General features: G+C 42.8%; 5 protein-coding genes across 6 annotated transcripts in view; 1 reads left to right on the top strand and 4 right to left on the bottom strand.

Annotated features, from left to right (window-relative positions):
* Positions 1 to 20,641, bottom strand: part of LOC102776346 (myosin-9-like) — a 29,017-nt gene extending 8,376 nt beyond the window's left edge. The window contains exons 1-21 of one of the 2 annotated variants that reach the window (XM_087839575.1): positions 20,391 to 20,641; positions 9,829 to 10,160; positions 7,893 to 8,049; positions 6,872 to 6,899; positions 6,669 to 6,762; positions 5,997 to 6,017; positions 4,819 to 4,911; positions 4,671 to 4,734; positions 4,452 to 4,550; positions 4,153 to 4,296; positions 3,955 to 4,050; positions 3,598 to 3,869; positions 3,223 to 3,396; positions 2,967 to 3,140; positions 2,743 to 2,857; positions 1,454 to 1,641; positions 973 to 1,094; positions 795 to 864; positions 542 to 702; positions 312 to 420; positions 54 to 185 (exon numbers count right to left, since the gene is read on the bottom strand). In XM_087839575.1, coding sequence (XP_087695701.1) covers positions 54 to 185; positions 312 to 420; positions 542 to 702; positions 795 to 864; positions 973 to 1,094; positions 1,454 to 1,641; positions 2,743 to 2,857; positions 2,967 to 3,140; positions 3,223 to 3,396; positions 3,598 to 3,869; positions 3,955 to 4,050; positions 4,153 to 4,296; positions 4,452 to 4,550; positions 4,671 to 4,734; positions 4,819 to 4,911; positions 5,997 to 6,017; positions 6,669 to 6,762; positions 6,872 to 6,899; positions 7,893 to 8,049; positions 9,829 to 10,155 — 2,640 coding nt within the window. In that variant the 5' untranslated portion in view covers positions 10,156 to 10,160; positions 20,391 to 20,641. The remainder of the gene's footprint in view (positions 1 to 53; positions 186 to 311; positions 421 to 541; positions 703 to 794; positions 865 to 972; positions 1,095 to 1,453; positions 1,642 to 2,742; positions 2,858 to 2,966; positions 3,141 to 3,222; positions 3,397 to 3,597; positions 3,870 to 3,954; positions 4,051 to 4,152; positions 4,297 to 4,451; positions 4,551 to 4,670; positions 4,735 to 4,818; positions 4,912 to 5,996; positions 6,018 to 6,668; positions 6,763 to 6,871; positions 6,900 to 7,892; positions 8,050 to 9,828; positions 10,161 to 20,390) is intronic. The other variant, XM_087839576.1, reaches the window with a different exon arrangement.
* Positions 20,642 to 30,683: 10,042 nt separating this feature from the next.
* On the bottom strand, positions 30,684 to 36,788 carry txn2 (thioredoxin 2). The gene is made up of 4 exons (XM_006810076.3): positions 36,713 to 36,788; positions 33,876 to 34,153; positions 31,820 to 31,943; positions 30,684 to 31,208 (listed from the first exon to the last, which is right to left on the bottom strand). The coding sequence occupies exons 2-4, from the start codon at positions 34,151 to 34,153 to the stop codon at positions 31,092 to 31,094; spliced, it is 519 nt and encodes a 172-aa protein (XP_006810139.3). The 5' UTR covers positions 36,713 to 36,788; the 3' UTR covers positions 30,684 to 31,091.
* Positions 36,789 to 45,575: 8,787 nt separating this feature from the next.
* On the top strand, positions 45,576 to 54,276 carry si:ch211-106h11.3 (CCN family member 1). Its single transcript, XM_006805071.3, has 5 exons — positions 45,576 to 45,803; positions 47,135 to 47,348; positions 48,019 to 48,462; positions 48,935 to 49,113; positions 51,849 to 54,276. Exons 1-5 carry the CDS (start codon positions 45,753 to 45,755, stop codon positions 52,152 to 52,154), a joined length of 1,194 nt encoding a protein of 397 aa, XP_006805134.2. The 5' UTR covers positions 45,576 to 45,752; the 3' UTR covers positions 52,155 to 54,276.
* A 540-nt stretch (positions 54,277 to 54,816) lies between these two features.
* Positions 54,817 to 60,734, bottom strand: ddx39ab (DEAD (Asp-Glu-Ala-Asp) box polypeptide 39Ab). Its single transcript, XM_006805070.3, has 10 exons — positions 60,576 to 60,734; positions 59,498 to 59,714; positions 59,033 to 59,160; positions 57,039 to 57,315; positions 56,802 to 56,920; positions 56,536 to 56,667; positions 56,272 to 56,381; positions 55,953 to 56,097; positions 55,662 to 55,809; positions 54,817 to 55,331 (listed from the first exon to the last, which is right to left on the bottom strand). Exons 2-10 carry the CDS (start codon positions 59,703 to 59,705, stop codon positions 55,315 to 55,317), a joined length of 1,284 nt encoding a protein of 427 aa, XP_006805133.1. The 5' UTR covers positions 59,706 to 59,714; positions 60,576 to 60,734; the 3' UTR covers positions 54,817 to 55,314.
* A 741-nt stretch (positions 60,735 to 61,475) lies between these two features.
* si:ch211-106h11.1 (volume-regulated anion channel subunit LRRC8D) lies at positions 61,476 to 65,640 on the bottom strand. Its single transcript, XM_087840234.1, has 5 exons — positions 65,246 to 65,640; positions 64,127 to 64,708; positions 63,766 to 64,016; positions 63,041 to 63,422; positions 61,476 to 62,935 (listed from the first exon to the last, which is right to left on the bottom strand). Exons 1-5 carry the CDS (start codon positions 65,588 to 65,590, stop codon positions 61,817 to 61,819), a joined length of 2,679 nt encoding a protein of 892 aa, XP_087696360.1. The 5' UTR covers positions 65,591 to 65,640; the 3' UTR covers positions 61,476 to 61,816.
* Positions 65,641 to 70,039: the final 4,399 nt, after the last annotated feature.

Here is a 70,039-nt window from a genome sequence, read left to right as displayed (position 1 = left end):
CTGATAGAAGCCCTGCAACAGTGCCAGAAAGTGGACGAATGTTCAAAGTTTACCTGCTGGTGTTGGTCCACCATTTCCCGGATCTGCTGCTCAGCATGAAAATGCTTCTCTTTCACCTTATTCAGCTCTTCATCCTTGGCCTGCATCTCCTCCTCCTGCCTGCTGACTTGGAGCAGAGGCTTCACCTGAGGACAAACAAATGGTAGAAATGTGAAGAGTAAGAAAAGCCAAAACAAAGGAGGAAGAAGAAAAAAAAAAAAAAAAAAAAAAAAAGAGTGCTATGAAGTTGCAGAGAGGACACTGAGGCTCACCTTGGTGAAGAGCCTCCACCACTGCCAGTTCCTGAGTTTAAGATAAGCTGCGCAGTTCCTCTGGATCACCCTCATTGCAGTCAGCTGCTGCTGCCTCTTAGCAAAAGCCCTACAAGCAAACAGCAGAGTCACAACTCATATTCTCTAGAAGTGTAAAGTAAGACAAGTAAGACAAGAATTACACTTTATATGTATATAATATATATATATAATGACAAAAATGTTCTTACTTGCGGGCCACATAGCCTCTGCACCAGGCCTGGAAGCTGATTATGATGTCCGTGATCTTCATGTCCCTTTCCTCCTCCAGGTGAGCCAGGACTCCTGCTCGGAAGAAAACTTTGCTCTGGCCAATGCGGTAGAGGTTGGGATCCAGCTCCAGGCTTTTGATCTGTGAAGAAAGGGAATGCACTAATGATCAGTCACTCTGGCAGAGGAAGCGGGCATTATAAGGGTGTGATTAGAAGTTTAAAGCCTACTTACCATGAGCACACAGGCCTGCTTTCCATCCATGAAGCCCTTGGGAATAGCATTGGGGGTAAGGATTTCATACCTGAGGGAAACGCAGGTGAAGAGCATATTGGTTTGTTTTTAAATAAAGTATAATGTGAAAAAAAACAAAACCAAAAAAAACCCCCAGTGGGAACATTTATAGTCTTACCTCTGTCTGAACTCCTGGAAGACGATGCGGTTGGGGAAGCCCTGTCTGCAGATACGGATCCCCTCAAGCACACCATTACACCTCAGCTGATCCAGAACCAGGTGGGGGTCCAGTTTACCAGCCTGAGAAGAGGAAAATTTGCTGATTTAAGAGTATGCTCTATTCTGCATATTAACATCTCTTCCTTTCCCAAGAGGAAAGACATTTGAGACCCTGCTAGCGTTTCAGCTGCAAATGAAAATATGAGAATTGGGCCGAGTCGATCTGTGACAACTTTAATAAAAAAAAATGATGACAGGTAAACCTGGTCAGAGTGCAACAACTCCTGGGTTCCTGACTCAAAATAAAATTTGCTCAGTGGTGTATTCTAGTGCAGACGTAACTGACAAACTCTACAATCGAACAACCCCATCTGCTAAGCATTTTCAGAGTTTCAGTTGCAGTGGCAACACCCAGTCAGATGCCCACATTTCTGTAGTACCTTCTTCTCGTGGTTAGGGATGATGCAGCGAACAAAGTTGGGGTTTGTGTTCCTCAGTGTGGCCATCAGTTTGGACAACTGCTCCTTGTACAGCTGGCCCACCGTGCGGAACATCCCTTTACGAGTCTTGAAAGCGCCATGCATCTCAGACATGCCAGTCACCTTATCTAGACCCACAATGCTGTCCACTGAACAAGGGGGGAAAACAGAAAGGAGAAGACATTATGTACAAAGTCAGCATGATTTTAATATTTAACCAGGCAAACTCAAATCAAATGCACATCAAAAAGGAGAATGAATATGAGCACTGTCTCTCCACTTCCTCTTGGTAAACACACCAGGAGAGAGAAGAGGTAGTTCACAAAACCAGCACCAGTGAAACACCACACAATCACACACAAAAGTGCATGTGGAGAGGGGAACAAATCAGGAAGGAGGCTGACAGAGGGAGTCGCACAAGGCCAGTGAAGTGTGGAAAGAACACACCCAAAATTTAAAGAACAAAACATGTATAAAGTGCAGTGAGTGGAGGGAGTTCATAACTGAAACTGACAGCTTGTTGCTTTTGAAAATGTGTGTGATGACTGACTTAAATATGTATGTGCCTGAGAAGGTGACAAACATTGGCGGTTGCAGTGGGCATGTACTTTTGTGGTGACATTAAAAAACACCAAACCCATGCAGGATATACCCATTGCTGCAGTACCCATGACCAACACCAGGAGTCCCCAAACAACACTATCACACAGAGGGAGAAAAGGAGAGTTCAATGACAGAGCAACAAGTGGCAAGACCACCAGAAGATTTTGTAACTGCACACACAGCTGATTTTAGAGCAACACAAAATACACTTTTGGTTGATAAAGCTGGGAGAACGAAGGGATGAAAACACAGTGGATGATGGATTAATGGTGGAAAACATTTTTGAGAAAGAGCAGGACCAAAAGAAGGAAAAAATACTAAAGAAATGAAAGAAACCTTTTTTCACCTGGATCTGAGTGCAGAATAGGAAAACGCTGATAAAAATAGGCTCTCTGACAATTATGTACCTCTGAGATGCAGTAAAAGACAAAAATAAGAAAGAGTGGGGCCACACAGGAATGGAAGGAAAACCACCAACGGGATTTGAGGAAAAAAATAATTTAAAAAAGGTAAAAAACAAAAGGTCCACACACCAGACAGTAAGAGAGAAAAAAAGCACTATGAAGCAACATGATTATATTCCCATATCTTAGAGGGGCAGCGATTCCTGGGTTAAAGGCAAAAACAAGGCATCTGCCTCAACTCACCATCCTTCCAGAGCTCAGACACAAACTTGTCTGTGGACTGGTTGAGCAGTGAAGCCACATTGTCATTCAAGGGATCCATGTTCTTCAGCAGCCATTCGTCTGCCTTGTAGTCCACCTGTAGAGTGACACCAGACAGGAAGTGTCAAGTTTTTTGGGTTTTTTTTTTTTTAAATGATAGAAATATGTTGATGTAAACACAGCATAATCAACTATGCGATGTTTACCTTGCCAGCATAATGGATAATGCAGAAATCTGCTTCATCCTTCAGTTTCTTGGGCTTGAAGAATTTGGGATGTGTTCCCTGCTCCTGGAGCACCTTCTCCACAAAGCTCTTGTCTGTGGCCTTAGGGAACCAGCACTCCTCATCCAGCAAAGCCAGGATACCCGGGGGGCTGGCCTGGGACAGACGAGAGCACATGAGTCAAACCAACAAAGACGCTCAGAGGACCAACATAGTTACAGCGGATCAGAAAACTCACTGGCTTCTCAATGAGTTCGATGCAGGGCTGCAGATCGAGGCCGAAGTCAATGAAGCTCCACTCGATGCCCTCCCTCTGGTACTCCTCTTGCTCCAGGATGAACATGGTGTGGTTGAAGAGCTGCTGCAGCTTCTCGTTGGTGTAGTTGATGCACAGCTGCTCAAATGAGTTCAGCTGGAGACATGGAGGGAAAGAAAATGCTTAAGAAATCTCGTGGGGCTGCATGCTGTTAAAACAGATGGTCATGAACGTGAGTGCTCAGCTATCACATAGCTGATATACAATTAATATACATTAATTATACAATTATCTGCAGCAAGTGTAGTGCTTGATGGAGAGGTAATTATATTTTTAAAAACTGTCTTGTGTGTTTACCTCGAAGATCTCAAAGCCAGCAATATCCAAGATGCCAATGAAAGAAGCTCCCTGTCTCTTGGTCTTGTCGAGTGCTTTGTTGATCCTCATGACGAGCCAGCGGAACATCCTCTCATATGTGGCCTTAGCGAGGGCTTCCACAGCAAACTCTGCTTGCTCCTGAGTCTGAGCCTTCTGGACATAGTCGCGGCCCACCTTGATTCTGGGTGACAGGATGGCCCTGGTGAAGTCTGTGACATTCATACCCATGAGGTGGCATACCTTCTGGGCAGCTGTTGAGAAAACAAGGGAAAGAGAATGAGTAGTGCAGGATGGAAGAGTGACATTTTAAGATTAATGTGCAGAGTGCTCGCTTACCTGTGTTATCAGGCATGGAGGCTTGGTCTGTATGACGCTCCTTCTTAAAGCTCATGTTTCCAAGCTGCAGAACAGATGCCACCACCTTCAACAGACCTGCACACGCAAAACAGCAAAATTAATTAACATGGCACGAGTTACATTAAGCTGGTAATACATAGAGACACACATGCACAGAAACAAAAGCTGTTGTCTTACCAATTTGCTCATCCTCTGGAATACCCATGATCCTGAAGGCGTCCATGGTCTCTGTGAACAGATCCTTGTCCTGCTGGCCCGGAATTGTGACGTTCCCATTGGAAAGAAAACGGTAGTTGTTGTAATTTTCCAGGAGGAGATCACCTGAAATCAAACAGCAAAGGAAAAGTTAAAAATAACAACAACAACTTTGTAGCAAAAGCCTTGATAAAGTATTTTAAAAAACCCATCAAGTCACCAAATGCTTGAGGAAACTGCACCATCTTTAAACAGAGATTTTTGTTTAATGTGCTGCTTACTGCGCAATTTGTCTCCAGCCCCTGTGAGCAAGTAGTAGAAGATGTGAAAGGTCCTCTCTTCTTTGGCCTGGCGAATGGCACGGGATTTCTCCAACAAGTCTAGAGGTCGGTGTGTCAAGGACAACTTCTGATACTACCACAGCAAAGCTCTTGAACTGGTTTAAGACTTCTTTAGTAATAATAACATAAAAGGCAACAACCTGACAGCATTAAGGATACAAGTTTCAATATTGGCACCAACGATGTAACCATTGACGTCAAAATTGATTCTGATGAATTTTCCCTGGTGGTGTGGAGGAAAAAATGTTTAAGTGAAAGAGGCATTTAGAAGAAATCATAAACAAAGGATGTAGCAGTTAATTCTTACGAATCTGGAGGAATTGTCATTTTTGACAGTCTTGGCATTTCCAAAGGCTTCTAGAATGGGGTTAGCCTGCAGCAGCTGCTTCTCCAGCTCCCCCTAGTGGAAAGGAACAAAATTGCAATGCAAAACATAAGACGCCGGTACATCCATACAGGTAATTTCTCAGCCATGGATTCATATCTAACAAGACCATAAATCATTAAAATTAATCTGTGTATTGTGAGGACTTCACATGCTAATCTGACATTTACTATAACTTTACTTATGATTACAAAAAAGCAGAGGCGGGCGTTTTGCATATACCCATAATATACTTACATCTGAGGTGGCAACATGAAGAACAAGACATTTAAACAAAAAGCGATAAGATTGATACCACATACACACATATACATACACCAGCAGCACACATCACACCCAAGCATTTTATCCCAACACGCAACGACATGTTAGCGTTTAAACTGACAAAGACCCCAAAACCCTGAGACTGTCAATAACCCGTCACCTGTTATTCAAAGCAGAGGAGTCCAGTGAACCGCAAGCACAAAACAAGTTGTCGTTTCTATTTCAGTACTTTAAGAACTTTCCTTCAAAAAACCCCACATATACACCATGCTTAATGCAGAATTTAACCTTTGAATTTTGAGTCAATCTTAACCAGTTCTCATATTATATCACTGTCAGTTAGCTTTTTATGAAAGCAAATGGTGTCCCCCAGCCAAATGACTACAACTTCCTCAAGTGCATGTTAGGTCATTACACAACATGTATGCAGCTTAGGATATCTGTCCAAGCAACAAAAAAAAAAAAAAAGCGACTTTGGAATCATTGGCACATACAAAGTAGCAGCAAAACCTATGAAAAGTTCAACCAGACAAATGTAAATACATCCATCATAGCAAAGTAGCTCAAGCAAAGACCCCACCCTCTTTATCCTGCCATTGTCTGGCTGAATTTTTCACAGGAACACATACGGCTGCCGCTGAGCTGCAAACAAACTTCCTCCATACTTCCTATTGGCTGGCAAGACAAGTAACCCCTGCCCTTGATACAAAGTGACTCCCATAATAGTGCGGTCCAGCGAGGGGGGAGAGAGAAGAGGATGGGCGGGGTAGAAGGAGGACGGTGATGACAGAAGCAGGTGGGGAGGAAGAGTGAATGAAGGGGGAGGGTTAACTCACATGTGACAGGACCAAGTTGTTCTGTTGATGGGAGAGAGAAATACAACAACCTCAAAAAGGGACGATAGATGCGGTTTTCAGTAAACCCCAGTGGGTGGGTTTCAGCAGCATCTATCGCAGCGCTGACAGGCCAGATAACAGTAGTGTGACGTAATGCTTGACTGCTTGGCAGAGTTTTATTTCTGCCAAGTAATAAAACTCCAGTAAAATAAAACTCGTGGCAGAGTTTTATTTTACTGACAAGTTGCAGTAAAAAGTGAAATAAACCCAAACACATAGTAGATTAAGTTAGGTCTCTGTTCTATATGAAGTGTGACAGGAGGGCCTGAATGTACACTACTGTTTTCTGTGCCTGCAGGGTCGTTATTTTCATTGCCACACATTTTTCCTTAATGGTCTTTCTGTGCAGCTTTACCACACAGCAATTTTTTTGCTTTGTTTCCTGTAGAAAATGAGCGGCTTGAAGGCAACAATGTAATGATTGATTCACAATCAGATAATGTGTGCATACTAATTACAGTTAAAATGAAAATAAGTAGATCCAGGGTGCACAGAGGAAAAGGATGATTACTTGAATTTACAGGAGTAAAACAGCTGGGAGTGAAGTGAGATGAATGAGATAAACAAATGAGGTCTGAAGGTTCAAATGCAAGTATCAGCTGCAAGACTGACCTGATCTTTTTTGGTCTTGTGAGAGGAGGCGATGTGAGCGAGATACTGGATGACCTTCTTCGTGTTCTCCGTCTTACCAGCACCAGACTCGCCTCTACAGAGACAAACAGGAGAAAATAAAATAGTCAGTGGACTGATTCAACACTGAGAGGACAGCTTCTGTAATGTGATCTCTGTTGATGTGTTCATCATCTATAACTTACGTGCACAGGATGGACTGGTCTTCACGATCTGCACAAAAAAAAATAAAATAAATAATAATAATAATAATGGGCGAAATGTTGAATATGTAGCCACTGAACAACAATTCTGCATATACAAAATGAACATACATTATCGTTACAGTGCAAGCAGTTTTTTGTCTATACGACAGGAAGTTCATTGACCACAGAGAGGAAATGAATATCCGGCTTCCTGCGACAGTGAAGACGTGCTTAGGTCTAAGTAACCTTTTTTAATTACTGCAGCGCCTCCTCAAATGAAGAGCATTGAAGGGAGAGAGTGTAGCTTGGGTGGATTGAACAGCAATATGCACAACAGTGGCCTTAATGTCCAGCTGCTGTGGTGCATGCAGGAGTAATTAAAACATACAATACAACTGCTATGCAGGAAACACCGAGAACTGTCTCGATGGTAATTCACAGAGTCGCAAAAACACTGCATAATTATGTGACACAGCAGTAGTGGGGGGGCACAGGAAATCTGCACTAGCAGAGTTTTGTCAGGAAATTTGCTCAACATAATGGCTGTAAGCTACTGTACAGGCTCAAACATGGTGTAAATTCATAAATGTTGAACATTTATTTTATATCCCATGTGTATATTTCCAATGAGTGAGCAACAAATTTTATTAGCTTGAGCTGAGAGATTCTGATGGGACAAGCTGGAAAAGTGCAATTCTCAGAGTGTCTCAAACAACATTCTGCAACCAGTGGTCCCCTGGGTCTTCCATGCAGAGCCAAAATACAGAGTACTCTTATACCCTGCAGTCATTGTTTAAAAGAAGTAATGACACAAACAATCAGCCAGTGTTGATCAAAGCTGTGCCACTCAGAACACCAGTTTCACAATGTTATGTCTGGGAATGTTAGACAGGAACTGTATTTTTGGTGTGGAAATGTTCGAGAATTTTAAACATTTAACAGCAAACAAAATATATTTTCATGATAGCACGTCGCCACCACATCTTTTTCATCTCGACAGGCAGCTGGGATCGTGTCTTACCCTGCATCATGCTTCTGTAAGCCGTGTCAGTGATGGCGTAGATGTGGGGTGGCATTTCGTGCCTCTTTTTGCCCTTGTACATGTCAACGATCTCCTCTGAGTAGATGGGCAGGTTCTTGTAGGGGTTTATGACGACACAGAAGAGGCCAGAGTATGTCTGCAAAGTGGATGAGAATTAAACAATTAAAGAAGCGCTCTTCGCCTGAACTGGAGAAAGAAACCTGTGAAACACAGTGGATGTGTATATGTGATCAGAGATTTGCATCCCTCTGCATTACTGAATTAATATAAATGGCCAGTTCGCATTAAAGGAAAGGGCTTCCGCAGCTTCTCAATAACAAGGACTTCCCATCTTCAGTTTAAAAATTCTCATGAACTCTTATTTGTAATCCTCCTGTGTTATGTAATATTAACCCCACCCTGCTGCAAGTTTTGATGACTGACCTTGGCATTATAAGAAGTACAACTATTTGATAAGCCAGCCAAGTCACAATAAAACAATGTTTTCTCAGAGTCAGACATTAAAATTCCCTGTTTATTCATTTCTATAAAACTAATAAGTCATGTATTTTGTATATCTGGATTCATCTCTCCTCATAGCATAACAAATAAAGTTGTTTTTTTTTAAAAAAATATTTCGCATTCCTGAGTTGCCCTCCCAATTTCTTTGTACCAGGCATCTCTCCCTCTGTTGTACACCCGTGTTCCCCTGGGAGATGGCCAATTTCATGACTACAGAGCCTGGAGCCACTCAAACCGACCGTAGCCTGGGTCTCTGGAGGGAGGGGTACAACGGGCTGTGTTGATATGACCGGGTCACACATCGCAGAGTCAAAGAGGCCAAAATCACTCCCAGCCCAGATGGAGTAAATAACATTCATTATGGGGGCAGCAAGAGCAGTTACAACATAATTTACATTCCATGTTCATCTCTGCCAAAACTGTTTTTCATATCTCTCACACTCCTGACTGTATTGTTCCCTACAGCTTCCTGTTTACAAGACTCCGAAACACACAGACACACGGATCAAACAAGAGAGACAAAGTGGGACAACACTGAGGGAGAAGACTGCTGAAATACCACTAGTATGTTGAAAGACTGTTCACATTCTTTATAAGAAGAGCCGGTGTGTATGATTTGTCATTTCACTGGAGCTTAACAAGATAATTAGGAGGTTAGACAGGGTTCAAGAGTAGATTGTTTTCTATGAGCCAGTGGGGAACAGCTATGCTCTTCCTTTTTCCTGTCATTTGTTTTCTATAACAATAGCAACCTGGTTAACGTTTGACATAATGAGGCAAGTCTATGAGGAAGTAATCCCCATGAGCTAAAAGCAAAGTTTTCAGAGGGTTTTTTTTTTTGTGGTTTTTCTCCTGCTCTTGGGTCTGTATGATGTCAGTGACAGCAGCCATCCCTAATATGGTCATCTCATGCACACAGCTCTGGCTGTGGGCGCAAAAGCCCCACCCAACTGCTGATCAGACCTTTTGTTTATGAGGGTAAGCCAATCAAAACAAAGCTTGTTTTTTTCTTCAAAGGAAGAAGAGCTGAAACGGCTCGCTTCAGGCAGGATGAGGTCAGGCGCTGCACCAAAGCCCAGTGTAATAAACTATTCTGAACTGTGATTCATAAGAAGTCCTAGAATTAAAACACAGTTTGATGTGAGCATAATGGGTCCACAGTCAAATAGTGAACATAATGATTGCAAAATGTATTTTCTTTATTAGAAAATCAGTATATTAGTGCATCATTTAATTGAATGTCATTTTCAATTGCAGCTTAAGCCTTGAATCTTGCAAAGTTACTATAGTAGGATCCAAGATTAACAATATGTGGGTGAATATAAATAGAAATCACATCTAGTATATTATTGTGATGTTAGATTTCAGCAGACAGAATGAACAGAGCAACAGAAGGCCAGTGCTCCATACTTACATATATAAGACCAGAGTAATATCTCTCTTTCAGGTTATGCAGCACGGATGCTTCATTCAGACACGTGAGCTCGGCCATGTCCTCGACCTTGCTGAACTTCGGGGGGTTCATCTTCTGGATGTCATCCTTGTTCACTCGGATCTTCTTTCCAGAGTCTGCCAGCTCCACAACGCACTCGTCGCCGTGCTCCTCCTTGATGGAGCCGGCCTCGAACCCCAGGCGCTCCGAGGGCACCCATACCAGCTTCTTGGTAGCCCAGTCAGCTTGTGCCAGTGGGTTGTTGACCACATTACGGTCCACGTACAGAAACTTGTCTGCATCCGACATGGTTGCTGTTTTACAGAGAGAAAAAGAAACATTGCTTGTTGTTAGCGGTGCAGGGAGATTAGTGTCACACTAAAATCTAATGAGCAATTTCACATCTTCAAAGAAAAACTATTACATGTAATTTCCTGTTTAACTCCTTCTCTATTTGGTATCTGTCTACACGTGTAATCTCTGAGGAATGCACAGGTCACCACTAATGTACAAGAGCAATACGGATCTGCGTTGACATAAAGGAAACAGTTCAAACAAGGCTCTGTTACTCTGAAGCTAAACGCTGTGAATACCTAATCAAATTCCGAGTGGCAGGGAAGAAACATGTGTCCGGATCACAGAGACAGCAGTACCAACAGGGGGCCTCCATTTTGGTTAACTGCTCCAGTACAGTCTTTTACTGGCTGGTCATGGTGCTCGTTTGATTTTAGACAGATAAACTGGTTGATGAATTATAGCGCTATATCAAGAGGTTGCAGGAACTAAAGGAAAAGTCCCTTTTCACATTCCTGCTTGATTGTTTTGGTTTATTATTTAGAGTAAGTTTAAATGTTTGTGTGGTGCCACCCACATACATGTCATTCGTACTTTCCCCTTTCCAATAGACACCGAGTAGGCACCTTGAGGCCCATCCAAAAACGCCTCCTCTCTCACTAATGTGTTGCAAAACTATCAAGTAGGAGGAGAACTACCAAGTTTGATAAAACTCGTGAATTATAAATGAATACAAAACAAATGAGATTTGCACTGAATGTTGCAGTTCACATTACACACAAGTGCAAACAGATAAACATCAGATCTAATCATATAGATTGAAATCACTGCTCAGCCTAGTCTATACACGCTTATAAATAACAGCTTGCTGACAGGGAGTGCTGTGGTTTAACCCATATGGAAAGTGACTAGACTAGTACAACCAGTAAGGCAAGCGCAAAAGAAAAAAAAAAAAAAAAGCCTGAGCAGGCTACAGCCAAACCGCCCAAACAGTCAATGTAGAGACGCTGTGAGCAATTAACCGAACATAGTTTGCTTTCACTGACACCAGTACCCCCAGCCTTTACTATCTAAATTATCATTCTAGCACAGCGGGAGACCCACACTAATTTTCCCAGCTTCTTGGTCTTTTCTAGTGTTCCCTCACCTCTAAGGGTAACCAAGCACACAGACAGTTTGCATCTGCTTGGTCACTCATATGCAAACATTAAGAAAAACACAGCAGAGGTCAGGCTCACCAGGCAGTCATGACTGTATCTGAATGAATATATAGAGGCAGTCAAGTGTTTGATGAGAGCAATTTCACACTGCAGGTCCAGTGGGATAAGGTTCAAATTACTCATGCTCAGCATAATAAAATGCTGCTTGTACACACCACTGATTTACAAGTCTTACATTTCCAGAGCCTTACAAAAAGCCATGTACGTTTTCCTTTAGCTGTAAGCAGTTCAACAGCAGTGTAACTTCACAGCTCACACATTTCCCCCTAAAGCCCCAAATTTAGAGATACAGTGAATTTGTGTATAGTTGCTCTTGCTTTACAACAGCGGAGACTCTCAGCCAGAGGGACACAACCTTTAAAAACTGAAGCATTCATAAATTGTTCTCAATGTGACAGACTCTGGAGGACCTAAACCAAAAAAGTACTAAGATACAAAAGTGCTGCTTGTTCCAGCACATTAACCCTGAGCTCTGAGAAAGAAACCAGAGGCAGAGGCATTCTTCTCATGACCCCTGCGGCTCTATGTCCTCCATCAACACTCTGTCAGACTAAGCCACAGCTGACGTCCATCACTGTGCACCACGCCCACTAGCTCATCTGTGGTCTACAGACCCCATCCTCTAATAGAACGTGGGGCAAATTTGTCCTGCTTTCTCTCTCAGGTGGCCACAAGCTTCCTCCTCTGCCTTCAGACTCCCTGTGCACAATCCTAACGCCAGCACCCACCCTTCTCCTTTTGTTTTCCAGTCTTTTCAGGGTCACATTCCTCCCATACTCACTCTTTATCAGGGAGAGACAGCATGCAAAAGCATTCCACAAATTTCTGTCCTATATACCTCTCCCCTTACATCTTCCTCAAACCCATTTTCTATGGCTTCTTCCTGTCACATTAGCATGTCAAGTGTGCCTTTAAGAGTTTCACAAACATTGCTCCATACTTTTGAGAGCTCTTCATTCCTTGTAGTGCATCTCTGACAGTGCTCCCATACTCCTTTAAAATTCTTTTGGCCATTACTTGCCCCTCTACATTCAGATCACTTGGCCCCGTGCAGAGTTTGTATACGAGCCATAACTGATTATAATCCCTGCAGCTTTGTTGTCTGGCAAAAACAAGAACTGAAACAGAACACACCCAGCGCTCTGGTTTGTTTTAGCTTGCTATGATTCAAAGGTACAGGGAGACATGTTTGCCAGGCCACTATAAAAAGTATCAAATAATCTTAACAAATACACACACCATCTGTTGCTGCAGTCACGTTGCTTAAGGATCAAATACTTGCTAGTTTATTCATTTTAAATTAATGTTAACCAGAAGTCTTTCATATGAAACTGCAGTTTAGACATTTAATGTGTGGAAACTGCTGCAAGCAGTTGTTTTTCTTACCAATTAATCCACAGATTCTTTTTCTATTTGTCCATTCCCACTTACATTATGTCTGACTTACTCAAAATGTTTTTGTCCTAACCACATAAAGTCAGTTTACCGTCACCTATAAAAGAAAGAATCAGCCAAGCAGTAAAAGAGGAGGACTAAAGTCCAATCTAACAATGACGTCTGCCATAGTCCGACTCACATGCCTGACACAGATAACTGTGACATACTTCAAACTAGCTCTCCAGAGAGCAATGAGGTCTAAAATTACTCCCAGTAGCTATTCTAGCTTGGCAAGGTCTGTTCTATATAGAAGGTAGAAGACGAGGGATAAAGAACAGCCAATTTTAGACCTTGGCTTTTCCCCGTAGAGCTTAACAGTTACAGTAAGTCTTGAATGTTGATTTGACATTGAGATAAAACACTGTGCATTAAAGCTCATGAAACCCACCCCCTGCTTGAGGATCACAGTTCCTGTTCTTGAAGCCCTGCTGCCAATGCATCCATAATCCTGTAAGAATCAAGCGTTCTCTGAATCCCTGTCTGTGGAGTGACACTTGGCTGCAAAAACACCATCTATTCTGCTTAGCCTGACTTCGACTCATCTAGATTTTCATAACACAGATTACTTATTAAGTGATTACATGGTGGCAGACACTTGGACAGTCATCCTGAAACCAGCATGGCACAGTTTTATGAGCAATGACTGAAAACCCATTCAAACAATATATTTAAATAAAAAAATAATCAGAGTTAGTTAGCTCTACCCCATTAGACAATCTGATTGAAAGAGGAACCAAAAGACAACACGAGGACGAGAACAAAGGCCGGTGTGCAAACCTACATCACAGAGCAGTGTGGTTCCAAACAGAGGAAGTAATGCAGGAGCCAGGACATTTAGAAGTGCAGGAGGAACGAGGAAAGGAAAAGGGAAACATAACGTTTAGAAAGAAGGTGAACTCAAGACCTTTAAAACTGAGACCCTCGATTCATCCGTTAAAAACACCCATCTTTCTTTTCCACCTCACCAAGTTACAGTTTAAAAAAACAGTTTAAAAAAAACCAAAAAACTGGAGTCGTGACAACCTCCGCCACAGCTTGACCATGTAGAGTCAAACCCTCCTGCTCCAGCTGAAAGGAACCCATAAAACCAGCTGTGCTGAGCTGACATTGGCAGGATTATTAATAGAAAGGCAGTAAAGTCAATAACACTGTACTCCCACCAACAGCATCTCATCACAGCATCCCACTAGCATAAGCTGAGCCAAGCCTGCTCGTCCTCAGTTGCCTTTCTCATGCTGTGGACATTGTTTTGCCCCGTTGACACCCTTCATCCGTTTATGTTACTCATTCCAACAAATACTACTTTGTCTATTTTTACTGCATCAATGCCTCCTCTGTCATAGCTTTACTGCATTCGACCCCCTCACAGTTTGAACTGATCACTGCGAGTCTGCCCTCTCATGACATGAGTGTGTGCCAGACAGGAGCCGCTAAGGTACTGAGCCAGTCAGTCAAAATTCATTATGGGCTTACACGTCAACTCTCTCTACTTCCTTCACCCTCCTCCTCTGAAAGTGGCACAAGGGTGGGGCAAGGAGAAGGGAGGGGAGGAGGAAAGAGGAAATGACAAGCTGAGAAAACTATTTTGCCATTTGAGGAACTTGTTGTGTGCGAGTCTTTCGAGGAGAAGAAAGGTGGCGCTTTTCTTGAGCCCATGCTGAGCAGATCTGAGGACTGAGGAGTAAATTAAGCCCTGGCTGGAAAAATAACCACACTGCATGACAGACCTACATCACTTTCCACATTACTTTTCACATTCCTGCCCCAACCAGGATCCAATTTCACTGCACTGTAAGCTAGCCACTGCCATCTACCACTTGCAGCTAGGGGCCCCTACAACATCATATGACCTCAGACTTTAGTCTGACCCCCCACAACCTTTTCAGATGAGCTAGTGAACTTCTTCACCAACACCACAGTCATGTTTAAGTGTGTTCATCTGAATTAGATTTGACTGATAGCAAAATAGTGGATATAACAATTGAATTATGAGTGTTTGGTTATACCTGTGCCAAGCAGGCCCTTTTAAACCATACACTATATGCAGAGGCACACACAGCCACCATTATGTCACCTACTGGTTATGAGGTTCTGTTGTGAAGATCTTGCTTGTGCATTTTGGCCATCAATTTTTTAATATCATTATTTTTAAACTAGAAATGAAGAATGAGAGGTGAATTTTTGTGGAATCCCCATGCAATAGCTTTCTCAGACTTCTAAAGTAATGCATTTGTTTTCACAGACAGAAGTCAGGCCCTTTTGAGCATTAGCACAAGAGTACAGATTTAATGCACTTGCACAGTGACTTCACTTTTCAGCAGATGGACTGTATACCGAAGATGGACATACTTTTCTACTGGTCAGCAAAGGGGCAACTCCTTTGGTTAACGTAGAAAGTAGTATACGTTTTCTTTTTAGTTTATGAATGGACGACACCAACAGAGCATAAAAATATAAAGAAGCGTATGCTTGGCATGGCCTACATGTGTAGGTAGACAGATAAGCTACTATTGTTTCTCAGTTTCTTAGTCAGATCCACTCAATCTTGCACATTTTAAAACAAGACGGTAAAGTCGCAACACTACAAGGCTTACTAACCAATGGGTGCCACCACACTGCAAAGTTCATCGTTAATATTACAGTCTGAGTTCAACAACTACACATCTTTTTAGTTGACCTTTTCAAGCACTTCTTTTACTTTAAGTTAACTCTCTTGCACTTGATCACAACACAGGTTTTTACCGTGGAGACAGTGCAAAAAAAGAATTGGAGAGGGAACATGATCTTTCCACATACTGCCTCAAGTCAAGCATTTCAATGTTACTTTTAAGTCATCAGTTTCCAATATATCAATTTCACCTCCACCCAATCCAAGCAATAGTTAAGATTAAATGTTGATTTAAATGACAGACCATTTGAAATAGGTCATCTGCCTGACAACTGCAACAGTTTCAGGGTCACAGAACAAATTTCACAGTTATCTTTGAAACAACCACCCTGTTACACCACAGCCCAAACGACTGGTTACTTCGCCTGCCCTTTTAGAAAAACACTCCAACAGTATTGACTATGTGATAGCTCACAGATCGTTACGTAAGCCTTTTAATAGACAGTGAAAGAATGCAGAAGGGAGTTAAGATACACATTTCTGTTTGTCAGCAGCAATCTTTCTTAGGAGGAAAGCTGCACTGGAACAGCTACGCATTAGATTTCTGACAGACACAGTGAAGGAAATCTGTTACTTTTATTGTTTCACTTTTCGTATGTTCTTATACATTTACTTCTACCAGCAGACAGACTCCATCCACTGCTTCTACTTTCTGGATTGTCATGCGGTTTGTCTCAGCCTTATCACTTGTTATCGCTACTTGGGTCACTCCCTTTGAGAGATTCAGACAATACAAAGCTGTCTTCTTTTAAAAAAACATAATAATCTCATAGAAAGAAACATTAACAGTCTTTGGAGAACCACATGACAGTCTGACAACCTGGACAGCTGGCATGTAGTCAAATTTTGGATTAACATGTGAATAAACTGTCCAACGGGAGTCAAATATTAGGCATATTACTCAGCACATTTCAAAGTTCATATTGCAAAACTGTCTCTCACTTCGTCCCAAGTATCAATTGCCTTTCCGCACAGTTAAAACAGGTGTGTAGGTCACACACGCCCACCCAACCACGGACAAAGTACATTTAGGTCATATGCAGAAATGCAACTGAGCTTTACTACAGTCACGGCAGATTAGCCACCTTCCCTGTTTCAGGCCTTTTAACCTCAACCCAGCTTTTGTCTTGGTTCACACTGAAAAACGTACATTTACATGAATAAGTAAAGCCTGCTAAGTAGAACTTTGAAAATGTTTTTTAACAAGATAAGGTTTTGGACAGCCACTTCAATAATCCCAGAAAAAAAAGAAGAAGAAAAAACAAAACTCTGTATGATCATTAACTGGCACTCTGAGAAGGCTCAACTGTATGACTGTAATCTCTAATCAAACAATACCTCATAATTAGCATTACTGAACACAAAGAAGCACCATCTGCTGAGCCATTGCCACAAGGAGGCATAAGTCAAGGTCTGTCCTTCAAGACCTGAAATCTCAACAAGTCTTTTGTTTATGTAGACTAAGTCAGAGCACAGTCATTTCCTGCCATTGTTGGGCTCTATTGAAACCTCACAGGTGTGTGAGGGGGGGGGGTAATAAGCATAGGAAAAGAGACAGGGGAGGTAAAACGAAGAACATGCACTGTGAACAGAGGTCACAGAGAAAGGTCTGATAAGAAGACTGACACAACAAGGAAATACAGAGCGGTTTAAAGAAAGGAAGAAAGAAAGAAAAGAAAAAACACACGGTCTGCATATCCTTGAGAGTAGTCGGGTCAACCACTAACTGAGGCAGAGCTAAATTAGAAGAGACATTCAGGAGAAAGCAGCAGTTTGAATGACTTGAATTAAAGGCCAGCATTAATGATATACTGCATTCAGACTCCACAGGCTAAAATGTGTTAATGTTTGATACTGCCTTTAATACATAAAAATGAATTTAAGCCAGTGTCGCTCGCAGCTGACACTGCTACATACTGAGAGAGGATATGATCGGCTCTGCCATGCTTAATGAAAAACAAAAAAAAACTTGGCAATCTCCTCTGACAGAAATGTTTTGTTTATATTTGTGAATCTTGTGTCAAAGACACACACGATTTTAAACATTACCATTTTACTGAACATTAAAACTATTTCAAGAAAAGTTAAAAGCTTAAACCAAAGTAAAGTCACATTTTAGAAAGCCAGAACCTTTTTTTCCATCATTTTCAACAGACAGGTATCATAATTAATTCAAGTATGCCCCATTACCCTCAGCCCTAAAAAAGCCCATCGCATATTCCAATCTGGTTTTCTTGGCGATCTAAACTGCAGGAATTACTGCACATGCGAATGTAGCTCAAAAAGGCAGAGTAGGAATACCTGACATTTCTTCAAAGAACACTGAGACAGGGTAAACGATCGCAGTGTGCCAAATAATGTCACACTGCCCTCTCCACAGAGCAACAAAAGCAAGGGGCCTGCAAGTAATCTTCCCCAGCTGGGACATCCACCCTTCAATGAAATCTAAATATCCACAGGCAACTTCCCTCAGACCATATCACTCTGAAAAGACTGAACAGCCTCACACACCAGCACCCTGTTCACGTTTTAAAAGAGGCCTGCATTCAATTTCGTCAGGACTACGGTACATAACTGCCGCCCCCCCAGGAGGGCCTCGAGTATGGACATTGCTGACACATGAATGATGGAATGTAACGATCTCTGCAGGGGGGCTCCATAACAGCACCGAAACTGGCAATGGGAGAGGAGAACTGGCCTCCAGAGAAGATGTTGCACAATGTATTAATTTGCCAAAATGACTCTTGCGAATAACAGGATATGACATACAACATGTGACCCTTCAAGCATCAGACTTTATTTCTCAAGCATCGCAGCACATGACTGCTGCTCTCAGGGAGACTCATCTGGAGAAACGTCACCCTGAGATGCCATTTATAGAAGAATTCTGCACAAGCTGTGGCTATTCTTCTGCTACTACAATGACTAATACTGATCACTGCTCAGCCTGCAAGCATTGTTACTGTAGTAACCTTGCACTGTGGTTTAAGACTTTCTTGGCAGAAACCAACTGATATGAAATAAGCATTTCTGTTCAAAAGCAAAAGGGTGCCACGCTGCCTCCCTCTGAGACCACTAACACCTTCTACAATGAGAAGCAGGTTTGGGTGGAGGAGTGCCAGAGCTGCTGGGATGCCCAAGTCTGATTTGATGCAGACTTTGTGCATTCCTTCCCCCAAAATGCTGAACTTTGGTGCTTGTCATAGCCTAAATGACTAGAGAGGGTGCTATCCACAGTCCCTGAGTGCAAACAACTATGCGTCATCTAACGGATGCAAACAAATGATACTGACAAAGCACATCACTCAGGAGGATGCACACTGGTATGACATGATTGGTCCTGATTTGAATGGAACACTGAAAATCTGTGATTGGCCCAAATGTTGCCGTAACATGCATGTTCTCTTTGAGCCTGAACTAACTAGAGATGCTTTTTTGTAATCTGTGCTTGCAGATCAACATTTCCACTGCAGACGCATGCACGCTTTGCCCGAGCTTGAACTCAAAGTTTCCCGTGATGACTTTCGAGGCTCTAAAATTACATGGCATCTCATGTTTTACAGTTCGTAAAGCCTTTCGAGGTAAATTTGGGTCACTGGGTTGCACAAATAAAAATGCATTCAGACTGAGCCGATACCGAGCCCTTCCAGCTCTTATGTAAAATGGAAAAAGTCACGCTGCCCAGCTAATGTTCATCAGAGTGGACCGCACTGTAATTACAAGACAAGCCTGGTCATTTTAAGCTGGCACTGCAGGAACCACTCTGACTTAACATCTGGCTCATCTACATAACAACCACATCTTTTATCATCATGCCCATCTCACTCTGCGAAATACTTCCTTCTGCTTCACCCCTTAATGACTTTAGATCCTCTATGTGGATAACATTCGCTGCATTTTTTACATGCATCTCTATTTTCGATCTTCACTATCTTGGCCTGGAATAATGCTGACTGGAAAAAACTGCTTTCATATCAGGCAATCAATGAGTGTATGAAGAATGAAACCTCAGCCTTACTGGAAAGCCAGTGGACTTTTATCTTATGAGATAATAAACGTTAAGTGCCTCCCAGGTGAACTAGAATATTTTATTGATAAATCTATCTAGAAATATGTACGTCACGTAGTACAGACAATCACATAATACAAGTTAAGCTTCTGAAACATCCATATTAGCCCACTTCCTATGAGTTTCCTACTTCCGACTTCTCTATGCCTCTCCCAAAAATCACAGTCAAATGTGTTCCTCATGCCACCATGTTGGCAGTAGCAGTGCACAGACATGCAGGTGATATGGTTTAGTATGGGTAAAGCTGGTCAGTGGCGGAAACGCTCAGCTCGGCGATCCACTGACGTCATCCTGCCAGCCAGACATATCACCGGCTCAGTGTCTGTCTCCCACCGCTACACACCGATAAGTTCAACCACTACAAACTAAGCATTCATACCGAGCCGGTGTTCGGAAAGCCTGAACTTCCACCTCTTCTCTTCAGCTCAAACTCTCCCCCGGCTTTTTTTCCTCTCTTTTTTCCTTCCACGGTGCCATTCATTCAAGCGAATCACTTCCTGCCTCTACCGTTAAGACTTTTAGCTTCTCGCGAGCTGCCACAACGCTGAAGCTGTACTCAGAGACCTACGCTTCACATACTGCACACTCACTCGTGTATTAAAAGTTTATGGTCAGTATATTATTTGAATATTAAAGTGCTGTGAAGTTAAATAAAGCTCGGGTTAAAACTCTGACGGAGGTCCCACTCCACCCAGAGCAGCTTGCTCTATTTGCAGCCCTGAACTAGCCAAAAAAGAAAAAAAAGGCCCTGCTTCCTGGTTCACTGCACTTGCTGCGGCGACAAGCGAATTGCACGAGTTAGAAACGAGTACATGGAGAAAGCATGGCAGACAAAAGTGTTCAAGAAAGAAATTACCTGCTTTTGGGGTGCAGGCTGCCTTTTTTAAGAAGGTGGCTAACAACAACCGTGTGGCTCAGTCAGCGTCGCAGTGAGACAAACTTATCTTCCTGTCGGCAGCAGCTTCGAAGAGTTCAGGCTAAACTACAGAGCTCGCTTCCTCCACTTCAGTCAGTCGCTCTTTCTATCTTTTTTTTTTCTCTCTCTCTCTCCCCCTCTTCCTTTTTCCCTCCCTCTTCCACTGGCTGGTCTCTGGTTTGCGTAATTTTAGTCAGCGAACGGCCCGCCGGAGCCTGGGGTGGGGTTCAGGATGAGGCGGGACCCAGCTGTCAGATATCCGCCCCCTGGCCAATGGCCGCCGTTCTTTGTTAATCCTCGACACTTTTGTCCAATCGGCTTCTTCTAAAGGCGGCACAGGGCGGCGGGGTGACAGCGAATAGGCGGGACAAAGAAAAAAAACTGAACTTGAAAGCGTTGAGAGGAGGGGGAGAGACTAGAGAGGTTACCGATAAAGCTGTGTTTAATGAGAGAGGTATGTGCATGCTAAGGATTTTTATGACCATATAAGTACCAGTCACTCTCAGGATGAACTGCATCATTCAGGATCTCCCCTCGTGTGTCAGCGAAGTCTAGTCTGCCCTGAGCGCCGTGCTAAACAACTAGTATGGATGGCTCCAGATGTTTGATTTCGTTTCTGCTGTCAGATAGCAGACAAATCATGCACATGCAGGCTTGCCTGCTACTCATATTACTAATCTGTCTGTCTCTTTCTTTTTTAAGGTGTAACAAAAACTCAGGCAGCGGTTTCTTGAAACTCTTCACCCACCTCTTTCTGCTTAAACACATAAGATGTATTAATATTATGAAGCACTCCTCTCTGTAAACAGGCTGTCTCCACTCTAAAAGGAGGTCAGGAAGGCCAGTGTGCAGCTGAGTGGCTGACCCACACTTTGGCAGCATGGTTGAATTTTTCACTGTTAACCAATTTTTAAAAACTCAGTCATCCTGTCACCATTACATACAAGTAATTTCAGCCTATTGGATCCTGCTTCCACCAGAGGGATTTTTTAAATATAAAAACTTTATCCACACTTTCCCAAGCTCTAAGATGCGAGAAACCAGGTGATGTGGATTTATTTTTGTGATGCAAAAATGTGATGTGTAATTTAAAACGCAATTACCCTTTTAAAAATTCCACCTGAACCTTTGGGCCAGTCCCAACAGATCTCCAGTTTTTTTTTTCTCCAATGAGTTTATTGAAATGCATCCATCCACCTGTCAGATATGAGATTAGATCTGAAGAACAAACACGGTGTAAGATAAAGTTCAAAACAGTTATGTGACTTTTCACTCGCCCAACAAGTGAGCCAAGCTTCATGATCAGACGTGTTAACACTGCATGGGAACCGCCGCAGGTGATGATCTAATTAGTGTGAAAGGAGAGAAATACATGTTGACATTAGTTTTCACTTGGCTGTTTTAAAAAAAAAGGCTCTAACTTTGCCTTGTGGAAAGAAATGACGGATAAAGAGAAAATGGGGGAATGTAGAACAGGAAAGCAGGAATGTGGTGGGAAAGGGTGAATGATGTGGAGATGAAAGTCCTGTGTTACCGATGCCAAAGTCTACGCCGGAGAATGGAAAGTACAATATGAACCTGTTTACTTCAAGCAGCCCTCCGGGATTCAAATCGGGTGATTTGGGTCCGGTTTGCTGAACGGGCCCTGAAGGCACAGGGCCAATGCACATGCCACAACCAGCAGGGAGACGTTAGCGGTGGAAAATAAATGTTTTTTCACTTTCTCTGTGTCCCCATAAAAATGCCATTGGATGTCTTCACTCTCACTCTCACGTCTGCTTTAAGGGTTTGTGTTTTCACTTGAATTTATCACCCATCGGTTTGTGGACCCTGACTATTATGCTTTGGCTGTCAGTATATGCTGCTGCATTGGTGGATGCTCAAAATGACCAAAGCTTCCAGTAATGCAGGTTTCAGGCTACTATTGACTCTGTATGATGTCAGTGAGAGCCAGAGTTATTATAGTTTCCCGTTTTCGAAAGACTTTTATTTAATTTAGTTTAGTTTCAGTTTAGTTTCTTCTTTCAGTTTAGTTTTTATTGTTTGAAAATGTTCCATATAGATAGACAGACAGACAGACAGACAGACAGATAGATACAGTGGGGCAAAAAAGTATTTAGTCAGCCACCGATTGTGCAAGTTCCCCCACTTAAAATGATGACAGAGGTCAGTAATTTGCACCAGAGGTACACTTCAACTGTGAGACACAGAATGTGAAAAAAAAATCCATGAATTCACATGGTAGGATTTGTAAAGAATTTATTCGTAAATCAGGGTGGAAAATAAGTATTTGGTCACCTCAAACAAGGAAAATCCCTGGCTCTCACAGACCTGTAACGTCTTCTGTAAGAAGCTTTTCTGTCCCCCACTCGTTACCTGTATGAATGGCACCTGCTTGACCTCATCATCTGTATAAAAGACACCTGTCCACAGCCTCAACCAGTCAGACTCCAAACTCCACCATGGCCAAGACCAAAGAGCTTTCGAAGGACACCAGGAAAAGAATTGTAGACCTGCACCAGACTGGGAAGAGTGAATCTACAATAGGCAAGCAGCTTGGTGTGAAAAAATCAACTGTGGGAGCAATCATCAGAAAATGGAAGACATACAAGACCACTGATAATCTCCCTCGATCTGGGGCTCCACGCAAGATATCGTCCCGTGGGGTCAAAATGATCATGAGAACGGTGAGCAAAGATCCCAGAACCACACGGGGGGACCTGGTGAATGACCTGCAGAGAGCTGGGACCAAAGTAACAAAGGTCACCATCAGTAACCCACTACAACGGCAGGGAATCAAATCCCGCAGTGCCAGACGTGTTCCGCTGCTGAAGCCAGTGCATGTCCAGGCCCGTCTGAAGTTTGCCAGAGAGCACATGGATGATACAGCAGAGGATTGGGAGAATGTCATGTGGTCAGATGAAACCAAAGTAGAACTTTTTGGTATAAACTCAACTCGTCGTGTTTGGAGGAAGAAGAATACTGAGTTGCATCCCAAGAACACCATACCTACTGTGAAGCATGGGGGTGGAAACATCATGCTATGGGGCTGTTTTTCTGCCAAGGGGACAGGACGACTGATCCGTGTTAAGGACAGAATGAATGGGGCCAAGTATCGTGAGATTTTGAGCCAAAACCTCCTTCCATCAGTGAGAACTTTGAAGATGAAACGAGGCTGGGTCTTCCAACATGACAATGATCCAAAACACACCGCCCGGGCAACAAAGGAGTGGCTCCGTAAGAAGCATTTGAAAGTCCTGGAGTGGCCTAGCCAGTCTCCAGACCTCAACCCCATAGAAAATCTGTGGCGGGAGTTGAAAGTCCGTGTTGCTCGGCGACAGCCCCAAAACATCACTGCTCTTGAGAAGATCTGCATGGAGGAATGGGCCAAAATACCAGCTACTGTGTGTGCAAACCTGGTAAAGACCTATAGTAAACGTTTGACCTCTGTTATTGCCAACAAAGGTTATGTTACAAAGTATTGAGTTGTATTTTTGTTATTGACCAAATACTTATTTTCCACCCTGATTTACGAATAAATTCTTTACAAATCCTACCATGTGAATTCATGGATTTTTTTTTCACATTCTGTCTCTCACAGTTGAAGTGTACCTCTGGTGCAAATTACTGACCTCTGTCATCATTTTAAGTGGGGGAACTTGCACAATCGGTGGCTGACTAAATACTTTTTTGCCCCACTGTAGATAGATATTAGTTTTACAAAATTTCATAAAATTATTTAATTTAAGTTTAATGGGCAACACAGTGATGCAGTGGTTAGCACTGTTGCCTCACAGGCCGAGGACTTTCTGTATGCCATGTTCTTCCCACCTCTGCGTCAGTACTCTGGCTTCCTCCCACAGTCCAAAGACATGCAGTTGGTGAGGTTAGGTTAATTAGTGTGAATGGTTACCCGTGTCTCTGTGTTAATCTTGCAACAGACTGGCGATCTGCCCAGGATGGACCCTGCCTCTCACTCTAATTACAGCTTGGATAGGCTCCAGCTCCTTGTGACCCTGAATAAGTAGAATATAGATGCATGGATAGTTTTAATATTTTTCAGAAGATTATTTTTTTAGTTTAGTTTCACTTAATTATAATAAGCTTGATAAGAGCGGATAACTCTGATATGGTCATTTCAGCGGGGACTGCCCGTCTGCCTGCAGCGATGGAGATGGAGGCAGTGTATAAAGTATGTGGTACAACCGGTCTGTGGGCCACTCTATGTGCTGTTGTTGCTCTGTCAACTAACCGCGGAGAAGAGCGAAGTTATTAAATACAAATAGCTGAAGTGAAAGCGAGTTTCAAAAACACTGAAAAGTGTCACTGCAGCCACCGTCTGTCTTTTCAAGCTTTACTTTTGATCCTTGAAGAGTTTTTAGTTTTTTCCGTGGTTCTCCCTTGCCCAGTATAAAGTAGATAAGGATTATTTTGAACCGTGATTCATGCAAAGCCACTAAATCAGCACAACAGATCCTTATTTATGACCAAGTGCTTGAAGTTAAAGTGTCAGAGCTGTGGATTATAACCCGAACTGCACACTTTTGATTTAAAGCAAGTTTTTCTACTAAGACAAGTCTTTCTGTTATTCCTGTTTGGAAGTAATCCCTGATAAGAGATGGCAACACAAAACAGATGATGGCATTCTGAAGAGAAATAACACATATCTATATATATATTTCAGCACAGGTATACTTGAACTACACATTCGCTGCACAAGGCAAACTATTATGCTCATTTATCCCTAGAAGTTGCCTTATATTGCAGCAGGGCCTAAGGCATGACAGGAATCCGCTGACAAACACAGGAAAATGGCATTTTCAGTACAATGTGTGATTTATGTTCACTGCGTGTCACTATGAGTGGAATGTGTCTGTTTGTTTTCCTATATGTTTTAGCAGCTGGGTATCGCATGTATGGAGAGCAAAATGCTGACGATTCAGCGTGTCTGCATGGAAAAATCAATAAGCCCCCACATCCCTACTTTACTAGGATGGACGGGAAATATCTGAATTTTCAGCTAAGAGGTCAAAGGTCACGTGTTACTTGAGAGGGACCAGATGCCAAAAGAGGAGAGGGGCAGAGGCGAAGACAACAGGGGAATGAGCAAGAGAATCAGGCTTCTGACATACAAACAGATCTGAGCTCAAAGCACATTTTGTAATATGACAACAGCTTCTCATATGATAAGAATCTTGGATCCAAAGGGGGAAAAAAGAGAAGCAAACAGAAGTGGGAAGCAAAATAAATGTGGGATTAAAACATAGGTAGAATTACCAAATATGGACAACTCTGACCTCACCATCTCCCTCCCTCCCTCTTCCCTTTCTCTCGCTCATTCTCTCTCTCCCCCCCCCCTTCAGTTGGTTGTAATAGCAGCAGCAGGGTGTGTCTGTAATTCAGGGTGTGTAAGGCCACTATATCATCCAGTCAGAAAGAAAGGAACTCATTCAGTGACGGCACGTTAAAAAGGGTGCCATGTTAACTCACTGACCACTCTTGGTCTGTAACCGCTTGCGTGAATTTGTGTGTGTGAGCGTCAGTGTGTGTGTCTGTGCCCTCAAGCAACACACACGGGCCTACATGTCTGTACATGCAAAAGCTCAGATGTAGGTCAAATAATAGAGCAAACAAATTTACCTCTTGTACTCATTTCCTACTCCACTCTTTCACTCCTGAAGTGTACTAGAATCACAGTTCGAAATAATCCTTATCAACTTATCCTGGCTGTTGACACAGGCCCTCAGTTTTATTTATATAGCACCAAATCACAATAACTCCCGCTTCTGTATTATTGTAATGTAAAGACCCTAAAATAAAACAGAGAAAACTCCAACAATCAGCGAGCAAGTATTTGGTGACAAAACTCCCTTTTAGCAGGAAGAAGCCTCCGGCAACAGCCAGGCTCAGGGAATGGCAGCCATCTGGCGCAACTGGTTGGGGGTGCGGTGAGGTAAAGGATGTCTTTTTTTCGTATGTCTTGAAACAAGCCGTTTGCGTCTCCTTCACCCTCCCTTTAAGGCCAACTTTCTCCCTATTTGCTGCAGCTTGCAAACAAAAGGTCTGAACAACAGGTGGGAGGGGCTTCAGCGCTCATGCAATCACTGGGATTACGTGGACGTACATTGAACTCATTGGCTATTTTTGTGAGGAGCATCTGCCATTTTAACAGCACATATATGACAGAAAATTGTGAAACCTCTAATAGGGTCACTTTATTGCTACTGTCTGAGCCACATCCTCTAGCTCTAACCGGTCAACAACACTTATTACAGCCCATGCGGTTTGTTCATCACCATCTCCCTGTCTGCCGAGCTATGTACCCAGCATGCTTCAGTTAACATAGCCTCTTGACATAGTTAACCAAAGTGTTTGTTTGTGTGTATTTGAATAGCACGAACCGCAAAGAATAATTAAGAGCTTCCTCAGCTTTTATGATAATGCAATAATAAGCACCGGTGTGTCCAGTGGCTATTTATTCTGTCTTTAGTCTCACCCTGGGTTCCAGCTCCTCCATCCTCCTCCTTTTTCCTTAGCAATCAGTACACAGGAAGGAGTGATAAGACACATGTTGACTCACAAAACTAGGGAATGTGGAGTAAAAGGGAAAACATGCACAGCTCATCTTCCTTTGTCCGTCTCCCCCCTTTTTGCGTTGCTGATAAGACAGCATCCCTAATACATGCTAAGTCCATAAGGTATTGCACTGATGGGAGTGAGAGAAGCAGCAACAGTGGCTGCTTTGTCTGGAACAGAGTGCAGATCTAACAAGGTGGAGAGGGTGTGTGTTTAAAATATAAATACAGATATGTATTTACTATAAACACAGAATTCTCAGGCCTGTGCCAGATCGGCTCTTTCTCCCATGAGCACCTCACTCAAATGCACACACAGGGCAAAAGCGTTTGGCTCAGAGACAAGCGATGCCATTTCGAACAAACAGAGAGCGAACATTAGCAGTTTGGGGCTCTAAAATGGGACAGACTCACTGCAAGAATTCTGGCAACTCTGCCTCTTGCCGTTTACTCAGCAGCAGCCGCCGCTGGCTTCCCCTGACTTTTTTTGCCTTATATGGTCACAAGAGGTGGTTGAGTGAGTGTGAGAGAGAGTGGGAGAGAGAGCGAAAGAGAGAGAGAGAGGGTGGAGGTGTGGTCTATTGTTTTTGGCGGAAGACGTGTAGGGTTACATGTTGGTCTTTAACCTCTGGTGGCTGTCGTCATCTCTTCAGTCACCTCTTTTCCTCAGTCTGAAAGTATAGGAACTGCAAGGAAGTCATGTGGCCCGGTTGCTGATTATCAGAGGCAGAAGGGGACAAAAGCGGCTGAAATGGTAGAACATTCACAGACATCTCAAAAACTATGCAGGAATGTCTTTCATCCAGCTTACAACAATTGCGTTTGTACATCTGGGCCTTTAGCTTTACGCACACCTGCTAACATAATGCCAGTGGAATTCCTCCTCCTCCTCCTTCTTTTTAAATAATACAAAAAAAAAATCACTTGATCTCTGATCTGGCTGCTACTGAGTAACTAGCGGTGAGCACATCCTTGGGCTTCATTTGCAATGACCTAATCCAAACCAGGACCCGCTGAAAGTGCAGATGACAAATGATGTGACTTTAATGAGCGGTTATGAAGGCCATCACTATGATTCTATCAGCTGTGGGCTCTCTGTAATGACACGCCAGGATGGGAAAGCATGCGGGCAGGGCTGGGCATGTTTTCTGCTGAGCAAATTATGAGAGATAGAGACGATGATGAGAGAAGGGTCTTTCTAGGCAGGGCAGGTCATCTCCTGTCTGCTTTACCACGAAGCACTCGATTCTTTGAATGGTTCATTAGTGATACAGACTTGCCTCACTCTTGCACTCCAGTCTTTATTGGGCAGGCCCCTCACATTAAAAGTGTTTATATGAGTACAGAAAGTAACATTTTACTTTCTATCCCTCGTCACTGTGAGGTGCAATGCTACATAAATAAAGAAATAAATAAAAGCAAGCCCAATCTTACAACTCTGCTGTTAATCATTAACCACATCCAGTGATAAAACAGCTATTTATTACTTTCTTTCCTGTCACCATAGCAACTTACAAGCAAGCAAAGGCTGAACTCACATTCGGACTGGAGAGAGGTAGATAGTTTATGAACAGCACGAATGTGACAGGCCGGAGGGTCAGAGTCCGTCTGCCAGGTCGCAGCACATGTCGAGAACATGTCGACCGCGACAGAGGAGGGAAAGGTGGCTGGGCACGGTACGGTACTCTGGCCCAGGTGCAAGAATGAAAACATGCAAAGGTGAAAATTAGAGACGCAGACGAGGAGGCAGACACTTGATTTGAGGGGGTGACAGAAGGGGGGTAATTTAAGTAGAGGGTTGTGTCTAGGTAGGCATTTCGGTAAAGACTGCATTGTAACAACATGAGTAACACCTGCATGTTCAGACAGAAGGCACAGGGAGATTTGGGGGGATGATGCTGGCATAATACGACTGGAAATCCTCCAGTTCACAACAACAGTCCTTTATATAGTAATTTAAGACCCTGTAACATTAGAGAATTCCCAACAATCCAACATCCTCCTAACTTCCTGAGGGCACAGGTTAGTGGGATCCGTATCCACAGATCAGGAACATGGATGTCTGGAGATACAGAAAGGAAGGGAGAGAAAGAGAGGACAATGATGAAGGATAATGGCTTTTAATGATGTCATTAAAATGCAAAGGAAATGAAAGAGAGGAGAGGTGCTCAGTACGTGATACCAGGTCCCCCAGCAGAATCTCCTGATCCAGCCCAAAACACGTTTATCCAAAAAAACTAACTTTTAAGACTAATCCTGAAATCAGAGAGGAGGTCCATCTCTTGATCCCAACCTTTAAGCTAAGCCATCCCTCCCATTCTACTCTAGAACTATGGGACTAACAAAGCTACATCCTATTGGTACATGATGACGTGTAAAGACTGCGAGTCGAGTATAGATATGTGGTCTCTCGTGTTAATACTCATTAGCACCTCTTGCTGCATTGTTTTGGATCAACTGTAGGTTTTTCGGGAAGCCTTTGGAGCAACCTGGCAATGAGGAAATACAATGTTCCAGTTGGGAATATATTCCAACATTGTGTAATTATTTTAAAACAAGAAACAAATTGAAAACAGGCACTGGGTCAAAAAAAACACAAATGTTAAAAATCAGCTCCCACACAGCGAGGCTCCCCTTCTGTCTACAACATGGAAACTGATGTTTCCAGCACTCCGGCCCTTCGTCACTTTAGCATCACCATCTTTAGAGAAGAAGGTACATTTGACTGGTCCCTTATTTCCACAGCAGACGGACATGTCCACTTTTCTGATTTGGCACTGATTTTTATACCAATACCCCTCCTGAAGAAACCTTCCCATTTATCTGGGGTTGAGAGTGTTGCTAGATTAACTGTAGCCTGCGACTCCCAGTGGCTCGGGTTGTGTCACCTCCTGGAGATGAATCCCAGATGTTTCATGTTTTTGATTCATGTCATAATTATTAATTTCTGGTCCCTTAACTGCCAAGTCTTTGGAGACTTGTGGGGGAGAAGATTCTGACACAGACACTGATGATAACTCGGACTTCGGAGTTTAAAGGATGTGTCTTTTTGAAAACTGACCCCAAGGTTCCCAGATAGGCGATGTAAGGAGATCCAGAGCTACTTTAACTTCATCCATTAGGTAAGGAAAACTTAATCCCCTTTAAGTAAAAACAACACAAATATCCATCTGGAGCTTATAACGGCATCCCCCGGGTGCTGTAAAACCAGCTGAGGGAGGGAAACTATGGTATTGCATCAGTGTCATTAGGGACAGCACAGCTCCAAGCCTTTGTCTCTATCTCAACCCCACACACAACCACAAACAATCCGTATACACAACATCTTTTTTCTCCTTTATTACTCCACTTGGTCATGTTTCTGGTACACAGAGTTCATTTTAGTAATAAACTAAAAATCTTCATCGCAATTCCCGCTCGACTTCAGTTTTACAGTCAGGAACAGGAGAGAAACACAAACACATGCGCCTTCCTTTCTCACAGTATTAGGCATATCGGTGTAAAATGACTGTGTGCGACTCTGTGATGTTAGAGAAACGTTGCCCTCGTGTGGACACGAGCAGGAACTACACGTAACACTGTCACCAACCTCATTCAGTATTGTCAGGTTGCAAGCTAAATTCCCTGCACCGCTAAAACTATAAATGTTCATCCAACATTGTACACAATGAGTGCCGTAGCGCACATTTATTTTCCATCCAAACTTAAGAGTTTTTACAGAAAACTGTTACACACCAGCTTAGCGAGAGTAGTCACATTATGAAAGAACATGGAACTGCTGCAAAATGGAGCACACACCCATCGCTTGACTAGTAACAAAAAACACAAGAGGGAGACAGAGAGAGAGCCCGAAGAGACGATGCACAGCTAAAGCAACATGTCAAGGGATAGGTGTGAGCATTTGAGAGTCTGCCAGCTGTAATTGTGGTTAGGTTTTGTTTACTTAATAGTGATTGCTAAACAGGTTCAAAATGGCAGCCCAGGGCTCGCCGGCCGTGCCAGAATCAGAGAGAACAGCATGAGAACGACGATGGTGGGGGTATGGCTGGGTGAGGACAGGTGGATTTCATTGTCCAATGACTTTGCTGACAAATGAGTCCAGCTCTTCATCATCTTTGATCCCCACAAAGTGATCGACGACGTCACCTCCCCGCATGGCGATGACTGTGGGAACAGCAGAGACCTGAGGGCAGACAAGGCGACGCGTTGTAAGACAGAACAAGTGATACTTTCCATCTGCTGGACATCTCAGTGGATGGAATAAAAAATTTTTTGTTGTTGTTGTTTTGGGGAATTTTTTTAAATCAAATACAGCAAAGCGCGTGGTCCACCAGCTGGATGTGACCATTCAGTGAGACTTACAGGAAGACGGAGCAAACAGATTAAAGACTAGGGGAGAGAGGGCTTTTGCTGTGGCTGCACCCAGACTGTGGAACAGTTTACCTCCTCACATCAGATTCTCCACAAGCCTAGGAACTTTTAAAACTGCTCTTAAAACTCACCTCTTCTCACTGGCTTTTAGCAAGGTTTAACTTACTGTATTAACTTATTGTTTTATCAGTGAGGTGTTTTATGTACTTGTGTTTTATTGTATTTTATATTTGTATTTTATTGTACAGCACTTTGGTCAGCCTTGGTTGTTTTTAAATGTGCTTTATAAATAAACTTGACTTGACTTTGACTTAATAAAACATCATATAAATATGATGATAGAATTCTACATCCAAGCACAGCAGAAATTAACCAAACAGGAGGACAGGAGTGCCATAAAGATGTACTTAAACTACGTCTCACCCCATATTCAATGGCCAAATCTGTGTGGTCATCTATGTCAACTTTTGCCATGGCAACGCGACCTTTCTGTTTAGCAACAGCTTTCTCCAACCTTGGTCCGAGGATCTTACAGGGGCCACACCACCTAAAACACACAAAACAAAAGGAGACAAACAGTAGTAACTTATTTTAAACAAACCAACAGAGCTCTCTCTCACAGCACACATTAAACTAGTCAGAGAATGAAAAGCACAGATGTCGTTAACACCAATAAACATCTTTCAGTGCAAGGGCGTAGTTAGACTTTGAATACTAAGAGAAGCACAGGGCAAGAAATGCACATAAAAGCTTGTAAAAGGAGCAGGGTTCAAGGACTTGGTATATTGAATGCTGGCTCACTGTAATGGCATGCTGGGAAACCTGATGAAAACGGGCCAATGCTTACACACAGTTACACTTTGCCAGCATTAATAAAGAAAAACTCTGAAATTCTGAGGTAGAAAACAAAACTGTGCCATCCTCACATCCACCATCGGATGACCTAGAAACTAAATGAGGTCTGCAGTTTGTTTTAACAGACCTTTCTACTGAAGGATTGTTGATTTGATAGACAGCACTAGACTGTATTAATCCTTCTTGTTACAGCAGCACAAGGGTCAGAAAGAAAAAAGTGAATCAGACATATATTAGAAAGTAATGAAAATAAAACAGAAATCAATAAAGTTTAAGATTAATTTATACCATGTAGAAGTTCTATGTACTACATAAACCAAAAAACATGTCACAGACATTTTTCTGATTGGCAGGTATTTCTCCTGTGTGGGTACGGTACAGTGTGACTGCAGCCAGGATGAAGGATCTGTCATTTCAGTGACTTTAACAGAAATCTGATGCGATACGATGCATCCTTACTGCAGCAATTTCTGTAACTCTGTTGTTCTAGTTCTGGCTGCAGACTTCACTGTTTGTGCACTTCTAAGTGTTGTGTTCCATTTTAAGGCTAAAGATCAGAGTTTGATTACAAAGATAATGTTGTATCAATGTTTACGTACATACACTTACATCTGGACCAGTCACCGCAGATTTACGTCGAGGTCCTCTTATGCTCACAGCTACTATCTGCACAGTACTTGGAGCCAATAAACAAAAACAAAGGAAGGACGACACTACTTCCAAGAGTTATTAGAACCATGAAAACCCTGATGCAATCGAAAAGTGCCAATAACACAGCAGAGCCTGAGCTAACAGCCTTTTAAAGATGATAAAATATGAGTAATAATGCATCGTGTACTTCCCTGACATCATCATAACTGGACAAGCCCCCCATAGAAAAGCTTTGAGATGACTGTGTTGAAGAATAAAAGGTGGCCATACCAAATACTGACTCCATTTTTGTTTCACATAGTGTATTTTCATATATATTTGCATGTTTCAATAAAGCACTGCATCCATTTTGCACTTTCCTAAAAACATGCAAAGAAATGAAGGGAGACTCAAAACCTTTGTACAGCATCGTATTACAAGGGTAAGGAAAAGTAGGGCGGGAAAAAAGTCCCCAGTGTTATTTCAGTAACTGCTGTGAAAGAGAGCTAGTATTTAGTAAAAATGTCTTGTGTGAACAAGGCCTGTGGGCTGCACTGTATTAATGACAAACAACCTAACAGCTGTGAAGATGCACTCCTATCTGTGAGACATGCTCTGTCTACTGTGGACTTTTGAGCAGCTGTCGTGTAAGCTTACAGGACTTGACAGTTTAACTCACCACTGTACATGTATATATTTTTAACAGCACATGCTGTATGTAACACTTGCAGTGTTTTAAAGAGGCAGCTGTGGAACAAGGTCTTTTCCACGGAAAGCGTGTACAAACGGCAGCCACACGTCAGCACTGATACAGATATTTTGACTAAACTGAATATTATCTACATTTGCAAAGCAAATCTGTATCTGCATAACTGCAAAGAGCTTTAGCACCAAGGTGACCAGGGTGGGACTGTTTTTCATCCATTTATATTATCCCTAGTGTTATTTAATACATCCATACAGTCACTCTCCTTGGGCTCCCTGAGGTACTCACTGTGCATGAAAGTCCACTAGCACAGGCAGTTCGCTGTTGATGACCCTCTCTGTAAAGTCCTCGCTGTCCTGCACATTGAAGGAGACTTCTCGGCGGGAGGTGTGAGGCAGGGCGCGAGGCAGACTTCGTGACGGGGAGAGGAAGGAGACCCGGGTTGTACTGGACTGAAGGGATGTGGAATAACAGGAGGAAGCGACGGAGGCAGTGGATGTGGGGAGGCAGCGGATATCGTTCACAGACAGTGTCCAGAGTCTTCGTAGCACGAGCCTGTGAGCCATCTTTGCACAACAGGCAAAGATACAGAAGATAAGTGTTACTTATTATAATATTAATATTGCATTTCAGATACTTCTGATTATAAGATTAAATAATAATAATAAATGTATCCAAAACCGCTATAGGTCCCATATGTTTAAAAGTAAACGTATAATGAATCCACTCTTAAACCCTGCATGAGCTTTACAAACTGGCACCAGTTACTTGTCAGGACTAAAGTTAGAGATATATTAATTACATGGTGACACCCACAATGTTTATTTTTCAGCTCCATAATTTCATTCTTGACTTGTACAAAAGTAGTTTTGCATAATTTACTATTCTAAATAATATTTTCTATAGGCTTAAGATCCTTTTCCCCTTATGCTGCACTTGGTATAAACTGTCGATAAAGTGATACTCCCAGTTTATCCAGTACCTGAAACAAGGTATTTAAGCTCCTCCTCTTCCCTTAAGCCCCCCCTCCCTTTAAGCCAGTGGTTCTCATACTATGCTGTGGTGTTCCTGCTGGGGCACCTAATCAGTGCACATGGTGGGGCATGGATACAGTGTAATAAAAAACAAATCATATTTATGTGTGAATGTGAGTGTGAATGGTTGTCTGTGTCTATTTGTTAGGCCTGCGACAGACTGGCGACATGTCCAGGATGTACCCTGATAGCTGACAAAGACTCATTCACACCGATTGCAACATGTTGGCAGTCCGTCTGTATTTATATAGTAGACAATAGTTATCCCCTAAACTTCAGTCTCTGTCAAAGTGACCGCACTCAGTCCAAATCAGACTGCCACTGTTTGCAGAAAGGTTACTTCCCATCAGGTGACCTGCGCAATCAACTTCTGATCAAAAGTGGTTGTGTGGTAACCATTCAATCACCACCAAGTTGCAGAACATGAAAAAATTCAATACAATCACCAGAAAACCGTTTGATGGTTTATCAGTTGGGCTGATTTAATGCAAGTTTGCTCAGCTCATCATCTCATGACGTGAGCCTTCTTGTTCATAGTATTTTAATTTATTAATTCATTTATCAATACTTGCTGTTCCTGTATCAGTGCAATAATGCCACACAAAATATCACAATACAATGTTGTATTAACCCCCCCACCACACACACACCTCCACATGAGAATGGTTTTATGATCTGCTTTCTTTGACATCATATTGTCATAAGTGCTGTTTGAACTGAGGTTTTGGCTCCCAGGGGGTTACCTGTATATGCACGGACCTTTTTATTTAAAACTTGGGCCATGTTAAATATAAGCATTCACCAACAAATTCAGAAAAAGCACAATAGGTTTGCTTTTAACACATAAGTAAAAAAACATAAAAAGTAAATTGGGCTAAACCAGGTAATGGATATTTTCTTTTGTCAGCAAATTGCCTATTTCAAAAACTGGAACTCCTGGAAATGGTCTGTGTGATTTAAGCAAAGGAGCTGTCTGGATAGATGGGATAGGAGGCAACAAATACTGGACTGATTTGTATTCGTACACACCTGACACATCTGTCAGGCAAGTTGGAGAAAAAAAGTTCAAGGAATAATCCTTTGGACTGCTTTTAAGGAAAATTATATTTTTAAAAAGTCAGTAGTTCGAGCTTCTGTAATGCTACTTTCTGGAGGATTTTATTTAATTAAATATCATTAGGATCTCAGCTGCTGGCCTAAGAACAAGCGCTGAGGTCCACTTGGGTTTAGATCAGGGGTAGGGAACTCGAGAGCCGATGTCCTGCAGGTTTTAGATCTCACCCTGGGTCAACACAAATGAATCAAATGATTAGTTCATTACCAGGCCTCTGGAGAACTTCAAGACATGTTGAGGAGGTAATTTAGCCATTTGAATCAGCTGTGATGGATCAAGGACATCTAAAACCTGCAGGACACCGGCCCTTGAAGCCTGGGGTTCCCTACCCCTGGTTTAGATGATTATGACATCTTTTCTCCTTTTTTTTGCAGAAAAAACCTGCAACGTGCTGTGTGCGGGAGAAATAATCACTTCGAGTATCCTCTATAATACACTCACAGCTGACATTGTTTTGAATCACTTAGTGAAAAACGTCTAGTCTCACACGGTTTAGGCTCTCGAGCACGAGCTGTTTAATGAAGAATCAGCGCTAATTAACGTGATTAGGGCTCGTGAGCGTCATATAACGAGTGACGTGAACAAACAAGTTTATTGGCAGAACACACTCAGCCATGTTGCCTTGTTGAGAAACACTTTCTTAATACCACGATGGATAAAAAGCTTTAAGTATTCAGCATTTCCCCACTGAGAACGGCCCACTCCCCTCCAGCTCTCTGAGGGGTTTTCTCGGCCTGACATCTTGTGTTTGACGCTTATCTACCGGCAGCTCGCGTGCTCCATTAATCTATGTTACGCATGAGTTTGCCCTCTTCGTCCTCCTCCTCCTACTTCTCCTCCTCTTCCTCCTAAACCTTCCCCCGCCGCTGCCTCCTCGCGTTAAGCAGCACGCGAACACCGAAACCGGACACTTTGAGAATAACACGTTCTCAAATGTCACACACATTAAAACACGCACCCGCATTTCCTCTGCTTACCTCGCTTCTTCTGTCGGCGCTGGTCTTGATCTTGGCCTCGCGGACCAATGAAGTGCTTCCGTTTTGGTGCCGCAGAAAAAAGGGAACGTGCGGCTTTTCAGACGACACAGATCAGTGAGTGGCGCCACCGGCTGGCCAGGTTGGGGAAGCACAGGGTCGGATTATCAGCGTAGCATACTTTTATCTACTATATATTAACCTGACAGCTAGTTTTAGTTGTAGTTTATAGTAGGTTTATGTTAAAATATAATTAGAAGCATCATTAATATTAATATTCATATTAATATGAATAATAATATTATGAAAATTCCTTAGTAAAGATTAGCAAGTGTAACTTGTAACTTCCAGTAACAAAGTTTGTATGATGTTTGTGTAAGATGTTTAATTAACCATCCATTTACTAAACAGTGGAACAGCCTGTCTATGAAAAAATAAAATACACTAAAAATAAAATAAATTTGCTATTTATTTTTTTATGTATTGTATGTATTTATACAGGTACAATGAAAATAAAAGGCTATTCTATTACTGAGCTTAAAAATAAATGCTGCTGCTGGAACTCAAAGACAGACATGACTACTTTAAAAACACCTTACTCAAACTTTATGTACTTGTCAGTAAGAATGCTGTAAGAAGCACAGATTGATTCATATTTCTGGCGGAGCTCAAATTGAGCAGTCCATTTCTAATGACTTGCAGCACAATGGATTTGGCACATTGTGCAAGATTTGACTCTACACTGGTCTGACACCGCAGGTATAGTGCATAACCCCCATCTAACCCTACTGTGTGTTGTCCAGCCATCTTCTTTCACTATTGCACTATTGCAGAGCTAACACAGAGAGGCAGATAACCATTCACCCCCTACCACCATTCAAGAGTTGCCAACCAACCTCATCCATGCATGTCTTTGGACTGTGGGAAGAAGCTAGAGTACCCAGTGAGAACCCATGCAAGCCAGGGGTGAATATGCAGACTCCATATAAAAAAGACCACCTTGCTGTGAGACATCAGTACAAACCATTGCACCATGGTGGTGTTGTTGGATGAAGTCTGTCAGACATGGGCAAATGGTTTCCCTTGTTTCTAATCACTCTGCTAAGCTAAGTACACAGTCAGCTTCCAGTGGCTTATTTACACAGACCTGACTCTAAGTCTCTCCAAGGCTTCCCCAAATATCCACACAATGAGATAATGAGCAGGAAAATATAGTTTTAGATTAAAACCTCTGTGGAGAAGCTTTGCTCTTGTGAGCCATGTCTGCTGAGAAGCATCATCATTCCTGTACTTTTATATAGCAGACACGTACATGCTTCACCTTCCTTTATTTTTCACATTTTATCACATCAAAAGCCACACTTCCTCCAGGTGGGCACCTTTTTTTCTTTCAGTGGAGAGTTTCCTGATCTGATCAAGGATGTAGACAAATCAAGGATGTAGACAGATCAAGGATGTAGACAGATCAAGGATGTAGACAGATCAAGGATGTAGACTGATCAAGGATGTAGACTGATTTGTCTACGGGCCTGTTTGAACAAAAGCACTGACAGGAAAGCCGGACTGTCTTCAGCTCTCGGATCTCCAGCGCTGTTTTGCAAACTTGACCGCCTGGGCTCTTAGCCAGCCTAGCCCTGCACAAACTGCTCCACTCTTTATTCTGCAGCTCTGGAGCCGTGTTGCCTGCAAACGCACACACCCCTGAAGCTTCAGGTAGCCAGTTGCAGGTGTCAAACATACGCCAGGAAACCATGTGCAAACAGCAATGTGCTCAGAGGTTCAGTCCAGCACCACACAACTGCATGCCATTGAGCCTGAAGTGCACTCAGATCTCCACAGATCAGGGGTTTAAACATAAATGTTTTCTCTAGTTTTAGAATGCTCTGAAAGACAAACTGCACATCAGGACAGTCCATCTCCAACAACAACAACCAGTGGGAGAACCAGAGGTTGGCGGGCCAGACTGGTGACCCCACTTCAGACATCAGAGGAGCCTGCGGTCAAAGGAAAGACGCAGCAAAAGAGGAGAAAGAGGAGAGGAGAGAAGCAGGAATATATCATGCAATGTCAGATGTTTCTGACACAATGTTCTCAGTGGGTCAACAGAACATCTGGAACAGGACAGATGTGATGAAAGGGAGGAAGTTTCTACAAACCACTGCACCCAGGAATCTATACCCAGCTTGGCCCTGATGATCTCCCACACACATTTTTCCCCAGGGTGAATCTGTTGATAATAAAATGTTCCTGTTACCAGCCTGCAGAGCTTTCTGAGTGTATAACTGAATGTAAATCTGTATAAACTTTCAATTTGTTGAGATCATCCTCAGTCTTATGTTAAAACCTCAAAGGGTAAAATTTAATATACTTATAGTAGCTGTAGGCCTCTGTGGAGTGTGTATGGATGACGTCATCACTGCGTAGCACTCCCCAACAAGAAGCCACTTTGATCTTAAGTGGGCCGAACATGTGAAACTGCCCTTTCTGTCACTGTAAAGATGTTGAAGTACACATTTAGAAAAACATAAAGTGCAGTTTCAAAAGTACTGTCTCAGTTTTTCTATATGATAACGAAATAGTGCTGTAGTAAACAAAAGATCTATCATCATAGATAAATAAATGTATAAAACTGCAGAGGAAGTTATGGTGTGTTTTTTATTTCCTCTGTGGACTTACTGTAAAAAGTAGACATTTATAGTACGCAATGGAAAAAACAGGAACTTTTCTGTGATTTAACTCTTTATCATTTACTTCATTACTTTGGTTTCTAATAAATGGGCACGGGGGAGTTCTTTATCAGTAGGAAAAGCTGTAAAAGCAAGGAATATACAGTAAAAAAAGTCCAAAATTGATGCCTTCCTATTCATTTCTCAGAGCTGTCAATTGGAATCTTTGCTGGGCCGATTCTGGCCCCAGGGCCTTATGTTTGACACCCCTGGGCTAGAGGCCCTGCTCATATATGGATCTGGATTTTTTTCCCCCTATATATCTTATTCAGAAAAAGACATTTTAGGTTCTTAGTTTGTTTGATTTCAAGTTTTCTTTTAACATCATGTATCCATTTCTCCAGCAGAGGGTGCTGTTCATAGTAGCCGGGGTGGGATGTTGATCAGGCTGAGGCGGTTGGGGCCTGAAACAGAGCGTTGCTCTGTGTGTCAGGACCAGAACACATGAGCCTCAGTCCCGCTTACCGCTCGTTTCACACACACCCCGCCTGCGCATGTTTACTCTCAACCAACCCAGACTGTTTGTGAGTGAGGCCCTTTTTTCACCCCCCACCCCACAAGCCCTCTCTTCCTGCCAAATAAACATTGCACCGGAAATTGCAGGGATTGCTGGGATTTTTCAGGGGGTCCTGGCAGAAAGGAGGAGACGACCAGAACAAGGCTGCTCTCTGTGACACCTTGGAGGTGAGTGGTAGGATGCACGTGCGAGGATGGGGGATCCAGAGTGGAGGGCGTGACCCCTGCTTTAGGTGGTTGATGGGTGTTATCATTACGATACAAACAGGTAAAAGTGACCCAGTTTCCTGTGACACCCTCCTCGGCTTCAGGAAGACCAGGAGGCTGTGCTAAGTTTGAACTCGGTGGGCTAAAGGTCAGTAGGGAAGTGATATTCTTGTGACCTTCAGTGGACTCTGCCATGGATCCAGTGACGGTGCACCTGACCATTCTCCTCCTCTCGTGGCTGTTTATTCCCTCTCCTATCTGCACAAGCCAGCAGTCGAGGGAATACAACAGCCGCCGATGGAGCCAGGCTTTCATAACAGCCCCCTGACAAAGCACACATGAATGACAGGGTGTGTGCCCTTTGCGTACACAGAACGCTCCCCTCCCGCCTTTGTGTGTGAGTTTTGTCCCAGCTCGCTTCCCATAAATCCCAATGTCTTTACTTGATAATAACAGCCTGGAAAAGCACACAGTATAAAGCCTGTTATTGAGCAGATTGCACCACAAAGATTATTCCACTTGATGACCTTCTGTTTATCTCAGTTAGTGTGAGAGAGTATCCTCTGTGAACAGTCACATATTCTACAGCTGATGAGCCATCACATTTTAAACACTCTCGCCACCGGCCTGTAATTAGGATTCTCTGCATATCCACCACTTCTTATTATGGTCAGTTAGATCAGATGCATGGTACATGTGCTGTATACACATATGCAGCAATGATATGGCACCAAAGGAAGTACAAACGAACGCTTTCTCATTTTTCACCGAAGGTTTGAGCGCGCGAGTATCTTTAAACTGAGCAGTGCGCCGTGTTTACAGGACGACGCGTACACATCCTGGTGTGAGTGTGGCTGTGAGACCATAAAGCATGCCAAACGGTGGCAGGCGTGTGCTTAGAGGATGCATGTGCCTGGATGTACACGCACATATGGGATGACGCACTTGACAGATGCATGAAGCGTGTGTGTATGTGTGTGTGTGTCTATGTGTTTGTGTATATAAGATCCCTGTCTTCTTTTCCCAGCTCTGCTCCTATACCGATCTATGATTCTGTGTTTGGGGAGTCAACAGTAGAGTTCCTGTCCTTAGTTTAAAAATAACTTTGGGACTTAAATTCCTTGCCCCCTTCTCATCTTTGCTAACTGGTACTCTCCTAACCTCGCTCTATGCTTGTTTTTCTTTCCCTTTTCTCCTGTTTTGGAACAGTCTGTACCCTCGGTCTCTTTTTTTTCTTTTCTTTTTTTTGTCAGTTATCCTAAATCCGTCTGTGGCAACAGAGAAATGCCTCAAATTACCAAGGGACCGCTAATAGAAATTTCTTTGACTTTTCCCAAAGACAGCCCTATTTCTGTTACAGTTTTTTTTAAAAAAGAAACAGGGTTCTCAAGATTAATAAAGCTAATATACATTATATAAGCAAGATCTAGAAACACTGCTGCCTACTCTGGACCCAGTTCAGCCAAATGGACTGGCTTAATTCTGAGAGCGGTCCATCAGCCACAGGCTAAAGAGGAGAGGGAGCGTTCGGTTGGCAAGGGTAACTTGCTGTTCTGTGAAGACAACGTGGACACTGAAGAGTATATAGAAGGTTTTGGAGCTGCTATCCAGCCTCAGGAGGTAGGTCGTCTGCTAGCTGATTGGTAGTTTGATCCCCTGGCAGTATGTCCTCACAAGTGTGTGCAAGTGCTTTGAGTGCACCTTATACATCACTCATGCTCAATAAAGTTTTTGATACTTTGCTAAAAAAAAATCACAAGTTTATTGCGTTATGCTGAAAAATAAACCGATTGCCCCCATATGATAAGAAGCCATGGTGTCATCGCCCCTTTACACATTGAGGAAAGTTTCTGTTAAAGTTTCAAAATTGACTCTCCCATAGTTTTCCTGGCAGTAAAAATGGGTCTGGGCTCTTATGAGTTAAACTTATCAGCTCCAAGTGATCCCAAATAAGTAGGAAAGCTCTACTCAAACTTCTGAAAGGGTACCTGATGTTAAAATATGCCAAATAAAATATGTGGAGCTGTGCGCTGTGGCGACTCCTTGTGGATAAGGTGAAAGAATCAGTCCATTTGCCATTCAGCGGGTCTCTTTTCAGAGAAGGCCTTGCTTATTTCAGCAAGACTATGCCAAATCCATATTCTGCATGTTTAATAATAACATAGTTCTGCAGTAAAAGAGTCGGGGTATCAAATTAGCATGCCTGCAAGGAGCCCCACCTGCCTACGGTTTAAACCTTCTGTTTGAAACAGACAGCCAATCAGAAGGAAGCTGGTAAAGGGAGAGTAGCCTAAAAGGTAAAGGAATTTAAAAAAAAGGCTTGTTTCAGACTGAGGATGAAAAGACAGCATCAAGGCCCAGTTTGAGATATATATGAAAATTAAAAAAAAAACATTCAGCTGGAAAAGAGCATAAAGGAGTCCCTGTAATACTCAGTTTACCGTGTTATTGAGATCAGACACCTTTGGCTACACCCTGAGCCCCAGCTGTATCTCGAATTTCTCGGAGTGTGTATGTCCACAATTCTGTGAGTTGGCCGCACCACTGAAAGAGTAAGAGGAGTGTCATGGCAGGTGTGGCAGGAGCTCTCCTAAACAAACACTCCACACCTGTCTTCCTCCCTCCTCGTCCTCCACTTCCATTCCCCTCTGTGTTTAAACATACGCTTTCTCACAGACACAGAAAGTCCCCCCCTCTCCACCCGCCACTAAAACCACCACTTTTCATGGCGTTTCGTTCTCTGCAGCAAAGAATCACGTGTGAAAAGCGAGCTGCTTTTGTTCCACTGACCTCACACTATTATCCTGTTCTATCTTTTATTTCTCACTGTTTAATATTTCCTTGGCCCCTTCCATGTGCCTTACACCTCTCTCTGTCTCGCACACACACCCTGTCTGTCATTTATTTCCACTGAGTTGTTTTTGAAGGTTTGATGTGTTTCTCACCTGCCATGGCTTGCCTTTTTTTTCTCTTTTCCTTATTACCCTCCTGTCCTTTTGCACCTTCCCTTTTTTAATAGCAGCGACAGGGAGCTTTTCCAGCCAACTCTTGTAGCAGTTTGGGTGGGTTTATGGGCTGACGTTCACCGTTGAGCTCAGAATACAAAGGTCACGACTTGCTTTGGTGACTATGCCTTCCATCTCCAAGAGACCCAACAAGTTTGTTTATTACATCTGCTGCAGATGAGACCAAAGTGGAAAGTACAGATTCTCTGATGAGTCAATGGAACCTAAAAATTCAGAACAACAACTGTATTTCTCAGACTGCAGCGCATATGTGTGTGTGTGCGTTTTTGTGAGGGTCGGTGCACACACAGAAGCTTCAGCAAAATCCCGTGGTTTTTTTCCTCTCTTCATTTTCTCTCACCACGCTGGGCTTGTTTACACGGGCCTGTTACATCACCTCCGTGCCCTGACAGAGAGAGATGGATTGTGTGGGAAGAGGATGGAGGTTTGGTGAATACATAATTTTCGTTTTCTGTGTAGGCCTTTGTGCGAGTGAGGACACACTGTGCATATGTATAATGTATGACAGTGCACGCTCCTGCTTTGTGGAACGAGCTGCTGACATACAAATGTAAGCACACTTGCACAAGGGGGTGCATGCAATATGTATAATCTACCTTAATTGATGCTTGAAGACTGAAATTGTGTTTTTTAGATGAGAGTTTTCTGTGTTTATAATCATATAGAGTGTGTATAACAGTGTCTAAAAGGATAAGCTAAGAGCAAGCAGGTGCTTTGAAGCTGCATTATTTCTACTGGCCAGCAGGGGGCAACCCCTCTGGCTGCAAAAAAAGTCCAAAATTGTGGGAGTCTATAGAAAACATGAACTTACTTCTCACTTGATCTAAAAGTGCAGTAAACACTTTCCTGATGAGTAAGTGTTCTAACTCAGTACTTTCAAATATTTTTGAATACATCTTGATGTTAACTTTTTGAATTATGGTCCTATTTACACTAAAATAGACAATAAAGTAGGGTATACTTTACAGCGAGCCTAGTTTCTGCAGCATAAGTAAATGGGCAGGCACTTAAACAGTACGTTTCTACTCAACCTGAGGACTCAGAGTGATTTTTACTACAAGCCTCATTCATCTGACCACACACAAGCATCTCCAGAGGAAAGGCATGCAGTGGTTCTACTATTGCTCCACCTATTGCTTGTGGTGTTTCAAAACAGCAAAATGGCAACATCGAAACCTTGAGGCTTCACAATCGGACTTTGATAACCACGGTGATGTCGTCCATCGTTTATTTACAGTTCATAATAATACCATTTGGCTTTCATCTATTTGGCTTTGACTCCTTGGAAAGGTGTTTCACATATCAATCGATAATTGATTATCATATTTATACTATTAGCACAAAGAGGTAAGGGGACAATTTCTTCTCCCGCTGGTGCAAATGACCACAGGTTTGCTTAACAATCATTGTAGAGAACAACAGACCCCTCTCACACCTTTCAACTAGCAACCTACTCCATGCATTTGTGTCTCCAGTGAACAGTTTCATGTCTGAGAATGTACTAATGTGGAAAATGTCTACAGTGCTCCTAAAGAGAACAGCAATGTGAGTCCCTAAAAGGGACTTGTTACCTACGAGTTCAGGTACTGATAATGGCTGGTTTTCCTGTGTGTATGTCTGTCAAAATGACACAGAGATTGTCCAGGCACACATCCCTGGCCTCTACCTCTAGCACTTTTACAGAACTTTTACCAGATACAGAACTGGTTTTTATGGGTACTTGCTGGTGCAAGTACCCATAAAAACAGGTTGTGTGTGGGAGACATGAGGTCTAAATAGGAACTGATGAATTACACTGATTATTTCAATGATTTTCAGACATCCCTCTCACTCTGTTATGCAGTTAAACCCAGCTCCTAGGAACACTCTGTTCTCCATGTGTTTGCATTTGATCTGCCCAACTCTTGTCTAATAGTATTTTTATAAAGTGGCAGAAGGAAATTCCTAGCTGTTTTCCATGGCTGCTCCCAGTATTAATGTAGCGCAGACGAGCAGCTGCGTATATTTATTTTACTCCTCACAAAGCGGCAGCCGGACAGAGGCTTGCGTGTGAAAAGGACTTTAAAGCATCGAAAATATTATTTTCGCTCGAACATAAATAAATAAACATCCCAGAGCCAGCTCCTCTTTGGAATGTAGTAATTCTGAATTTTTATGAATGAGTGCATTCATGACTGGCCACGCCCCCTCCCTCAACCAAACCCCAATTCTGTGTTGGAGGTCCAAGCCCCGCCTCCTTCCAACTCCCTCCCGCCCTGTTTTTCTTCTTTTTTCAACTTTGGCCGCGCGCCTGTGTCCTAATTGGTTAAAGGAGGGCTGGGGTGGGCGTGGTTGCCATAAAAAGAAAGGGAACGATATAAAAACAAGGCTCAAACTTTTGGTCTGTGAGAACTTGAGAGATTGATGGAAGACGTGTGAGGATATATAAATATATATATATATTTTTTGCGAGTCGGATTTTACTGTTGTGGACCAACGCTATTGCTCACTTGAAGGATTTGGGCTTTTCCTGTCACAGAGCGCTGTTTTTAAACGCTCTCCCGTCTTCCATGTGAGCACGCTGACAGCATGGGGACGCTGCTATTATTTGCTGCTTTACAAGTGGTCACAGTCGCTTCGGTGAGTACGTGAAGTGTCCTCCCTTCATGCAAACGCACGAGCTCTAAGGTCTCACGCGGCCGTACTGTAACGGCAGATCTGAGCTGCTCTCGTGCTGTCAGGGTCTGCCCTCCATGCTGGTGTTAGCGCTGCGTGCCAAAATAATAATGGCCCAGTGGCTCCTAGCACTGTTAAGATCATCATCGCTTATTAATACGGCGGCTACTGTGTTTTCTGGTTGGCTGGTTTCCAAAGTGAGGCTTGAGGAGCAATAAGAGGTCTTGAGCGGTGTTTCAAGAGGTCCCATGTAAAGTCAGTTGAGTTATTTTACGATTTGTTTGGCGGTTTATTTCCATTACATTTTGTAATGTTTCACTACAAATGTGATCACTAGTGTCCGAAGCATATTCAAGTAAAGGGGAAATATAAGCAAACTATATAAATGTAATTGGTTACACTCTCTTCGCAATCTAATTAAATTATCTGACAAGTAAAAGTAATAAGCCCTACTATGTGTACACCGGCTTCCATCCAACTGTAGGTCTAAAATTATACCACAGTAATTTTATCCAATGGGTATAAAAATACACTTCGATATGAAGTCGTTCTGCTCCATAAATATCTCAAGGAATATTATGTGACTTTTGGCTGGGAGATGCTTTAACTTACCATGTTATGCACGGTGATTCACGAGTTATTGTTCAGTCTTTGTGTAATGTAATGTTAAACCCTCCCAGGAACCTCAGCAGTGAGTGAAAGCAGTGCCAGTGCTGGTTCTGGCACACCAGAACTTGGCCCGGGTTAAGAGAGTGGCGGCGGAGTCAGGAAGGGATCACTGTAGGTGATCTGACTGCGGACAGTCAGACTGACAGCTCCCTGTGATCCACAGGCTGTGTGATCCCAATAAATGCTGGGAGTGGTGAGAGTGGCTTGTGTGTGTGTCGACACAGAAGGGGGTCAGAAACAAAAGATTTAGAAGCCGGGCGGTGGGGGTCAGTGAACGTACCTTTCATCCCCTCTTGCCAGGCGAATGCCAAGCGGAAGGCGACAGAGGGCTACAGATACCCCTGTGGGGTTCAGGACAGTGCCGAGTATTCAGGCAATATTTTAAGCCACACACACACACACACACACACACACACACACACACACACACACACACACACACACACACACACACACACACACACACACACACACACACACACACACACATATTCATACATACACGTTGAGGACTTTCTGTGATCTGGGTAACTTGAGTCAATCTGTTGTCCTGCCTGGTTCCAGTGTGATTTTTCTCTTTATTCCTTTTGGTGCAGAAGGTTAAATTACTCCGTCCCTTCCTGCAGGTGACTGCTGAGTGTCCAGTAGTGTGCGAGTGCCCAGCAGTGCCCCCATCTTGCCCCCCAGGGGTAAGTTCAGTCCCAGACGGATGCGGCTGCTGCAAGGTGTGTGCTGCCCAGCTAAACCAAGACTGCCACGAGGGGCGCCCTTGTGACCACCATAAAGGACTGGAGTGCAATTATGGCAATGATGTGGGCCGAACCCATGGCATCTGCAGGGGTATGTACCACAGAGGTGGCAAAGCAGGGATGGTGGGGGTGGGAAGGGTTGAGAAGTGGTGAATTTTTTATTTTTTATTTTTTACCCCTGCTTTAGATCAGGCACAGCTTTGGGGGTTGAAGTAAGGCAATGTGTAACTTCAGGGTGGGGAATCTGGTTTCTGAGCCAGGGCGGCTGGGGTTTCTCTTTGATAGGGGCTTGAGGTTTGAAGCCTGTGCCACGTTTCAAAAAACAGAGCACCTTCATGAGCCTGTGACTGAAACCCGGCCAGCCCCGGTATTTATATAAGTGCTGCAGTGTGTACACAAACAGGCCCGTGAAACAGACAAACACACATGCACAGACAGTGGTATTTTTATATTTGTGTTTATTTGGGGGTGTTGGTATATAAAGGGGGGTGGGGGTATCCGGGGTGTTGTGTGGAGAGTCCCACTCAGGGTGTTAAGGGAAAGGACGTTGTAAACAAGTCAACGTTCCCTTTCTGGTCTAAGAATAGTGTTTGCTTCTTAAATGTGGAGATGTTGCGACTGTCCTCTCTCTCCTTTCATCTGTCCACCACACACATTAAATACACAGTCACATAAAAGTCTTGCTATTTGATGTCTAAAGACTAAGTGTGTGCTATTAAAAGCGTTCTGACCAGTTCGCCTGTCTTCTCTCTTCCTCCCAGCGAAGGCCGAGGGCCGCTCCTGCGAATACAGCGGTCGGATTTATCAAAACGGCGAGAACTTCAAAGCTGGTTGCAAACACCAATGCACTTGCATCGATGGAGCAGTAGGGTGTGTGCCTCTTTGCCCCAGCCACGTGCCCTTGGCGTCGCCTTCCTGCCCTGCCCCGCAGCTGGTCAAGGTGCCCGGGCAGTGCTGCCTCAGCATCGACTGCCACAAGGGAACCACGGTCGTGCCCCCGGTGTATCGCCGACCCCAGCCTCCCGCTTTCCCTCCGTACCCTCCATTCATTCCCTACCCAGTGTATCCATACCCAAAGCCTTTTCCGAAGCCTTACCGGAAGTTTTACATTTACAAACACAAAAAGGAGAAGGATACCCTTGGCAACGAACTGGTGGAAGCGGTACGCAAGTGGGGCAAGCCCCGTGGAAACAAGCACCTGGCAGGTGAGGAGCTGGTGACCTGCTGTGGAGTGCGCCTGTTTCCGCTACACAGTAAAGTGTCCTGTTTACGCTTTATTCACTTCAGCCCTCTGATGCACAAACGGCCTCGCTGTGAGCCGCCACCCCGGCGTCCATGCATGTGTTTTGGCATTTATGTGAAGCTTGTTTTCCACTGGCTCCTTGCACACCAGAGGTGCTCTTGGTCGCACTCACACACACTGCTCTTTCACAGCACATGCCTCCGTCACCCAGCTTTCCCTGCTCTGTAATCATCCTCTCTGTGCGTCAGTGTTGCCTGTTCAGTGAATAAGGCCAGTGTGCTGTGCATCTGTGTACCTCTGCTTTTCCCTCAAACTTCCCAGTAGCCACTTCACTCCCCCTGCTTAACTCCTGCTGACCTGGCTTCTCTCTGGCTCTCTCTCAATATTTCCCATCATCGCTCTCCCTCACATGTCCTTTCTTTCATCTCTCGTAGCCTGGAAGCAAACAAGTGATGAGTGCGTGGTTCAGACCACTTCCTGGTCCGAGTGTTCCCGGAGCTGTGGGATGGGCGTTTCTTCTCGTGTTACAAATGACAATGCTCAGTGTAAAATGATCAAGGAGACGCGCCTGTGCAACATTCGGCCCTGCAGCTCCATGTCCATCCCGGTCAAGGTGAGGAATGCATGAGTGTGTTTGGATGCTTTAAAGATCCTTATAAAGGCAGACCTTCTTCTCATGACCCCAGCCACGGAGTTCCAGCCACCAGACTAAATAAGATTCAGGAAAGAAGCGTCTCTCGAGGGGCAGTTTGTATTAATATCATGGCATGTATAAAGCCCCCTCCCCTCGAATCCCTCTGTTGCTGGACCCCTTTTTGATCCATTCTGTCTATTCAAAGTCCTGTTGCTGTGTGAGATGAAAACAGGGGAACGAGACCTGTGGCTTCAGCTCGTTGTAGATCAGAGTATATCAAAGTGTAGCTAATTAGTTTGAAAGTTTTGAAAATACCATTTCACATTTCCTGCCAGAGGGTTGGTTGTGATGATTGACAACACTCTCAATACAGTAAATGTCTTCATACAGTAAATATGAAAACTAGAATGAAACTAGAGAGAACAGCCTGGCTCAGTTCAAAGATCATAAAACGCTCTAATGAAATCCTGCTTTACTGGAATTGAATTATAAAAGTAAAATTTCAACAGGGCTGAGATCAGCGAGCCTTGCCTGGTTAAATGGCAAGTGCTCAACGCCAAGAAGTAGGCCACAACACATCCTGTAGCTTCATCACAACCTCTGAAGATGCAGAGCGTCAACAGACATACTTAATTACCAACACTTTAAAGTCATTAGAAGATATTAGGAACGTATAACTTATAATAAAAAAGTAATTGGCAACAGCCCCATCCTGTACATGGTACAGCTCATGTCATCATCACTTTGATCTACCCAAATATAATAAACCTAATTTGCTTAATTACTACTAAATTACTACTAAATATGATGACTACTAAAAAACTAAAAGGCACAACTTTAAAGTTTTTTTAATTTTAAACACAGAATTTAAGATGGAAATAACTGCAAAGGCAAACTGTAAAACAAACAAACAAACAAAAAACCCACCATAGATCATGCAGTTTCTTTGTACAAATACACAGTAAAAGAAACCAAAAAAACATCATGGTGGTGACCAAATGCTAATACAGAGGCTTCAAAATGCATCTTACTGTGTCTGTTTTTTATATACAGTCTATAATTAATAGGTTGATACCTGCTAATGCGACTTTCAGCTGCTCCTTTATTCACGAAGCTGCACTTTTTTACTGGCTTCATGTTCGCGTTTGAACTTTGACTACATAAGTGTGAATCTGAGAACTTTTTGCTGCTGCGACAGAGGAATAACTCTGTCTCCTTCACTGACGTGACACCGCGGCCGACAGCTGCACTCGGTGGCACTATGCTGTGTGATTTAAAGAGCACTTCGCCCACTCTGTTGCTCTCTCACATTTCAAACAAAACACTCTCAGAAACATTTTGCCCCCTGCCTCGAGCCACTCATGAAGCTGATTGGCTTGTTGTGCACCTGTTTCTCTGAGCTCTCCCAGTGTTTGCAGAGCTGCTGTGGGTGTTAATGGGAACAAGTGTCAATCCTTAACTATCGCTGGCACGCTATTCTCTCCGGCGCTCATCTGCTGTTCTGACCTTTTATTTCGCTTCAGCCCATTAACTTTGTTTTTCACGTCATGAGCGATGAATAACAAGTTGCTTGATGCTGCTCTATGGTACGGTGGCAGTTCTAATTTCAAGCAAACGTGAAGCCATAAAGCTTTCACTAGAGCACAGTTTTAAACCGGCTACACACCACAACCATGCCTCCTGTGCCAAAGAGAGACTTTGTTAGCAGATTTTATGGATCACCCAGAGAGTCAAATTCTCTAAATATCTCGACAACCTTTAGACTTGGTAGAGGTAAAGTATGTAAGGAGAAGTTATGCGGTTATTCATGTTCCCCTGACTATTCCTGACATCACTGGATGTCAGGATCACTGGATCACTGTAAGGTTTGGTCCACATTCAGGGTAAACTGGAATCATAGAGTGTATATAAAAGATAAACTTAGCTCTATTAGCCATTAGTTAGTGATTGGAGGGTCTGACCAAAAACTCTGCATCCTCACACAATAGCCACTTGATAATCACAAGGTAAGCCCACAATTAAGCATACTATGTTTTATTAGCTATTTTGATCATAATTTATAAAACGATAAGACCTCAAATCGCTAAATTAAGACCAAAAATTCCGCAAGAAAGTGTTTAAAGAGCTCAGAGATCAAGTGTACAGTTGCCCTGAGAGGTCAAATGCAGTGCAACTTTAGAAAACGCCAAGAAAATAGAAAAATGCTGTAAAAGTACACAAAACAAAGGCAGTGTTTTTGGGGGAGATGTGATGGAACAACTGTGAAGATGTTAGGATTGCACTGAGACGTGCTTTAAAAAAAAAAGCTTATGTTCTATCTACTTTGTCTTCCTCACACTTGTGGCCAATTTTGAAAACAATTGCACCTGGATGGTTAAGATGCAGAGACAGACTGGGGTTTGAACCAGGAACCCTCTTGCTCTGTTTGCTAACTGATATTGTTTATATACGTGTCCACCTTTTATATACAGTCTGTGATTTTTGGTGACATTATAGCAGGATCAACGTCAAGTTTTAAATTTGGGCACTACTTTATGTCAGTGCCATCAACATCAGTTCATTTACTTTTCACTGGAAACATTCCCCTTGTGACAGGCTAAATCAGGATGGTGAACAGTACAGCCTCACAGCCCTGCGTGCATGGCTGTAGACACCTGGTGAAGCCTTTTCACTGGAAAAACTGAATTGCTTCTTTCTTCTTTCTCCGTCCACAGAAAGGAAGGAAGTGCTCTCGCACCCATAAGGCCCCAGAGCCACATCGTCTGTCATATGCTGGCTGTAGGAGCACTCGCCTCTATCGGCCCAACTACTGTGGAGTATGCCGGGACGGCCGCTGCTGCTCGCCACGTCGCACCCGCACAGCTAACGTGACCTTTGCCTGCCCTGACGGCGAACGCTTCAGCAGGTCCGTGATGTTCATCCAGTCGTGCAAGTGCAGCGACGAGTGCAACCATCTCAACGAGGCCGTAATGCCCCCACAGCTGTGGCTCTATGGGGACACGCACAAATTCAATGACTAGCGGCGTTACCCTGCCAAACCAACATTCCTTCATAAAAACAGACATTAACTCCCCCATCTCACCCCCGCCCCACCAGTACCCATTATAGAGTAGCTGTCCTTAGTGGATCCACGAGCAGAACACACACCGAAACATTTGAGGATGAATGCGGAAAAGAGGAATGTGTCTCGGACTGGGCGTACCTCACAATGTGGAAACCGCAAAAGTGACCAGGCCCTGCTTTAGTGTAGATAAAAAGCTGTTTCTGGCCTTGCCAGACTTTAAACTGTGAATAAATCTTTGGGTGTAAGCAGACCCCATGTTAGTGCCCAGCTTCAAAAGTTCCCTAGAACTGTTTTTGGGAACAGCTGAGAAACACAGACATGCATAAGTCTTTCGTGTGCTGATGGATTCATGGTGTGGATTTGACAAACCAGCTGGAATCACGTCTGCGCACTCCAGTATGTGACAACTGATAGACTAAGTGACAAAGAAGTATAGGATGGCGTTGGTAGAAGATGGATGTTTGTCTCAGATGTTTTGACGGGAATGTGGTTTGGGTCATTTTATGGTATTTATTCTCTGGTATTTATTGTCGAGACAGACATGATGACACAGCAGCCTGCCACTGGGGAAGGTGGTGCTGCTATTCTCGGAGAATCGATGTGGCAGAACAACAATATCAGACGGACAAAACTGCTGAGCCCCAAGAGAGGGTGAGGAACTGCCATCAAACCAGGACTTGACCCCGGGCTCAGATTTGGTCAGAAAGCCATATCTAATGATGAACAACAAATGATAAAGGAGGAGATGAGGTATATACAATGGATAAAGTTGGAGTTGAACTTGGTGGTTGGAGGCATTAGTGGGAAAACATGTCAAAGGTTGTTTACGCAGCTGGACTCATCCCCTCGCCTTGCCTTCACAAGAAACTGAGACATTTCGCGAGCATCCGAAGAACACGCTCGGGATTCTGTCGCCAACAAGTCGACCACCTAATTTGGCCAGGTACAATCCTGACTCGTGATGGCAGAAGGAGACAATCGTCCACTCTGGTTTGTTTTATAAATGAAATATGGAAAGCGGCGTGTGCCACGGTAAATGTGTTATTTGTGATTTGGAGGTGGAACTGCTCTGTCGTCTAATCTGGCTCGTAACTGAGCAGCCTCTTCGTGTTAAAGTGCGTCCTGTTTCTGAGAAATGCTGTTGAAAAGCTGTTCAGTCGTTTCACACGGCTGTGAGAAGAGCTTTATGTAATTTTTTTTTTTTCCGGGGGGTTGAGGTCTACAGCTGCCAAATGTCAGCAGGAGCCTACCTCTAAGGACACTAATACTGTCAAGTCTATCTTCAGGTTGTACGTTACGGATGGCTTAGCCCTTTATTATGATTATCCACCCGACTTGGTGTTTGGGTTGACGTTTGAGCACCTTACAGCAACCTTGATTCACAGCCTAATCTGGTATCCTCATACAGATGAGTTGAAATCACAAACTGCCTTTTTTAAAAATTACTGTATACAGTGGTAACTTCGTCTCAGTGGAAGCACCAATGTACTTTATCTGTTTGTGCCATAAATTACACATTTTTGCCCTGAGGTGAATTTTTTTCCCCCCTACCATCTCAACTACAAAACATCTGCTGCCCCAAATCCTTATCAGGGGTTCTTCTTAAACTTTAATTTGCTAAGAAATGTCTTTTGTTTTCCATTGCTATTTTGCCCATGAAGATGCTGTGGTTTTGATATTGTATCTTTAGTTTTATTGAGGGAAACTATAGTGCAGCTATGTACAGACACATTGTTACCTTTGTAGTTCTATCTGCTGTATAAGGGCCAATCATTATACTGAAGTAGTCCATGTATAGTTTAGCACTGGACGAGGCAGGGTTCAGATCTTTTATGAGCATTAAGTGCCAATTTTGAAAGCATGATGACTGTAGAACTAGTAGTGTACATTAATAAGTCTGTAATTTTCTGTAATGAGTCATGCTTAAGATCTTATGCTTAAAAAAAAAAAAGAAGTGTTCCTTGTGATTAACTCTTCTTGGAATCTGGTTAGTTTACAGTTGACTTTAAGAGCTGGAATGAGTTCATCATAGTTTCGCTTTTTTAAAAATAAAATTCTCTCTGAGAATCACTGTTGAACATTTATCAAAAGAGGGTTTTTTTTGTCATGTAGGTTAAATTATACAGCAACTCTATGGTGTAGCGCTTAACACATCCACCTAACATGCAGATAAATGCATCTAGTTTAAATTGAGTCAGATCAAACATGCAGATCCAGCTGCTGTGGTGGAGCAGCCAAAGATCTGCAATTTCGCAGCTATGCTAGCAGCCCTGCAACGAGCCATACTATGTTAACATTTAGCAGGCATTTACACATGTACACTATAGTCACTAATTGGTACTGAAGAAAAGTTACCTTAATGGCAAGATAAATTGGTGTCTGCCCAACTGCACTTAAGATATCAACATCCAATATCGAATTATTGTGCAGCAATAAAAAAATATGACTCTGCAGTGATGTTTATCCAGTATTGAATTGTTGCTAAATCATCTAAGCAGATTTCCACTTGTTTAACACTTTTTGAATTTTAATATTTAAAAGAAAATACCAAGAAAAAAAATACAGTTAAACAGTGACATGTTTTGCCCCGTCAAAATCTGCAAATTCATCACTACCAGTTCATGTGGTGACTTCATTTATTGGAGGATATTCAGTTAAAAATCCATAGAAAGAGCTGCCATATGAGCCAAATTTGGGTCTTTACAACTTTTTGATTACCATCCAAACAGCCACTTTTTTTGTACTGGGAAGGAAAACAAAACATCTCCTATACAAATCTTGCTTGGACATAAAGAAAAAGCACAGACTCCTATCACATGTTCCTCTGAAGGTTTCCCTGAAGCTCTGTCGCTGCTGAGACTGAAACCAATGAAAACTGAGCAGAGACAGCATCCTCATAAGTGACCACAACAGTAAAATGACATTTTATAAAAAGTTTTAATTCCATTAAGCAAAACAAAGACAAATTAAAACCAAACCCCCCTAAAAACTGACAATAAAAATAAATGTTTGGTGAACAGAGGAAATGCAGAGCTTTCAAATCAACGGTGAAGTACGTCTACTTCCAAATACAAGACGAGATCCACGAAGAGCAGACTGCCGTTTGGCCGGGGGACTCATCTGGACTGCTCGACTACAGAGGGAGAGAGAAGGAGAGACGAGTTGAGCATGCAAAACATCAGAACGATGAGCAACAGCTGAGCATACCGATGTTTCAGCAACAGGTTAAATATGTGAAGGATTTGAGGAGCGCTTCAGTTAACGTGACAGCACCAACTGTTGCGTCTTGTTGCCGAGTAAAGGTTTACTACAATTTTCTGTGGGGAACGCTTCAGCATTAACGCAATGATTTAATAATAAAGTGCTGCAAAACTCTTTAATCCACAGATCACAGTGGTTCTAATGTTATTAAAGACACCAGTATGCTTTTAAGGAGGCATTCAGAAATAAGAAAAACACTTACTGTAAGATGAGATGTCAATCTCATCTGGCAGCTCTGCCACATTGACTTCAAAGCGGTCCTGCACATCGTTTAGAGTCTTGGCATCAGTCTCGTCTGACACAAAGGTTATAGCCAGGCCTTTGGTCCCAAACCTACCAGCACGGGCAACCTGAGGGGTGCAGAGAAGGTAAGAGTAAGTCCAAACTGCAACATGGACTACCACTAGCATTCACACGGTGCTCGATGAGCAAATGAGACAGCCAACTTTCCAGCATATGAAAAAGGAGAGGGGCTCAGAAATGCATTTCTCACCCTGTGCAAATAGGTGTCAGAATCTTCTGGCATGTCGTAGTTGAAGACGATATTCACTCGCTCAATGTCCATCCCTCGGCCAAAAAGGTTTGTGGCGACCAGGATCCGCCGCTGGAAGTCTTTGAATTGCTGATAGCGAGACAGCCTGAGAGAGGGTAAGAAGGGGAAGGAGGACAGAACCATCAAGAGGATTATCAACAAGCACTCTTTAAAGACAGTAATGTGTTGAGTTGAAGGATGAGGCCTCCTGTCCTCGCAAATACACAACACATTTGAAGCTCAGCAGAGCATGTTTACGAGTTAAGAGTTTATAAGTCACCTTTCCTCCTGAACCATTCCCCTGTGGATGGCAATGGCAGGGAAATTTTGCTCCACCAGTAGCTGGGACAGAGCGACGCAGCGCTGAACTGACTTGACGAAGATCACCACCTAGAGGCAACGCACGGGCATTAACACGCAGGTCACCAAAGAAGCACCGAGTTCGACCGGTGATGCAATTTCTATTACAACTTTCAATGAGTATTTGGGACATTTTGAATACAAACATTTGCTTGCAACAATATAAAGATGCACGTTCCCTCACCTGATTGAACTCCAACACATCAAGCAGGTCAAATAGCTTGCGGTTTTTCTCGCTGTCCTTCAGCTTGCAGTAGTACTGTTGCAGGCCGTGGAGTGTAAGTTTGGTCTCGTCATCCACAAACACCTCCATGGGCTGCACATGAGATAGCAGGTAAGTAAAACTTCAGTGCAGCAGTTTTCGGTGCAGACCGAAAGTGGTGGAGATGAGTTGTCTCACAAAAAACAACAGAAATTCAGAGGTGAAGCAGCCCTCCGCTGCTTACTTACATCTTGCATGAACTTGCGGCACACTGGACGGATTTCCTTACTCAGTGTTGCACTGAACATCATGACCTGCTTCTCATGCGGTGTGATCCGGAAGATGTCCTGAACATCACGCCTCATGTCTGCCAAGTGAAGAAAGTAAAAGAGTGAAAAAGTGACTAAGGTAAGATTGCGACTGAATACTGCAGTTTTGCTGTCGACTTGGTGAAAACTGGGAAGACAAAAACAAAGAAAAGTCACCTAGCTGCTCCAGCATTTTGTCACACTCGTCCAGGACAAAATGCTTGACGTTCTTCAGACTGAGCGTCTTGTTCCGGATCAGGGCGAGGATACGGCCCGGAGTTCCGACAACGATGTGAGGGCAGTTCTTCTTCAGGACATCCTCGTCTTTCTTGATAGGCAGGCCACCAAAGAATACGGCTGCTTTTATGGTGGGCATGTACTTGGAGAAACGCTCGTACTCTTTGCTGATCTGGAAGGCCAGCTCTCGTGTGTGACACATGACTAATACAGACACCTGGAGACAAGGAAATGCAGATTAAATCCAAAAATCTATCAAAAAGTCAAAGGTAGGCAGAATAATTTGTTTAAAATGAACAGTTTTACATTACAAACGACAAGATGCATTTAATGTTAATGTTACATTTTTAGTATTTTATGATCATCTAAGCATCTGTCCTTGAAAGAAAATTACATCCCACTGTAGCTATAACACCTTAGACTTGAAGGTCTACAACTCTATAAGCCAGAACTGAGCCATCTATCAACTCTTTGGTGTATAATTTCCACATAACAACAAGCACAACATGAAAATGCCACTTACAATCAAATAGACTGATGCTATAATACACAATGAATGTCATCCATCCTCTCAAATCCCCAAATTCCACCAGGATCGGCTGCGCTGCATTTCAGCACTGACATGAACACTAAAGCCAATCGACTCTTATGCCTGATTTATGCTTTAGCAGGAAATCTACATATTAAACAGAAACCCCTCTTAACCGCAAGCGTAACTTAGACAACCCAACCTGTAGTAACATTTCTCTTGTCAAGTTATGTGGAAGGTTTTGGTGCAGCGTTAAGACGGGTTTCTGGTTACTCCGTAGATTTCCCGCCAAAATATATTTTATTGTTGTCCTCAAAACTGCATATCCCAACAAAGAAACCTGCTGGTTATAAGTCACCTATGAAATCTGTTATTTGTATATTAATAAGGAAAGTTACGATCCCAGAAATTCATCAGTTGGTACCAATACCAGTAGAATCACACAGCTGGATAGTGAAACAAAATGACTGGCTGATGCCAGGTACTTAAACTGTTACTAAAACGTTTTAGAATTCTGATAATTTATTTAAATGTTGACATCATTTTACTGACAAGACCCAGACTGAGATGTTAGGATGGCTGCCGAGTTTCCCATTAGTCTTACTAGCAAGTGACTGTAACTCGTGTTACATTTACATTAAGTGAGCACAAACATTTCAAGGTTATTTTACAATGGAGAGTCTCAAACAAAATAAGCAGTAATCTGTGATTCTGGATAAGATTTGTAGGACAAAACTTTGGATATCACTCTTAACTTATTCGTCCTCAACGTGAACTACATAAATAGCTCTGGATACCCGTCTTTTAGGTGCCTTGCTAAATTGGAAGTCCAAATATTGTTTGCATATCGCCTCTTGCTAATCAATTATCTCAGATTTTGCAGCCAACTGAATGCAAAGTAGCTGCACAGCCGACTCTGCCTTTCTTAAAAAAGAGATGGAGCAGAAGTTTGTTGCAGTTGCACGACTTTCCATCTTCCACCTGTTCTTTGACAATAGAATAATTTTAACCACATCCTGCCTCCTTCAGTTTTGGAAGAATTCCTGCCTCCCTGCATAAGCTGACTGTGGTAGCAAAGACTCAAAAATCCTGGTATCAAAATGGTACCATGGGTATTGATTCTGTTGGCATTCCCTAGCTCTGACTAAGACTGATTTTGATCAGTCTTGTTTGTGCTCTCTCACAGGTGACTCTGACTTCAGCTAAGTTAAAAACAAAAACATTTGGACCTCTATCAGCCTTTATTGGCTTGTTCATTAATTACCAGATGTTTACCAATAACATTCATAGCCAATAAATGAAAAGCTCAACATTGAAGGCACTTCTTTGTTTCTTTTGTTGAACGCAACCCATGTAAACACTTAATTTACTACACAGTCAAAGCATGTTAAACACACATACTAACCTGTCCGTCAACGGGTTCGATCTGTTGCAGGGTGGCCAACACAAACACAGCCGTCTTGCCCATACCAGATTTGGCTTGGCACAGGATGTCCATGCCCAGGATAGCTTGTGGGATGCATTCATGCTGCACTGTGTTTTTAAACAACACAACAAAAATTAATGTTAAGTGCAGTCTTATTATTACCTGCAAAGCTATTTCTTTGAACTGCTATAAAGAGCACAAGAGGAGTGGCAGTACTACTGGGAGTGGTGCATTTTTTTAGACGCACAAAGCAAGTCGAGCTATTCAAAAATTCTTAATGTATGCAAGCAAGATAAGGTAAGCGCTGTTGAAGAATATGCAGACTTACGGCTTTTGACTGGTTCTACCAGTGTAGTGTAAGGGTATGCCATAAACAAACTCAATTGCCAGTTCCCCACTAGTCCCATTTAACAATAGGTACCAGAACAGTTGAATGTGTCTCACCTTCAGATGGATGCTCAAAACCACAGTCAATGATGGCGCGGAGAAGCTCCGGCTTCAGAAGAAAATCCCTGAAACCAGAGCTGTGGATGGAAACATAGGAACCTTTCACCTCCTTCTTGCCTGCTGGGGTTGCACTCTCGGGGGCTCCTTGAGGCTCCTCATCCTCTTCGTAATCAAGGAGCTCGTTGTCAACGTCATTCTCAGCCATTGTATTTGTCTGGAACAAAGAAAATACAGCTGAGTATTAATGATCACTGTCTTTCATCTGTGTCTGTAAGAGAGGGCTCCCTTTACTTAGATTATATGAAGCGAAGTTCTTATTCGAGCCCACTTGTTGCACATATTTTAATACATTTAAAAAGTCTTATTTTATTCTATCATTACAAGGCGGGTTTGACTATTTGCAACTATGAAAATCGTGGTTGGTTATAAACGTGACTCCAAACATTAGCTCTATTGTGTATAACTCGAACTGAATTTTAAAGAGTAAGCCTGTGGTTAAGAAATGCTAAGCAAGAAAACACGCAACAGAGCAGGCCTAAATATGAATACTCTGTAGTGTTTTGTAAACAGAAACTATTCTGTGCGACCACGTACACTCAATATAACAAACAAGGTCAAAACCGTAACCGACGATGTCAAATTGACCAAACCGGTTAGCTTCTAAGCGCATACAACACTAGAAAGCCATTGTGTTGCATAACCATTGCTAACGTGGCAAGCTAATCTTCTACGCGACAACAACTAATCCGCTACGACCAACTAAATATTCCCAACAGCATAAGTAGGCGATCTTTTCGTAATTGTAACGGGAGTGTATTATGGATGACAAAAAGGCGGCATATTTCGTGTAAATAAGGAAATCTAAGTGGCGATTGCTTTGCTAGGCTATCAAATGCTAGGCTACAAAACGCTAAGTAACACCGCCCCCTGAAACAAACAACGAAAGGTTATTTTTAGCGATAGCAAACACTACTTCAGCCCAAATTAAACAAATATAATTCACAAGCTTATTTAGGTGAAACGAGACGCGGAAAGCCGCCCAAGCGGGACAATGAAGTAGTTCAAGGATTCCTACCGTTTCGGTGTTAGCTTCGACTGCCCCGATAGATCACAACCGCATGGAGAGGCCTCAGTTGGTTTATACCACGAACCGGAAGTTCCGCCTCGGCTAAAGCGGGTCGATATCATTCGCCCGTTTAGGCGACCTCTATGAAAAGCAGCCTGTGATTGGACAGAAAGTGTGCCGCAGTCCGTCGCAGTTGAAAAAAGCGGGACACAGTTGTAGCTGCTCTCCGTAGGGGAGCTCGGGAGGGACACTCGAATAAATTAATACAGTCACGTTTTGCTGCAATATAAGTATAAAATTAACCGGGATGTGTTTGCGTATGATAATGCAGGCCTTTGACCTTAAATATAAAACAGCTTCCTGGGATTGATTCAGGCTGGCTCAATTTTGTTTGTTTCACAGAAATCGTTAAAATTGTATGAAATGTAGACGTTTAAGTCGCGCGAGGCAAAACTCCTCTCCAGGATGTGATGTTAACAGTGTGAAGAAATTCGGACTCCATCAATAAAAGTATATGTAACTGTGATTTCTATGTTTCCTTGCACAAGTCTAAATCAAGCTTTAATTCTGGAAACATTAAACACTGAGAATTAAAAGTCTTTAGTGCCTTCTATTGGTCAATGAACGCATTAGTGTTGTACAGCTTTAATGTCGTTGAAGCATTATTAACGTTTACAACCTTTTATTAAAATCATAATTACGAATAACAAACGGGGCGCCAAGGGCTGATAATAACTGTATTAATAACGAGAAGTATCAGTATTTCCAACTATCCAACATGGATACACTGGCATCAAGTCTCAGCTTTCATAATACTTTGAATAATACTTTTATACAGGAAGCAATGAGGAAGTATCTGCAGATCTGCAGAAATCTTTACAAAATAATACATTTTATTGCTCTGTCATCTATAAAATCTCACATTCTTTAACAGGAAAACTACAAATACAGAATGACAAGTAGTGTTCTTTAAATATATTAATGGAGATGTCCACACTCATTTGATTTTAACTCACAATTTATGCGTTCATCACAGATGTTCTTATTCAAAAATATTCCAGAAATATTTTTCAATGCAATACAGAGCAGTCCATCTGTTAGTTCTGCATTTTCTAAAAACAAAATGGACAATAAGGGCAGATTGGTGAAGAATTTGCCTGGTGCAGTAGTTGAAGAAAAACCTTCTAAAATGTAAGAAACTCCATCAGTGCTTTTATTTTATTATGTCACCAGTCTGATAGCTGTTGTCCTTATATCTGTGATTCCAGAGCAGAAGAGAAGCTCCACTGTGTTGGAGAGAAGTAGGGAAAACTGTCAGACTCAGGCCGGGAATGCTCCTCTGTGTGTGCACCACCTGGGGTGTAAGAGCGGCTCAGGAAGTCTCTGACATGCGGTGGCAAAGAAAGAAAGAGCCAGTTTTCCACTAGGAGACCACCTCCATGCAGCCCTGAGCAGCAGCCCAGTTCAGCAGGCAGTTCTTCCAGATTGTTGCTGCGCAAGTCCAGCCTGCACAGTTGACTTAGAGCTGCAATCTCTCTGGGTAAGAAGCTAAGAGAGTTGTGAGACATATTCAGGGTGCGCAACTCCAAACAGCAATTGAAAAGCTCAGTGGGTAGCCTCTCCAACCTGTTCCCACTGAGGTCCAACTCTGTGAGCAGCTGCAGTGCCTTCACCTCAGCAGGCAGCTCCTCCAGCAGGTTACCGGCAAGCAGGAGCCTCCGAAGGCGTCGAAGAGTGAAGAGCGCTGGAGGAATGCTCTGGAGCTGGTTGTTTGACAGATCCAAGAGCTCGAGGCCTCTAAGCACACCCACGCTGGCCGGCAGTACCAAAACACGGTTGTAAGCAAGTCTAAGACAAGAGAGACGACGAAGGTGAGCCAGACTAAGCAGCTCCTCCAGAGTCCTCAGGTTATTGTGCTGCAGGTCAAGCACCCGGAGGTTGGTCAGTGCTAACAGAGCAGAGGGTAAACGCTCCAGCTGGCAATCCTGCAGATGCAGCTCTGTCAGGTAAACCATCCGCTTCAGGCCCATCAGCACAAGCAGCCTCGTGCCCTCATTCTGGATCTCCAGTCTCACCAAGCTGCCTGCCACCTCGCAGAGCTCCCCGGGGATCCGCTGCAACATGCCTCGAATCACCAGCACACGTAGGTGACGCAACTGGCGTAGGCTCCCCAGTGCCCAGCTACGGCCCACCCCGCCGTCACTGCCTAAGCGACCAGAGAGGTGAAGCTCATGAAGGCCTCGCAAGGAGAGGACCCAGCTGGGGATCTCTGATGCCTGAGTGAAGGTAAGCTGAAGGACTTCTAGACGTTCCTGGAGAAAGGCAAGCGCGCTGGGATCCACAGTTGCTGTGCAGTGGTAGAGGTGCAGCTCCCTGTAGTTGAAATGCCACATAAAAGTCCAAGTTAGAGTCTAAAAATATGTGAATACTTTAAAATAAATACTTTAAAAGACTACGCCCCTGCACTGTACAACTTGCCTGAGTGAGGTCATGCTGGTCATGTGTGCAGTAAACCTGGTGTCTGCGATGAGCTCCAGTTTGAGGACCTGAAGCTGGCTGAGAGTGAAGAGGGCTGGAGGAAGGCGAGGCAGGGCCACCAGCTGCAGCCTGGAGCGGCCATCTGCATCCACGCTGATCATGGCGTGCAGCTTCTCCTCCCCCCAGCACCTCTCTAAGCTTTCCTCCAGCAGCCTGCTCTCACTGACAGGCGACAAAAACACAAAGAGACGCTGGACCAGCAGAGGGTCGTACTGGTCTAACATGTGTATAAGAAAGGCCAGGTCATTCTTCAGGTCAGGAAAATCTCTCAGGGAGCTCAGCTCCTTCAGTGAATGGAAGGAATATTGCTGCAGAGAGCTGAATTGAATCAAACACACCAAGGCAGAAGAAGAAGAAGAAAGAAAAAACAAAGAGAAACATCAAACAGGATATTTTGTAGCCAAAAACACAGCACTACATTTTTTTTTTACCCCTGTAACTAGTTTTCTGATATGCTCATCATCAGGAGCATAATTTATTTATTTATGCTTTTTACATTTAGACTAGTTTCTCTCCTCAAAGCCTGTTAAAGCCTAAAGTAGCACTCATACATACTCTAACTTTCTTTGGATAACACTATCCACTTTAAAAATATATATTCCTACCTTTTCTGCTATAAAAACACTGAAAAGTGCACCTTTAACGTTTTTTTTATTCTAACCTGCTTAAAATCCAGGTGAGAGTGTAAAAATTAAGCAGACCATACAGGCCCAGTAAGGTCAGGTAGGCCGCCAGCAGTTTGCGGAGAAGTGAGGAGAGCACGTGGATACACTCGAAGGTGGCGTAGCCCACCAGGGCCCGCTCCTCAGGGTGACAGGTGTGGTTGAAGGACAGGGAGCCGAGAAGAGGGACTGTGTAACTCATAATCAGTGTTACAATCAGGAGTTTGAAAACTGTCTGAGCCAAGTAGACCTGAAGAGGGAAAAATGGGCATCAAGACTAAACGATAACATGGAATTAAAAAAAAATTAAGGTAGCAAAGACGTTGATCTGTAAATCTAGCAGACTAGAGGATCTCTTACCTTACAAATGACAGCTGAGCTTTCACAGTGGGACCTAAACTTCCTGACCCTTTCAAACAGCGCCCTCGCCTGTTCCCCATCACTTTTATCCAGACTGATTACCTGGCTGTGGCTGTCAGCCATTACTGATGGGCTGGAAGAAGGAAGTTGCTCCCGGGAGTCAAGAGATACACAAGACACAGTGGAGTTACAGGACAGTGTGGAGGGACAAGGGGATGGAGGGGTGGCAAATGCGCTGTCTATCCTCTTTAAAAGTGGGCTGTCTGTGCCTGAGTCTATGCTCGAGTGTCTTGTGTGGGTCACTGTCGGGGAAGTGGAAGTTCGGTGGTGTGGTTGGTGTGCTCGTCTTCCCTCCTCCACCATCTCCTGGATGCTCTCTTGGCGGGCGGCATGAGACAGGGCCTGAGATGTCCAGGGTGACTCACAGCACTTTGCCAAGATGGATAGGAACTGCTCTATGCGGGATGAGGTGTGGGGAAAGTGGAGCCAGAAGGAGCCACTGGCTACCAGGACGAGGGACTGAAGCAAGGCCATGTAAGGGAAGAAGCGGGAGGACAAAGGCAAAGCTTCATGGTAGCACACCTATAGAAACAGGCAAACAGCAATTGATTGTTTGACCACATGGGGGCAGCAGACATACACTGTGAAACATTAATAACAAAGGGTTACCTGTTAACAAAGGAAGAGGATTAGTATAAAAACTGAAATGGGTGCTAAAGTTATTCTTTTTAATTGAATTGATTTGAATGGGTAAAAGCTTAAAATACAGGATACACTGTAAGCCCAGTTCTGTGAGTATGTCTACAGCCCACCTATTGGTTTGCTTATAGGCTTACTTCTATAGGTTGGCTATAGGGGTAAACTATGGTTCTATCTCCGAGGGTTAGTAAGGCTTAAATAAGCAACACCATGAGAGCTGTGAGTGAGCACTGAAACAGTCAAAGTGTGAATCAGAAGAAACTGGGAGATTAAAGTTCCACTGTAGAGCTGAGATAAGCGGTTTAATAACCTGTGGGTATGAGCAGGTCCTTTTACATAAAGGTTCAGAATGTTAAATATAGCTCACTCTATGCTTTCACAGAGTGAATAGCAAACACAACAAAACCAGCACTACTTTACCTGGCTAATATAAATGTACTGCTGGTACACCAAATGCGTGCGCCGACCCCGAGGTGCAGAGTGAAGATTTGGGCCGATTTTGTGTGCGTGGTGCATTTGAGGCTGTGACGATGGAGACAGTCCCGCATTGGCACTTTTTGAGTGACTGTGATCACTAGTGTTTGTAGTTGAATCCAAAGGAATGCACACTACTCGGTCCCTGGACAGCTGCTCCGTACAAGCCAGGACAGATGTCATCAACATCAGGACCACCAGGTAGTCCATAAAGACCTCCCACCAGGGCTTCAGCAGTTTAGACCTGTTCTGATGCTGATTCAGAGGCGCTAGCTCTGACAGGGAAAACATGGCGTCCTCTGGTTCCTGCAAGATTTGCTTTAAAAATGAGAAAACTAAGAGAGAACTACAGCACTGACCAAATGTGGAAAGTTGCATTATAGGATCACATCATTAGCTAAACTGCAGAACTGAACTACAGTGAATTTTGTGAATATTTAACAGTCAATTTGATATAATACATAGAAAATCTTTTGAAATTTCAAATAGATGTATTCCAGAAAACTTTGAAATGCTGTTGCTAACTAAGAGTAAACTAATTATAAAAATAAAAAAGTTCACTTAAGTGCTACTTGGCAAAAATGCAAATTGGACCATAACAGTCCTTGTTGTTTTATCCACAGCTCTTCACCTACCTGTGCAAATAGCGTCTTCTCTTGCTGTTCTCTCTCTACTTGTGATCAACCCACAGCCGCATTACAGAAACTCCAAGCCGGCGCTGTCTGGTTTAGCAGTGAAAAACTTCTGAAACTTACAAAACAAACTCCTCCTGAGCTGACTGGCACAAGGCTATTCAAAAGTTGCCATGGCAGCAGAGGATGTGTGGCTGAGAAATTTAATTCAATGCTAGAAGCCTGCTCAAGACCCACCAGGGGTTTGCTTGCTCCCTTTAACTCCTTCAGAACTGAAGTAGACAAAAATGTGACACACACAAAAAAACAGTGGAAAAATGTTTCCACTGGACGAAGTGAAAATACTTCATATGCATAATGACGGGAATAGGGGAGACCGGGGATAGTTGTAACGTGGGTCAGTTGTAACACTTCCAATTTCTCCAATCAGGGCTAAGTTTCAAATGATGTGACTCATCCTGTACATGCCCAATTCAATTCTGCTATCACATGTGAAAAATCAGCACATTTTGTCAAACACAGACAATTTAACACGAAGAAAAGTAATTTGTATGCCAAAAAGTAAATTTTTCTACTTTATTTCAATTTCTAATAGCATTATCTGCTTTGCAGTTAAACTCATCAAACTTAAATTATGTTATTTGTATGTCTATGGGGATATATTCTGTGTAGGTCTTTAGTGCTAATGTTTTAGCCGTTGGCTGTAATGTTAGCTAGTTCATGGCTATAGGAGTCTGGGTCAGTTGTAACAGCAACAGTCTGGGTTAGTTGTAACAATAATGCAGATGTTAAACTTACCACACTATTACTTTAGCTTATATTAAACAAGTTGGGGCAAAGACATCAGCAGAGAGAGGTTCACTGGTCGCTTTTGTATATGCGGTTAATGCCATTGGCAACACAATTCCTCCACTGTTTGTGTTCCCACACATACATTATGCAGACCACTGTGTCAGAGATGGACCAGTAAGAAGTATTGGTAGTGGAAATAAATCAAGATGGGTGCAAGAAACAGATTTCCTCATCTTTCTGAAGCACTTTGCAAACCACACCAAGGTAAGCCATGATAAAAAGTAACGGAATTGCGATGCTGGTGAACAACTACATTTTTTCAGCTTCATTGTTATGTTCAAAATTGGTGCAAGAGTTGTAGGTTATAATGCCCACTGAGCCAATGAGGCCAAACTCAAGGAAGACCAACCAAAATTAATGAAATATTCAGTTGCAGAAAATTCCATAATTTGTCTTTTTTGGGGGGTTGACATATGTTCAAAAGCTAGATTTCTGCATTCTGGCACACACACATAAAGGGCTCTAAGTGCATTCATGTGTTGAATAAACAAAGATTACATGTTAATGTTTTGTTAGTACCCTTATTTCATTGTGTTACATTTCACCCCAGGATATGTTACAACTAACCCAGACTATGGGGTTAATTGTAACATTTCACTCTTTGTGTTTGAGACCATACCATGCAATGGGTAATTGTGCTGCAGAGAAAATAGCTGCACTATTTAATAGCCGAGACATGTAAATACTTTGCATTACATTTTGAATCCACTACCTTAAAAGAGCTCCAATTTACAGACAGAAATGTCAAAAATGTTACAACTATCCCCGGTCTCCCCTACTTTACCAGCTTTATACACTGTTGAAAAGTTCAATTGACGACACTTTACAATACAGCCTGGTGAAATCTGCCTCCATAAGTCACCAACAGTAGTTCCCAGTAGGCTCAGTAGAACAAGGTGATAACCAAGGAAAGCGGACAGAGTACTTATAGCTCCACTTTCTTCATTCTTATTACGTTTTATTAGTATGAAGTATGAGGTGTACTGCAGAGTATCATAGGCTCCACTTTCTACATTCTAATTTTGCAGTACTAGTAGATCCGCAGGCTGAATGATAAACTACCCTAAGCCTTACTTTTTACATTGTAACCAGAGATGGGCAGTAACGCGTTACTTGTAACGCGTTACTGTAATCCGATTACTTTTTTCAAGTAACGAGTAAAGTAAGGGATTACTATTGCAAAAACGGTAATTAGATTACCGTTACTTTCCCGTAGGAACGCTGCGTTACTGCGTTACTAAAACCGTGATTTTCTTGCGAGAATGTCTCATGACAGTGACGTAAGGGAGTGTGATGTTCGTGACAACAGCTGTGTGCAGATCAACAATGGATCATATATCAAGTGCGGGAGAGAGTATGAGCATGCAGCGTTTAAAGCGTGGAAGTACTGACCTTATTTTGAGTTTGATTCCGTAAAAAGTGACAAAAACATTAGTGTCCGCTGTGCGTGGGAAGAAAACTTCTTTTTACAGCGAAAAAAACCCCCCCTAAACTTCCAAGCAAGCACCGAGTAGCTATGTCGTAATGAGAAACTCACAGAGAAACTGCGGTATCCTTCCACTGACCGCTGCGGCACACCTGCACCAGGATAAACCTCCGCCTACTCTACTCCTGCTTTACAGGTGAAAATAGAGCAAAAGGACCGCTAGTCTTTGACTTTATTTATTTTCTGCTGTGTTTTACTTGCATCTGAAAGAGTGAGTGTAAACACAATATATATATATATATATATATATATATATATATATATATATATATATATATATATATATATATATATATATATATATATTATGTTAAACTAATTTCTTCCAGTCAGAGAATGGTACATATAATTAAAATTTTGCTTCATGCATAAAGTTAAAAGATTAAAACTAATAAAACAAGTTTTAAAAAAATACTTTTCCATTTGATTACATTTTGTATGATGGATTATGTAGAAAAAGTAGAATTGGGCTGAAAGATCTATCGCTTTATCACCTATTCAGGTTGTAAATCATGTTTTTAAAAAGTAACTAAGTAACTAAGTAACTAAGTAATTAATTACTTTTGAAAATAAGTAATCAGTAAAGTAACGGGATTACTTTTTTGGGGAAGTAATCAGTAATTAATTACTGATTACTTTTTTCAAGTAACTTGACCAACACTGATTGTAACTAAACATTATTTTAAGTGTCAGCTGTAATATATGTCAGTTATTGTGTTTGCAGCTTCATACTTAAAATCCTTATATGGATTAAAGCAAATAATGTCTCGTGCCGTCAGATAAAAGAGGTATAAGGTTGCAGCATAAAAACATAAACTACAGTAAAACAGTTAAGTGAGAGCATTGTCCAGCAGAGGTCGCTGAAGTTACGGTGCCGCTCTGACTCCACTCAACTGTAGTCGCATACATTATCTGTGAATGTTCCTCTTCTGCCGCTCTCACCACTTAATTACAAAACCCGAGCTTCTGTAGTGAGACCTTAAAGGTCAAAGATCTTTGATGACCAAAGTTTTCAAACTGACTTGTGAGTATTTTTGTGTGTGTGTGGAAGAGAGGGTCATAATGTAAATTCCTGGCATGTCATTTCCTTGATATTTAGGCCACTAAACAATCTGGAGCAAACACTCAAACTGAAAATGAACCACAAAATGAGCTACTCCACACAGCTGGTGTATGTGTGTAAGTGTGAAAACTGTGTGTGCGCGCGCGTGTGTGTCTGCATATGTGCATGCTTTTGAGTGTGGGGCCTGGTTTTACAGAGCAGAAACGAAAAGTGGTGTGGAAGATGCAGCAGTGGTGGCAAACATTATGTGTGAGCGAGAAATGCATTCACTCATGCCACAGAGACAAATCTCAAGATAAATTCTGCAACTGTGACTGACGAGGACAGTTCTTTAGATAACATGCTCAGCTTCTCTACGTAAACATTCAAACCCACAATACCGCCCCAGATTGCTGAGCGTTTATTACATCTATATGCTTTACATAGCTTTAAGAATTGAAGTGCAGTTTTACACTGACTGCATTAGATTTTCTTCTAAAGCTTTCTTTGTCTCTTTGCTTGTATGCATGTGTGGGGCATATGCGGGTGTTTGTGTATGCTTATGCTGACAATGGTTACATGAAGTGCTGTATGAGTACCCCAACTGTTTACTCATAACAATCAAAAAAGCTGAATTTGGAAGTCTGTACACTTCTCGCCTTCAACCGTTGCCATCTTGGTTACATAGATGAATGGCAAAGACCGCTAACCGAAGAAACTTCTGGGAT

Source organism: Neolamprologus brichardi, chromosome 4, assembly GCF_056152115.1.
Source record: "Neolamprologus brichardi isolate AB-2024 chromosome 4, ASM5615211v1, whole genome shotgun sequence".
In the NCBI taxonomy this organism is placed as follows: domain Eukaryota; kingdom Metazoa; phylum Chordata; class Actinopteri; order Cichliformes; family Cichlidae; genus Neolamprologus; species Neolamprologus brichardi.
Note: the sequence above shows the minus strand (reverse complement) of the source record. Positions and strands in the feature narration are given on the sequence as shown.

Coding starts and splice junctions, on each gene's coding strand:
- si:ch211-106h11.3 (XM_006805071.3), top strand. CDS start 45,753: ATGGGGACGCTGCTATTATTTGCTGCTTTACAAGTGGTCACAGTCGCT. Junction 47,349..48,018: donor AACCCATGGCATCTGCAGGG/GTATGTACCACA, acceptor TCTTCCTCCCAG/CGAAGGCCGAGGGCCGCTCC. Junction 48,463..48,934: donor TGGAAACAAGCACCTGGCAG/GTGAGGAGCTGG, acceptor CATCTCTCGTAG/CCTGGAAGCAAACAAGTGAT.
- ddx39ab (XM_006805070.3), bottom strand. CDS start 59,705: ATGGCTGAGAATGACGTTGACAACGAGCTCCTTGATTACGAAGAGGAT. Junction 57,316..59,032: donor TCGAACCCGTTGACGGACAG/GTTAGTATGTGT, acceptor CCTTGTCTCCAG/GTGTCTGTATTAGTCATGTG. Junction 56,098..56,271: donor GGAATGGTTCAGGAGGAAAG/GTGACTTATAAA, acceptor ACCCTCTCTCAG/GCTGTCTCGCTATCAGCAAT.
- si:ch211-106h11.1 (XM_087840234.1), bottom strand. CDS start 65,590: ATGTTTTCCCTGTCAGAGCTAGCGCCTCTGAATCAGCATCAGAACAGG. Junction 64,709..65,245: donor AGTACATTTATATTAGCCAG/GTAAAGTAGTGC, acceptor CTGTTTCTATAG/GTGTGCTACCATGAAGCTTT. Junction 64,017..64,126: donor GCTCAGCTGTCATTTGTAAG/GTAAGAGATCCT, acceptor TTCCCTCTTCAG/GTCTACTTGGCTCAGACAGT.
- txn2 (XM_006810076.3), bottom strand. CDS start 34,153: ATGGCTCACAGGCTCGTGCTACGAAGACTCTGGACACTGTCTGTGAAC. Junction 31,944..33,875: donor CTAGTGGACTTTCATGCACA/GTGAGTACCTCA, acceptor TGTGTGTTTTAG/GTGGTGTGGCCCCTGTAAGA. Junction 31,209..31,819: donor ATTTGGCCATTGAATATGGG/GTGAGACGTAGT, acceptor GTCTGCCCTCAG/GTCTCTGCTGTTCCCACAGT.